This window comes from Silene latifolia, chromosome 1, assembly GCF_048544455.1.
Source record: "Silene latifolia isolate original U9 population chromosome 1, ASM4854445v1, whole genome shotgun sequence".
NCBI lineage: Eukaryota > Viridiplantae > Streptophyta > Magnoliopsida > Caryophyllales > Caryophyllaceae > Silene > Silene latifolia.
In genome coordinates, this window is record NC_133526.1 from 189107196 (window position 1) to 189179284 (window position 72089).

Sequence of the window (72089 nt, forward strand, 5' to 3'; positions counted from 1 at the left end):
ATCGGTATCGTCAGGAAGGTTGTATTGCTGAACGCGCTATTTTAGACGAAGCTCTTTCATATTGTTACGCTCATCTCTCCCCGAAGGAGTTGATTGGCGTTCCTAAGAATCGTCATAGTGATTGGATGACCGGAAAAGGTATTAGGGGCCGGGTTGAAAAAATTGTGACACGTGAAATGTTGCATTTAGCACACATGTATGTGCTAAACAACGAAGATGAGGTGCAACCTTATATTCAACAACACAAAGATGAGCTCAAATACGATCACCAAAACAAGACCGAGAAGTGGATTGCGAACGAGCATACGAAGACGTTTCCGGAGTGGTTTAGGAATATTGTCTTACGGTGTACGAGATCAAACTGGTGATGACATCTCTCCTAGGTTACTACGTCTTGGTTTAGGTCCAAATGCCAGGGTCACCTTTTACAACAGTTTTGCCATTAATGGATATACTTTTTACACCCGCGAGCAAGATGAGGTGAGCACAATGCAAAATAGTGGTGTGAGTTCTGAATTTGAGGCAATGCACTTTGCTACTTCAAAAGATAAAAAGCCTATTTGGGGAAAATGCCTTTATTATGGTGTTATTCAAGAAATATTGGTACTAGATTACATTGATTTCACAATGCCTTTGTTTCGATGTAATTGGGTTGATAACAACATCCATTGTGTCCGAAAGGATAAGATGGGATTTACGTTGGTCAATCTGGGTAAGGTTGGCAATAATAAGGATGATCCTTTCATAATGGCATCCCAAGCTAAACAAGTGTTCTATGTCACCGATCCTATGGATAAGAAGTGGTCTGTTGTACTGTCTATAAGGAAAAGAAGGAGTAGTCCATCCGATAATGATGATGATGATCAGGATGTCGTTTTTGAGGGAATGGATCAGTCTACCACTGTATCTTATTTCGACGATGTTGACACTGATCATGAGGACACTGAAAGCATCTATATGCGTGATGACCATGGTGAAGGTATTTGGGTTAACGAAGAAACTATGACATCCAAGAAACGTCCCCGATCCCGAGATAGTTCATCGGGACACATACAAAGTATATGCATGCATCTTTGGTGTAAGTTGTCTTATTTTCTTGATCTTATTATTAGATGTGGATCTTTGGTGTTGAAATTCTTTGAATAATGTATTGTTACAGTTTGGACTGTAATGGAATTACTGATAATTTTTTTTAAAAAAAAGAGGTTCAACAATAACAACGGTTATATTTAAATTACCCGTTGTTAATACTTTCAACAACGGGTGTAGCACCTCTACCCGTTGTCAATTATTTTTTTGACGTATTTCATTTTGGCGCAAATTTGGTGAAAATATATTACAACGGGTATATGTTACCCGTTGTAATAAACTTTTGACAACGGTTGACTTTTATTGACCCGTTGTTATTAACATATAACAACGGTTCTTCTTTGAGCACCCGTTGTTAATAGTTTGTCTTAATAAAAAACTAATATAGAAACCCATCCAGCATGCCATACACAAACACACACAACATTATTACTCCAACCGTTGGTATCCTGTGTTAATCCTTCTCTCTTCCTCGCTTTTTACATTCTCGTCGCCGGCCGTCGCCCAGATTCCGTTGCCTTCCCTTATCATCCTGCTCGTTCTCTTTATCATCATCATCAACAGGTATGTTCACTTTAATTTTGTGTTTCGTCATTAGGGTTTTAAGACGATCATCTTGTTTCTTTTTTCATGCATTTGTTTGTTTTTCGTCTTCTTTGTTATCTTTATCATCCCGCATCATCTACTTTACTCCTCTTATCAGGGTTTAGGATTTTAGAAGCTCAATCTGTTGTTTTAAGTTTTCATTCCTATTAGGGTTTAGGGTTTTAGATAATACTACGCATGTACGTTGTTAAGTTGTTCATATCCAGCTATATCATTCATATTTGGTTTTTAGGATTATCATGGGTGAAAAACGTAAAAGAAGTCAAAAGAATAATGAGCCTGGTGATAATAAGCCTGGTGAGAGGGGTGCTACGAAGTGCAAGAAAGTCCTTGCAGCTATAGCCGCTAAACAGCCGTTCGAAATAACATGGAGTGAGAAGGGTTTCCCTCTTTGGTCCAAATGCGGGTCTTTTCTCCGTTGGATTGGTGCTTGCACAAGACAGTTTGTGCCTATCTATTTAGAGGATGTTAAAAGTTTGAATCCAAAATTGGCGGAGTTATACTTGGCTCGTATAAAGGAAGGCTTTATTATACCCGATGAAAGTCATGATGAGTATTTAATGCATAAGCGGTGATGTCCACAGCGGTGGAAGTGTGGCGTTGCTAGGGATTGGTTGTATGTGGACAAGGCAACGGGGAGATGCGTAAGAGCCCACCGGAAAACAAGTGTCCCACCATCAAGCAGGAAGAATGGGATCTTTTCAAAAAGATGAGAACTGCGAGAAGTTTCGGGTTAAATATCCTCTCCTTTTAACGATTTACCTATCATTTTTTTAATTAATGAGTCCTTTATATAATCTTTTTATTATCTCATCTACTTGCGCTTTTATATAATTATTTGAAGGCCGTTAGCAAAAGAAATCGTGCTAACATTTCATGCAAGAAGGGGAAATTCTATGGTTCTCGAGGCGGATTCTGAGAAAGATAGAAGAGGACCTCGTAAGTAGCATGCATTATTGCCCTGTGAGACTTTATTTTTTTAATCACACTTGGACTTGCATTGATACACATTTACGTGTATAAATGTTACCATGTTAATGTGTAGGTGGCAAAGGGAGTGAAAGAGGTGGATCGGCATGTAACTTATAAACAAGGGCACACGCCTAAAGGATCCGGTCGTCGCTCGACAAATATGATCGGAAGTTTTGGCCAACATAGTAAGCATTATTTTATTCAGACGAGTTCATTACTAACTTTATTATTTTAGTCACAAATATAATTTGAAGTTTATTTAATATATTATAGGATAAAGTAGTGAAAGAGGTAGAAGAAGGGAAATTCACTCCCGGTGGTCGTAATGACGTTCTTGCTAGAGCGATCGGCCGACCCGAACATCCAGGTCGTTTGAGGGGCGTCCCGTTACAGGTTGGAGTAACGAAATATTATGGGAAAACTGCCCAGATAAAGAAGAAAAGGAAGACTAAGTCTGAGAACGCTGACATGGTAACATTTATTCTATTATTTTCATTTAAGTTCAATTCACATGTTATTGTTGGGATAAAAATTGCCGACACATTACATTCTTGGCAAGCGACTTGATTAATGGCATCCGTACTACTAAAGCTGAATCTGGAGGTAAGCTTTCCGAAGAAGAAGTGAAGATGATGGAGGATGTCATTTCTAAAGGGGGTAATAATAAGGTACAACAGATTGGTGAAGAGGCCGCTACTACCTTGGCAATACATGAGAAGGAAGTATCGGTCAACGAGATTCAGAAAGATCAGGTACCTAATAATGCTTCTGAAGTTGTAACAACTAAAGCCGATCAGGTACCTAATATACTTCCTTATTTTTCTTTTTTTTTTTTTGGGTAAGATCAGGGGGTGTGTTCACCGCCAACTTCTCGACATGGTGCCATTGAATTGGTTAATTTTATTAGGTAAATAATGGGTCTGAAAAGGAGATGCAACTTGATGAGAAGACGGTGATGGAAAACAAAGATACATCCCCTTCAAGTCAGTTCCTGTTTTCGATAAGGTATGCATGAAGTGTTTAATTAGTTAAATTTATATGAATGCTGAAGTTTGTGCAAAAATCGGCCCGAGACAGAAAGCGTTTTTGCAAAATCTTTTGAATTTTGAAGCGTTTTTGCAAAGATATAATAATGTATGTGTATATTCTTCAGGCCGTAAACAATAGGCCGATTATTCTTGCCGACCCTAATAGAATCGAAAAGCCACGTGTGCGTGTTGGCCGGGGTCTCGTAGAAAACAAATCTAGCCGAAAGCGTAGTTATTCATGGCGAAAAACTTTTGCCGAATCATACAATAGTAGAGATAACTACAGTCTTTCCAGGCCATGAAAACTTTCCACCGCCTGTCCGATTCGTGACGACATTACCATTACGGGGAGATGCGCTTGGAAGTTTCATCCAATGGCCTAATACTCACATCTACTTGGCGAAGATATCTCCGCCGCCTCGCCCGAGCAATGGAAAGCGAGTTGGGGTTAGAAGAAATACCTTTATATATATATATGTGTTACATTTTTAATTGTTGAATGTTTTTATATGTTAAATTTATATGTTATTTTTTTTTTTGTAGGGAACAAAAAAGGCGGCTTTGGCGGATAAGCCTAAGTCCACAGACATGCCAACAACCTCGACTTCACAACAACTTGATGAGGTATGTATTTAATTAACTTCTCCATTTTTTAAAAAATTAACCTCGCCCCTTTATTTATATTTTGTCTGTATTTATAAAAAGCATGGTAATTTTGTGTAGGGGACAAAAAAGACCGATAAGCCTAAGTCCCAGTCTTACGCTACTACTACCTCATCATTGAAAGAGCAGGTTGACGAGGTATTTAATTAAGTACGCTTTTATTTTTATTACTCCAACTAGGATATGTTACCTTTGGATTTTTTATTATTTTAATTATCTATACTACATGTGTAGGCTGCTGGTAGTAGCACCACATCAAAGACTCATTATTTCCGCCGTGAAAGTTAGGAGTATAAACTCCACAAAATATGAAGGGAAGGATTACATGCAAAAAGTAAGAACGGGGACGATGATGAGACTGTATGAGGAGGTTGGCCATCGCATAGCCTCCGAGCAATCGATAATTATTCCGCTCGAGGAGGATATTCTAGGGGTTGAGCGCCAAGCATGCATATCATGGGATGCGCTAGCCGTATAAATTTGGACTAGACCAGATTGATGTCCAACACATATTTGTTTGGATGAAGTAAGTTTCTTAATAAATAATTTCATAGTCTAATATTCACACTACTAGGTAGATAGTGTTTTAAATACCGGAATTAATACCGTAATAATGTAGGATATTGCAAACCAGAGTGATCCCCGAGAAGAATATTCCATCTGATCAATACGGATTCATGTGCCCCTTTGTTTTATCTTTATTTATTCCGGATTTCACGTTCGAACAACGGGTAGATTATATTGCTCAGCAATTGGCGACAACCAAGAAGCTGATTTTTGGCGTTTATAATGAAAAAGGGTAATAAACAAATTAATATTACGTTTCCCCCTACAATTGCATTTTCATAACTAATATATGTACTTGTTAATAATGATGATGTCTCTTGATGTAGGACTCATTGGGTGCTACCAGCCATCATGCCGACAAAGAAAAAAGTTTTCTGGTTGGACTCTTTACATCGTCAACCAAGCGAGACTTTTAAGCACTTGATTAAAATGTAAGTTTATAATACTGATTTATTTATAATAACATTTTCAATTTTTATTTATAGAAAAAAGCTCGTTCATATTTTTGCCCCTAAAAAAATTAGTTTCTGCCTCCTTTTTTATTTTTTAAAAAAAGGGCCTTTAAGAAGAAAAGAGCAAACGAGGAGGATCAACCCACGAACGATTCCGATGTTGGCCCCGATTTTTTACGATAATAACGGGTACGTGCTCAAATACAATAACATTAAGTGCAAAATCTGTGTTTAATACTAATACAATACCTAAAGTTCAAGATTCTGATGTGAGCCTTCTCTCGTCTGTTTTTTTTATGTAATAATAGGCCCCTCGCCAGCCAGATAGCATACAATGTGGATACTACGCTTGTCGGTTCATGTTGGAGATTATTAGGCGAAGATTTCTCGTTATTCCAGAAAGGGTTAGTAATAATTTAAACATGTGTTTATTACTTTTTTTTAAATTAGAGCTAATGTTGTCTTGCAATTCTTTGCTATATATACCATGATGTTGCTAATGTTGTCTTGCTTGCTTCTATATATACCATAATGTCTTCTCTTTGTTTTTTCCGCAGTATGTAATCAACGGTCAACAGATTGAGCAATACTCAAGTATAGATATAGACGAGGTAAGAGACATGTGGGGCAACTACGTCTTAGAATATATATAGATAGAAATGCATGATACTATACTCACGAGTTTAGATCAGCTTATTAGTAATTTTTTTGTTGAAGTTAGGGAATGATTAATTAGTTCATGTAAATTCAACTCCTTGTAATTATGTATATATATATATATGATGCTGCTGTTGTATGTGGTTGAATTGAATCTATTGAGTTCTGATGAACCCAGCTATGATTTATCTTTGTCTTTGGTATATGGTCTTGCTTGATATATGCAGGTTTTGAATGGCATGAAACAAATTTAATTTTTCAGAACATTAGGTGTACGTAATAAAAACGGTTACTAAAAAAACCGTTGTGAATACCTTTCACAACGGTTAATAAAACTAACACCGTTGTGAATGACATTTACAAATACCCGCGCATAATATTCAACAACAGGTTTTAATCAAAGAACCGTTGTTAAAAGTATTCACAATTTTGGAGGTAAAATTACAACAACGGGTATTAAACAAAGAACCGTTGTTACTAAAAATTTCAACAACGGGTATGTACCATAAACCCGTTGTCAAAAGACTTCACAATTTTGGAGGGAAAGTTACAACAACGGTTATACATACGACAACCGTTGTTATATTATTCCCTCCAAAATTTTGAAACACTTTCCACAACGGAGAACACCCAACAACAACGGCTTTTAACCGTGGTGAATACTTTAGACAACGGTTTCACTAAATAAGCAAACCGTTGTAAATACCTTCTACAACGGCCGCATTAACAACGTCCGCTTTTTTATTTTACAACGGTTTTTACCCGTTGTTATAGGTTGTATCTGTAGTAGTGTTCCTTGTAAAGTCTTGCACTCTCATAAGCATCCATCCTCAACTCATCAAGTTCATTGAGTTGAAGAAACCTCTTTTTTCCCGCGACATCTAAGTCATAGTTGAGCTCTTTGAGGGCCCATCTTGTTTTGTGTTCCAACTCGAGAGGTAGGTGACAAGATTTACCATAGACCAACCTGTATGAAGTAGTGCCGATTGGGGTCTTGTATGCGGTTCTTAGAGCCCACAACACATCATTGAGCTTAGCACTCCAATCCTTCCTAGACTTGTTCACAACCCGCTCCAATATAGCTTTGATTTGCCTATTGGAGGCTTCCACTTGCCCATTGGTTTGGGGGTGGTAAGCAAGAGCTACCTTATGCCGGACACCGTACTTCTTGAGGAGTGCATAGATGGTGCGGTTGATTAAATGTGACCCACCATCACTTATAAAGGCCCGGGGTACTCCAAAACGGGGGAAAATATAGTCTTTGAAAAGCTTGGAGACGACTTTTGAGTCATTGGTAGGGGCGGCGATTGCTTCGATCTACTTGGACACATAGTCCACCGCAACTAATATATATTGGTTGCCAAATGAAGATGGGAATGGTCCCATGAAATCCACACCACACACATCGAAAAGCTCAACTTCCAAAATGTTGTTCAATGGCATCTCATCTCTCCTTCCAATGTTACCTCTTCTTTGACAAGAATCACAAGAGTATACCATGGCATATGCATCTTTGAATAAGGAGGGCCAATATAAGCCACAATGAAGAACCCGAGCTTGGGTCCTAGATGTGGACAAGTGCCCTCCATAAGTGGTGGCATGGCAAGCTTGGAGAATTGCACGTCCTTCTTCTTGAGAGACACATCTCCGGTAAATCCCATCATTTCACCTTCTATAGAGGTAAGGGTCCTCCCACACATATCTCTTTGATTCATATCTCAACTTCTTCCTAGCTTGGTTATCAAATTCTTCGGGGATAAAGCTAGAACTCAAGAAATTGGCTATATCCGCATACCAAGGGGTGGAATGGGTAATAGCAAGGATAGAATCGCCGGGCAACCATTCATCAATAGGGACCCCATCGTCTTTATCCCCTCGGGACTCTTTAGTCAACCTCGAAAGATGATCCGCCACAAGGTTTTCGGATCCCGGCTTGTCCTTAATCTCTAGATCGAATTCTTGAAGGAGTAGTACCCATCTCAAAAGTCGGGGTTTAGCATCCTTCTTCACCATCAATTGTCTCAAGGCGGTGTGGTCAGAATAAACCACCACCTTAGACCCAACAAGGTATTGTCGAAACTTTTCCACGGCATGAACAATTGCTAACATTTCCTTCTCGGTTGTAGAATACCCGCATTGTGTTTGGTTAAGGGTCTTACTTGTATAATATATCACATGATGCTTCCTATCCACCATTTGCCCAAGTACCGCACCAACCGCGAAGTCCGAAGCATCGCACATTATCTCAAAGGGAAGGCTCCAATCCGGAGCCCGGATTATTGGGACCGTGACCAATGCAATCTTCAACCTATGAAAAGCCTCAAGACAAGATTCATCAAACACAAAGGGGGCATGTTTGAGGAGTAATGAGGTCAATGGTTTTGCTATCTTTGAAAAATCTTTAATGAAACGCCTATAGACTCCGGCATGGCCTAGAAAACTTCTCACTCCCTTTACATTGGAAGGAGGTGACAAGTTCTCTATAACGGCAACCTTAGCACCATCAACCTCAATACCCCTACTAGAGACAACGTGACCGAGTACAACCCCTTCCTCTACCATAAAATGGCATTTTTCCCAATTAAGGACGAGGTTGTGCTCCTCACAGCTCTTCAACCTATTAGTCAAATTTTCAAGACCATGATAAAACGAGTCCCCATGGGCACTAAAGTCGTCCATGAAAACTTCCATGCTTTTCTCTAGAAAGTCCGAAAAGATTGCCATCATGCACCTTTGAAAGGTGTCGGGCGCATTGCAAAGCCCGAATGGCATCCTACGATAAGCATAGACTCCTATTGGACAAGTGAAAGTTGTCTTTTCTTGGTCATCCGGGTGGATGGGAATTTGGAAGAACCCGGAGTAACCATCTAGAAAGCAATAATAAGCATGGCCCGCGAGCCTCTCAAGCATTTGGTCTATAAAGGGAATCGGGAAATGGTCTTTAAGGGTGGCGGCATTAAGTTTCCTATAGTCAATACACATGCGCCATCCGGTCACCGGTCTAGTAGGTAGGGTGGTCCCATTCTCTTGTTCAACCATTTGTACCCCCCCATTATTTGGTACCACGTGAACCGGACTAACCCACTTGCTATCGGTTATTTGATAGATAATCCCGGCCTCAAGTAATTTCAACACTTTATTTTTAACTACCTCGGCCATTTTAGGGTTTATCCTCCTAATACCATCTACTTTGGGTTGACTCCCCTCTTCCAAAACAATTATATGCATGCACAAACTCGGGCTTAAGCCCTTGATGTCATCAATGCTATACCCAAGTGCCCCTCTATGAGTTTTCAAGGTTTGCAAAAGCTTATTTTCTTGGGACTCACTTAGGTTAGCATTGATGATCACCGGGTAAGCCTCCCCCTCATCAAGGAAAGCATACTTGAGTGAGGGGGATAGGGGTTTGAGTTGTACCTTTAGAGGGAGAAAACCCTCCACTTTCTTCAATAGCTCCTCATCAACTTCATGATCTTCCTTCATAGCCTCATCATGCAAGGAGATTTGAAAAACCTCTTCCATTTCCACTTCTTCTCGAGCTACTTCATGTACTACCTCATTAATCAACTCAATAGTGCTTAACCTTTCCATCTTTGGTCCTTTCATCAAATTCGGGAGGTTAAATTCAACATTGTTGCCCTCGATTTGGAAGGTTAGCCGCCCATTCTTAACATCAATAAGCACACCTCCGGTAGCCAAGAATGGCCAACCTAGGATGATGGGGGTATGGCTATCCTCCGGAATATCGAGGACAACAAAGTCGGTGGGGATTAAAAGCTTTCCAACCTTGACGGGAATGTCTTCAAGCACCCCCATAGGGCGCTTGACGGACCTATCCGCCAATTGGAGAGTCATGGTAGTGGAGGCAAGGTTTTGAATGTCAATCCTCTTTGCAAATTTCAAAGGAATAACACTCACACTTGCTCCCAAGTCACAAAGAGCTCTTGATATAGGAACACCACCAACTATACATGGGATTGAAAAGCTTCCCGGGTCACCAAGTTTAGTAGGCATTTTGTTAAGGATATGAGCACTACATGCCTCTTCCATAGCCACTATCTCTTGGTCACCCAAGACTCTTTTCTTGGTCAAAATATCTTTTAAAAACTTTGAGTAAGTTGGCATGTTCATAATCACTTCCGTAAAGGGTAGGGTAACCTCAAGTTTCTAAAGCATATCACAAAACTTGGCATACTTAAGGTTTTCCCTACTCTTAATGGCTCTTGAAGGGTAAGGAATTTTAGGAACAAGTTGAGAATTGGAAGATACCTTTGGAGGAGCCGAATTCTTTGTTACCTTCTTAGAGTGTTGCAAAGGTACTTCTTCAATAGCTTCTTCCTCATAAGGGAGGTTTTCCACATATCCATCAACATCCTTATCCACTTGAATTCCAATACTTGACGAATCTTCACAAGCTTTGTTCCCCTTCTTATCTTCACTAACTTTAGTCGACGATACCATGGGTGAGCTTCCCTCTTCACCATTCATTCCCAACCCATTCCCCTTGGGCTCTTCATCAACTTCCAACTCGAGGTCTTTGTAGGGGTCCTCAAGCTCTACACCGCTCCTTAACACTACCGCATGAGCATGGTGGCTATTTGAGGCGTCCTTGGAACTTTATCGTTGGGCCAATAGACTACCGGGTGGCCTTTGAGGGTTAGCCATAGCGTAAGAGGCCATCCTTGATTCCATGTCTCTCATGTCTTTAAGGAAGGTAGCCCTCAAGTTTGCTTGTTCTTGTTGGGTTGCCTTGGCAAAATTAGCCATCTCTTGACTATGTTGAAGTTGCATGTTCTTTATCATCTTCAAAAGCTCAACTTGGGAGAGCTCCCCTTGGGGTTCTTGATAAGGTTGGTTGGATATGGGTAGAGGAAACCCATAGTCATACCGAGTGTTGGAACCTTGGTTGTTGTTTTGTCCCCCTTGGAAGTTAGCTCTAGGACCATTGTTGTTGAGATTTGATCCTTGTCCTTGTTCTTGAAACCCTTGAACATACCCTTGCCCAAATCCTTGATTTGCTTGGTTCACTTGATTCCCCTTGTTAAACCCTTGGTTGCTTTGATTTCCACCAAAATCTTGGTACCCTTTTGGTTGGTTACCATAGTTTTGGTTTTGATTGTTGTTTGGCCATTGGTTTTGATTTCCGGGGTTAGTCCTTTGGTTGGGGAATGTTCCCCTTGGTTGAGAAAAATCGGGTGGATTATTTGGGGCTTGTGGTTGAAGGTGTTGTGGGTTTTGAACATTGGCACTTTTGTAGCTAAAATTGGGGTGGTTCCTTAAACCGGGATGGTAGAAGTTAGTGTTGGGATTGTAGACATTGGGATTGTTGTAGGTTGGTCTTGGTGGTCTTGTATTGTTGTTATAGCTTTGGAAAGCATTAACATCTTGAACATTCTCTTCATATCCACCATTATAGTTGTTGGCACACAAATCAAAGGTATGACCGCTCCCTCCACAAAGCTCACAACTTGAAGCTTGTACCACTTCCTCCATGGGTGGCCCATGTGAGGTCGTGGCTTGGTGCACTTGATTTCTTTGAAGCTTTTCAAGTTGTTTTGTGAGTAAGTCGAGCTTGGCATTTGTCTCGGAGTTGGAGGGGTTTTCCTTAGGGAACTTCCCATTCCTTCTTAGCATGTTTCCTCTAGAACCATAGTTTGCTTCCGAATCTACCATTTTCTTGATCAATGTCGTGCCCTCTTCATCATTCAAGTGATCAAATCCTCCCCCCGCGGAGGCATTTACCATCTCCTTAGTCCTCGTTAGCAAAGTTTGAAAGAATGTTTGAGTGATGTACCATTCCGGGATTCCATGATGGGGACAACTTGCTATTAAGTCTTGATATCGGTCCCAAGCTTCACCTAAAGACTCCCCGTCTTCTTGTTGAAATGTATGAATCTCATTACGGAGCATTGCCGTCTTTGATGAAGGGTAATATTTGGCCATGAATGCTTTAGCTAAGGCATCCCATGTCGTGAAGGTATCCGGGGGATGAATGTTCAACCACCGATCCGCCTTGCCCGTCAATGAAAACGGAAACAACATCATTCTCAAGGTGTCCTCGGACACCCTATTCTTTTTCATCATTGAAACCTTCCTCTTAAACTTCCGGAGGTGAGCATGGGCATCCTCTTCAATATGCCCCCCGAACAAATCCTTCTCAATCAACCCGACTTGGGCGGGATGCATTTCAAAGTTGTTTGGGGCCAATGTGCCAAAATTAATAGGGTTACATGAATCATTATGGTTAGGCCGATTGTGATCTCGTAGAGCCATTTGTGGTGGAGGATTTGGTATATGAGGGGGCGGTGATTGAGGTTGGTTATTTGGAATAGGGAAGTTGTGAAAAGCGTTTTCTATTAGAGTCTCAATTGTGATGTTTGGTTGAAGTGTGGATGTGGTATCAATATTTTGTGGGGTGTGTGAATTTGGTTGATAAATGTTTGCCCGTGGAGGGTTCCGAACTCTATCAAGGGTCCTTGTCCTCAAGGTCCTAAAAAGCCTCTCGGGGTCGGAATTGAAGAGTAGAGCTTGGTGGTTCCTTCTAGGCATGCACTCAATAAACCGTTAGTCTCCTAGTGTCTTTACACACTAGGGGAAGGCAAGAAATCACACACTCTACAATGAAACACACAACTACTAAAACAAACTAACAAGCGAGATAAGACTAAAGCTAAGACTCTTGTAAAACTAAATATAACCTAACGCCATCCCCGACAACGTCGCCATTTGATGAGTAAGATTTATCGGTAGGGTCAAGTCTCTTACCACCAACAAAATATAACCCAATTTAATGCGTAAATCGGGGTCGAACCACAAGGATGGAGGGGGTTTCTACTTAGTCTAAATATGAGTCTAGTCTAGTCAAAACTGAAGGAAAAGGGTTTTGGTTTAAACTTCTTGATGCAACTAAACAAACTATTGAGGAAATATGTATTCAATAGATTAAAGGCTAGGGTTTTCGGGGTTATCTAAATGATTTATGGGCAAACAAGTTGATTCAAGGAGTCTATGATGAAGGTTTGTCCTAGGATGGAAATCAATCTCTTGATTATCCTAAAGGTGATTACCAACTCTCATTAAGCAACGACCTATTCTAAAGCATGCAACAAGACCACCACAAACTCTCATTTAATGGAGGAATTAAGTAACTAATACAAAAAGCACAAGTTCTCACTCACACAATTCATCAAACACCTTGTGTGCAATACTAAGAAAGACAAATTCTTCACCAAAGACTCAAAATAATCAAACTATCATGCCCAATAATCCAATTTAGACTCCCCCTAAACCCTAGAAGGGTAACTACTCACTCATGTTTAAATTGTTCAAGCAAATAAATGGAAAAGAACAAATAACAAAAAGATATGACATGGTAAAGGTTTCAACAATTATAAGAGACAAGGTAAAATGTAAACAATTGATTAACAAAGTAAATAAGAGAAGAGATGTACCAACAAAAGTAAAGATGATTGCTTTGATTGAATAAATGAAGGAAATCCTTCAAAATCTCCCAATACAATCCTCAAAGACCAAGTGTAAACAATTGACAATTACTAATACTAACTAATTTTTACTAAGTAATTAATAATAATTATGGAAAGATTAAAACTTGATTATGGAAAGATTACAATAATTTGGGAAAGTTTTCAGATCTAGGGTTATGTTCTACAATTGATTAGGGGAGGGGTATATATAGTGTTTCATTGGATTAAGGGAGGAAATGAGAAAAAGCCCATTTGCGTTCTGCGTAACCCTGTGCCGGCGGGCCGGCTTCCTGCTACACCAACCGGCAGCGCCATCTTGAATTTTCATAGTGAATTAGACCTGTTGATATTCTCTGCCGGTAAGCCGGCTGTCGGCCTACCGGCAGAGGATACCTTTTCTTCAAATTTTCTTCTTCACTTCTACACTCCTGCTGCTCCATGTCGGCTGGCCGACTGCCGGCTACCTATGCCGCCAGCGAGTCTCTCAAATTTTGGCTCAAAAACTTTTCTTCAAAAATTCTAAGTATAGGCTTGTGTTCCCTGCCGGTGGGCCGGCTGCCGGCCTGCCGGCAGAGAACACATGTTGGCTTGTTTTCTTCCCTTTCTCCTCACAGCAGTATCCCCTAACGATGGGCTGGTTGCCGGCCTGCCGGCTGAGGATCACACCTAGCCCCTTATCTCCCTTTTCTTCATGTAAAGGCATTAAGATGCCTTCCTTGCCCCCAATTCCTCTATACTCGACTCGATTCCTGCAAGAGGATACACGAAATCACAGGTACGGGGGTTGGGCACAAAATACAAGGAAAGGCATATGAAACCGACTCGATATGAGTCGGAATGCGTAAAAGAAAAAGGGAAATTCGGTGCAAATAAATCATATATCACACAGCGGCCAAAATCCCCTATGAGCCCACTAATCTTTTTCAGACAATCAATCCCCCAGAATTTTAGATCTAACCCAGACAACTTAAGCCAAATAGGAACAGTTTGAACATTACTTTTAACCAAACCAACATCAGGTGTCCACTCATTAATGATGACTGGTTTGTTATCAAACATAAAGTGTCCTGAGTTCACCACCTCTTTCATCTTCTCCACAGTTTTAAATCTAACAATGAAAATTTCATTTGGCATAAAAGAGATCTTATCAACATCATAGTTCTTCCATATACGTTTAAGGTACCCAGAGACCACATTCCAAGGTGGATTAGTCCCCATAATGTACCCATATAAGGAAGATGCCCAATAGTCGATCTCAGGTAAAACATCAGCTTCAGATAATTGTAGGGTAACCTTACCACAGTCAACCGGCGTGTGTTGGGAAGCCGGAGAAGGCGTTTTCTTCCTCCGTATTACTTCCGTCCAAGCCCCAGCATGTTCTCCAATAAAATCCCCCTCTTCCGGAATAGGGACCATCGTCTGAGTAAGATCCAAAGGTATAATCACCTGTTCCTCCTCCTCCTCAGAGACATCTTCCACCATCGGTTCCTCATCCAGAGATTCCAAAACTTCATACCTAATCTTCGACGCAGAGCCTGTTGATCGGTTATTAGAATTCGTATTTTTTGGATTTTTGGAATTTTTCCTTGTTTTAGCCATCGTTTGCGTGAAATTAGGGTTTATTAGATTGAGATGCGACGATTTTTTTGGGTTTTTCTCTCTCATCCTGCGTAACAACCTAATCTGAAAATATTACCCTTGCATATTACGCATAACCTTTTTTTTAATAATATTTGTTTATGTAACAATTATATTAGCTAGATACTCTAAGGTAACAATTGAAAATAATGGCTACATTTTTTTGTATAGCAAAAACATTACTATTAGATAATTACTATAGATGTTTGTTCGTTTAGTAATTATCTTTAGTTTAGGAGTACATCTTATATATAGCACTCAAGTTAGAAATCATTGTTAGCCTGATGTTTGTTCGTAAACATCAGTAATTAGCTTTAGTTTATGGTTCGCAAAAATTCAGAATGAAAAGCAATACCATAAATTACCAAACTCGAGTAAGAAATTCATTGTAGTCCTTATTTATTGAAAGGGAAGACATATACCGCAATAAAGCTAATAACTTCCATGTTTTTTTTAGAAGGGCGAGACATCCATTAATCAACCATGATGAACCCTCGGGTTTGTTATATTCATTACGAAAAGGAAATAAAACAGCATGATATATGATTTTAGAATTAAGAAGATAGTAAATTGAAAAAGGGACATTACCAGAATAATGTGAACCATCTGGCTGTTCCATCTCCCTCTTCCAACGATTAGCATAAACCTAACAAAGACCACTAAGACTCGATAAATTGAACAACAAATATTGTAAAACAATGAACTAAGTCAAGCAAAACAACGAACTATATACTTAAATTCCAACATGGGTACATATCTGGGAAGGAAAATGGTTGTAGTGAGTGTTGTACCCTAGGTGTAAAGAACACGTACGACAACAGCTGGTATGCAGCACCAGTCCTGCGAGTAAATGCAATTGCAGTAACAGTTCCAGTATGCCTCTGTAATTTTGATATTAGATACCCATTTGGCCAGCGCCACTGAACAACAAATAAAAATAAAAATCAATAACAGGCAACAATTAGGCACAATAAGAAAGTTGTATAAAACATATGCCACCAGAGCATTGGTCAAACTTACAGCCAAGTCAGTAATGCCTCCCTTGCGAAAGGATTCAAATCCATCACAATTAGATCAATACTATTAATACAGTATTTTCCAAACCTCGGAATTGTAAAGCATATAATTTCACAGGCAATTTTTTAAAGGTTCTATTAATGAGTGGAAGGAAGATAATTATTAGCTTACGAGACGGTGTGTGGGTATATGCTTGCTCTTAAAAGAGTAGTTTGGTAATCAAATTTCTGGGTTCAGTGTCAAATTTTGGGTCCATGAACAATCATGTTAAAGGGTTTAGGGCGGATTAGTGAACAAAAAATTTCGTAAATCTATGAAAATGTAATGTCCGGACTCGCTCCTCTTGCAAGCGAGGTCTAATTGGATGAGACATGTCCTTAAACGGCCCTTCATGCAATGACGGGAATAAAGGTTGCAGAGTGAGGAGGAAATATTATTGGGTAAAGAAGGAAATAAAAACACAACAAATTAGTAATCTAAAAAGTGGAAATCGGCAAATGAAATCAATACACAACAAATTAGTAAACTAAAAAGAGGAAATCAGCAAATGAAATCAATACCTGGGCTTGAGCGAGTTATAACCACATGCATTAAAAAAATCCAGATCCACAGTCTCTTTGAAGCTACTGCCCAAATCGAATTATTAATTACAGAAGAGGTTATCGAGAAACACCAATAGTTGTAGCCCTACATATGGCCATCTTCATCATCTTCATCTCCCAACAATGAACCATCTCCCCGATTTCGCCGTCTCAAGGATATGGTTATTCGGGTTGGCAAATTGGGTTTTGTTGTTTGATGAGGGAAAAGGGTTACAATAATTGATGATTGAGATTGAATAACTAATCAATACCAAGTAATTTAGAGAATCGATATCAAGTAATTCAATGAGGATGAGATATGATATAAGGATTAGAATAAGAATCAAGATGAAATAAATATAAGAGAAGCAATTTAGAGAATAAAGATGAGATAAGGATTAGAAAGGAGCGATGAAGAAACGAAGAAAGACAGAGCAGATCGATGAAGAAAGAATTAGCCGCAGTTGTAGAAGAGGGAGAAGACCGCAATTGCAGCAGTTGTAGAAGAGTGAGAAGGGCGCAAGTGGACAAGATCACTGTGTATCACACGCTGAGCAAGGGAGTTGCTGCTCTACTGTTCCTCATAGAGATAATTTCCAAAGTTTGGACATTTAGAAGTAAGTTGAATGTTGATGTTGGATGAAACTATATACATTAAGCAAACGAAGGATTAATTAAGTAATATATCTCATTGTTTGAGTTCTTGAGTACAACAGTTGTTCAGACTGTTACTTAGTTCGTCTTAGTTGATGAAGTAAAGCTACTGTACAAAAGTAACAGTATTCAGTACTGTTGTAAGAAAGCGTGAGGAACACAAGTAAATAAGAGTTGCAGCGGAAATAAAATAGCGAGAGATCAACAAGGCAATTTTGAATTGGTTCGGCCAACACTCTAAAGGCCTACGTCCAATCTTCTTTTTATTGCTTTAATTAAGTGATCTACTCCGAGTACTTAAAACCCTTCAAATAAAAAGGACCAACAACCTACTTCGGTTGCGACAAGAGTTCAAGGACTACTTCGTCTAAGAATTCGACTCTCTAACTTAGAATGTTTACAAGATCAAGTTTCCTCTATCTTATTCTAAGAAGAGTTGAGGAGGACAACTTATAAGATCAAAAGATTCTAGGTAAGGAAGTACAATACTTAAAGCAACAGTAGAACAGACTGTTGTCACTTGAAGACTTAGAAAGATTTTGCAAACAAATGAAAAACTTAGAACTCTTGAAAATGTTTTTGCAAATTCAAATTAATTTCTCAGAAAAAGTCTTGAGAAATAATGAGGAAGAGTGCTCCCTTTATAGAGGGGAAGAACTAAGGTTGGAAGTCAAAACTTTTGATACAAGACAAATGGTTTTGACCTTTCTAAGTTATTCACTCAAAAGGTCACCTTTCCAAAAGGTAAAAGAAGAAAAGAAAATTTGTAATCATCTAAAATGGTTTTTGAAATTAAGCCACAAGGTAAATTAGACAATCAAAAGAAGACACTTTGAAAGATCAATTTTGGAAAGAAACAAGTTTTTCTTTCCAAAAGTTATGATAAAATGTTTTGCCATTTTGAGAAATACCTTTTAAAAGATGTATTTGGTATATTCTTTTCTTCATAAAAAAATCTTTCATTATTTTTCAGAATATTTAGAAATGTAAACTTCTCAATAGAAGTCAATATTTAAAAGCACAAGTATTTTGAAAGATCGACTTTTATTTCTTCAAGTGATTCAGACCTGAGCAACAGTCTTGCTTACTGTTGCACAGACAAACATACCGTTACTTAGTACCATACTCCCTTACCCTTACATTAGTGACACAATTACAACACAAGTTTTGAGCATTATTCTATCAACCTTCCTTGACTTGCACATTGATTAATTCTTTCTTGAGGAGGTGGTGTTGATCCTGAAATGACACACTTAGAAGCACAATTAAATTGAGCATGTCATCATCAACAAATATGTCTTAACAGTGGTGAATCAGAAGAATAACATATGAACGACAAACGTGATGGATCAATGGAGGAGGATCAGACTGAAGGTAGTGACTAGTGAAGGATCCGGAGATGAACAAAGCACAGACGGAGAAGACACTGACGAATACCAAGAAGAGCAAAGGACGGAGGGGGGGGGGGGTGAAGAACTTGAGGAGCAGCTAATGATATGATAAAAGATTAGTTTAGTTCATTACAATCAATCCCCGAGGGTACCTACATAGCGATAATTAGGTTGATTTCGGCCGAGTTATTAAGGTGGTTGGGTTATTGTATACGCACCTAAATTCGATTTGGAAGGAGTCAAATATTAGGGAAATCGACTCATATATTCAAGGACACAACATATAGAATAAATTGGCCCTGTTCCAATATCAATTTTGTCCTGACCAGTAACCACTAGACTAACATTAGTGTCTCCGTTTGTCATAAATGATCAAATGACATCGACTATAACGAACATTTTCTTTGTAAAGGTATGCGAAATACAAACTAGTTTTTTTGCCTGTGAAATTCACGGGACGTTTATGTTTGGCATAATGTTTGACGTCGTTGTAGAATTTTAGAAGGTAAAGGTCCTCACGGTGGTACCTCCATTTTTTTTATAAGTAGAGCAATTTGGCTTACTTTTTGCTTAAACACGCAAAATGACTTTAATACCACCAGTAATCAATGATTGTTGAAAAAAAAAAGTCGAGAAAACAAATTAAACTACTTAAAATTTTCAACCCCGCATAATTCAATTATGGTTTGTAGGAGGAGGAGGAGGAACTGGAAGAGCTACGGGAGTGATGGATACCAAGACGAATCAAACAGTGATGGAGATTAAAGCTGAAGGAGCTACGCACTGAAAAGCAAGGCAATGACAAATCCCAACAAGAACAAAGCACGGTAGGAGATGAAGAACTGGAGGAGCTACGCACTGAAGTTAATGACAAAGCCCAAAAAAACAAAACACAGAATAATGACTGAAGGAGATTCATCGTCGAGGGGGTAAAGAAAGCCAAGGAAAATAAGAAGATTGTGACGACAATGAATAAAATCAGGAATGGGCTCGTAATATTCAAGGAATAATATAACTCCGTACCTTTTAATAAGTATGGTATTCTCTTTTCTGTTCAATTAAATTTACAAAATCAAGACAATATATATTGCTTTCAAAATTTTGCTTTTTATCAATAACATAGGGCAAAAATACGATGTTTACGATTCCAATGGGTAATACTGGTCAGTTTCAACGGGTGGTAGTGGTCAACAATGCTTCAGCTATATCAAACATTTTTTCATACTAGTTGGTTACACCGCGCGCTTCGCGCACGGTCTCCCAAGATATTTTAATCGTTAACGTTTCATGTGCATGTTAGCGTATCTTTATTTGGTTCCGATGTCTCTACATGTTGCGTGTAGATCACAATGAAACTCTTGTTGTCATATTGTTTTGATGGTTGAATCAATTGCAAACTAAACTACAACCATTTGTAAATAATTCGTATTTAACTTTGCTGAGAGCATGAATATCCGAATATAACTAAACATTTTGCTTAGATGGTTGATGCGTGCCAATTTCGTACCATTTTCCTCTTTATTTCCTTGCTTTTTGGCTCATTTAGCGGCGCTTCATGAGCCTCATCTCGCTATTGTGTTCCCTTGATCCCGTGCTTTCACTATTTTACTCATTTGTGTAGGAATGAGCCGGAATTGGATGAAGGAAGCGAGAAAGAAAGAGATTCGTGGCAAAGTAAGGAGGAAAAGAGGAGGAGTATGCTGAGAAATAGCTCTCTACCGGTAGGTCGGCAACCGGCTAGCCGGCAGAGATCTCCCCCTATGCCTTAGTAAAAACTGAAGACGGAATTGGTGCCAAAGTGACAGATATCTCGCTACTGGCAGAGGCACCGGTAACCGGCCTCCCGGTAGAGAGATCCTGAAGAAGCTGAAAAGTGAAGAAGAGAAGTGAAAGGAGAGTTCCCTACTGGTAGGCCGGCAACCGGCAGGGACATTCCCCAATCTTTGAAAATGAAGTAAAGGAGTGAAAGAGGACTTCCTTACCGGTAGACCGGCAACCGTTCAACTGACAGCGACACCCCCAACTATTGAAGACTCAAGAATTGATTCAAATGAACAACATCTCGCTGCCGGTATGGGCACCGGCAGCCGGTTAGCCGGTAGAGGGCTCCTCTACACGCAACACACCCACCAACCTCAATTGTAACCTAATTTTTGGAGATCATATAAATACCCCTCTTCTCTTAGTCATTAAAGACACTACCTTAGCTATTTTGAAGCACTTAATTTTTATTCAAACTTTGTTAATCAAGCATTAATCTTTCCCTAATTAAATCTTAATCCTTTAGTAAATTAGTATTATTTTAGAGTTATTCAATAGTTTACATTTGGGTATTGAATTGTAATTGAAAATTTTGAAGAATCTCTTCTCTTATTTAATCCAAGACTCAATCTTTCATTGTGGTGGTACAATTTCTCATCTTTTATTGTCTTCAATTCAATTGTTTACATTTCTATTTCTCTCTTTGTTATTATTATAATTTATACCATGTTTCTACCATGCTTATTTGTGTTTCACCAATTGTTTACATTTGCTTGAATATGATGTGTGAGTAGTGACCCCCTAGGGTTTAGGGGGATCCTAAGTGGAAATTAATGGTAAAACTTGGGTAATTAATAATTGGGTTTTGGGTAGAATTGTTAGCTTACTTATTCATGCACACAAGGTGTTTGTGAAATTGTGTGAGTGAAAGCTCTCACCTTTCTTCATTGTTTGCTTAAATGCTCTGTAAATGAAAGTTGTAGGGTGTTTTGATAGCTTGATTAAGTTGAGAATTGATACTTGATGAAATTTATGTGTCTTTCTTTAGGAAGGCCAAGATATTGGACCTCTTACCTAAGTTAACCTTTACCCTTACCCGGTTATTTACCCTTGTTTACCTTTACCCACTTAGGGGAACCCGAATACTCTAGTTTTAATATAAATTGACTACACCTTAGTTTTCTCATTGATTTAGTTGCTTAAATTAGTTATAAAATCCCCTATTATTCGACTAAAATAGACCTTAATCAAATTGAATAGGAACCCCTACCATCCTCGTGTTCGATACCCGATAGATACTACTTTTTTATCGGAGTCTTATAAATTGTTTTGATAGTAGGAAAAACACGACTTGAATTCCCTACTTATCAATGGTTAATTGTTAGAAAATGACTTATTCCTCCTACCCTTCCCCTACACGCCCTCTTCTTTTTCTTACCCTTACTCGTCCCTTATGCCTCCTCTTCATTCCCAATACCCGCCTCTTACGCCTTATTCTTCTCTTCTCCTCTCCACCTTTCCTTCCTTCTTCTTCCCCTTCCCCTTCCCCTTTCGGGCTTACTTCCCCTTACCATACCTTCCTTCTTTGGTTAAAATAAATAAATTGTAATCAACTCTTTTATGTAAAAAAAACATGTAAAAATCGCATGAAAGTTCTAGAAAAATTATGAAATACTTTACTTGAATAATGTAAAAGGTTAATAGATTTTACGTATTAGCATAGACATTAACAATAGCATTTTCTTTCGTTTGCTCATTCTGCTTCCCATTCTCCTTTCCTTTCCCATTTCTTTCCCAGACGCCTCCGTCCTCCTCCTTTCTCTTCCCCTTTCCCTCCCCCCTCGTTTCCCTCTCCTCATTAACATCGGACTATTACTTTTATTCTCGTTCTTTGCGTCTTGCTTGTAAATACCTTTGGAGGCCTAAACACTTTTTTTTGCTTCATTGCCTACTACCATGGGATGGTCATAAAGTTTATCAATAATTTAAGGCCGATCCAAGCTCAGTTTGACTCATAAGCACGAGAAAAAAATATTGAAAAACTCTAAGAGCTGAGCTATCCATGCTTGTGAAATACTCTTACCACATTCTTTTGTCGGATCTTGGCTCATTTCTTTGAGCCGCTCCATTTATGTTAAAGTGGTTTACAAACTGTCGAGAAGCTCGAAATCCTAGCTAAAGTTTGAGGAGAATGAAAATTAAATCGATTACACCGAATTGCAAAATGGCTATTCGTAAACAGGTATTAACAAGCTTCTATTGCGAACTACAACTGTTTAATAACAGGTTGCCAACTACATACAACTGTTTAATAACAGCTCAAAATCCTAGCTAATGGTGGTGTTGTTTAAGACGGTTTTTGAAATTCATAATGGTATGTTTTGAAAATCGAGTTTTGAAAAGGTCTCGGGGACGGTGTATGGTCCTCGTGATTTGCAGCAGTCTCGAAAAAGGGGTGTGCTAATTTCGGGTTCTGAAAGAGCCATTGTGTCGGTGCGAAACGGGTTAAAATCTGTGCCTTGACACGGCGATTATAACGGCGTAAAAAGGTGTTTTTGAAGTGGTGGTAGAAAACCGGGTTTGAAAATCGTCATTACGACGGCCCAGAAAGGCGTGCTTTTGAAATGGTTGTAGAAAACCAGGTTTGAGAATCGTCATTACGACGGCCTAGAAAGGTGTGCTTTTTGAAATGGTTGTAGAAAACCAGGTTTTGAAAATCGTCATTACGATGGCCTAGAAAAGGCGTGCTTTGAAATGGTTGTAGAAAACCAGGTTTAAAAATCGTCATTATGACGGCCTAGAAAGGCGTGCTTTTAAAATGCGACGGTCGGCGAAAGACCGAGGTTTGAAACGGCCATTATAATGGCACAAAAGTGGTTTTTGAAAGTTTGAAATGAGACAGAAGGACTTATGATCACCTAACTCAATCGGGATTCGAAACGCGGGGATGAGAAAACTCATGCCGACGGGACAAGCAAATTGGTCGGAAAGGGTTAGGTTGTGGGCCCCGACAAGGAACCCGACTTATGACCGTAACATCAATTAATGCATTTCAACCAACCCGGCTCTGCCATGGAGTTCTTATATAACTCATGTTTAATGGTTGCTTGAGAAATAATGGTGGATGTGTATGTTGAGTTGAAAAGTGTTTAATGCAGGACTTGAGTTTTTTTTTTTTTTTTTCTTCCGTGTGTGGCATTTGCCATGAATCATTAACTTATGTTGCAGAAGTGTTTCTTTCACCAATTGATTTAAGATTGAAGGGCACTTAACTTGTAAATAATTTAAGTTCGGTTCATTATAGATTGATGCGTTTTTTGATTATATCTTGGGTATTTTGTTTGATTGGATTAGCTTGGTCATTTGAGTCCGAGCCTGAATATATTTTGGATGTAATCATCAAAATTTAGATCAATTAAAATTAATAGTTAAATTTAAATTAATTTGTTTGATTATAGATTGAGGCGTACAAGATTGATTCATATCGGAATTTTTTATTCTAGTATCTTCTACATACAAGCACTCATTATTTTTTTGTACATTATTTAACCAACATATTAAAATAAGTAAGGAAAAATAAAACCTTTTCCGAACTAGTTTATCACCATTACTTGATGAAAATTTTGGTTGAAATTGGCAAATTTGAATTTTATTTAATAAAAATTTGGTTGATTACTATATCTAGTGTGAATTCTAGTTTGAATCGGTGTACTTGACATATCATTATAGATTATACATTACGTTATGAGGAAATGATATTTTTAGTTAATCTCCTTCTTAATAAGGCAGCTAAGTGATTATACATTCAACCATACATGTTTGGTTTTAACCGCATTTGTATCATTTTCCCTAATCTAAAATCCAAATCATCTTAATTATGTGCTTATCCATATTACAACTCAATACAACTTTCTTTTGAACTGCATTTCTATCAATTTTCACGATTTAAATACCTACATATTGGAGTTTTTCATCACAAAAAGTAATTCTTACTTTTGATTTTAATATTATCGTGAGAGCTAAACTAATTACTTGAAAAATATACACAAGCTCATTGTTAATTTAGCAGAGTAATCATGGATAATATGAATTCTGATGAGCCTAAGAGACACGTATCAACAGAAACAGCAACACCATTTTGGAATATCATCTCGGTCGTGTCGATTGCGGCTGGGGTGTAATTTGGGTGGGCACTACAATTGTCGCTCTTGACACCCTATGTTCAGCTATTAGGGGTTAGTCACTCAATGTCGTCCTTGATATGGTTATGTGGACCAATCTCGGGTATATTGGTCCAACCAATTGTGGGTTATACGAGTGATAGGTCCAAATCTAAGTTTGGTAGACAAAAACCTTTTATCACAATTGGCACCACATTGATTTGTTTTGTAGTGCTTTTGATTGGATTTGCTGCGGACCTTGGCTATAGGTGATGCCTGTCGTTGTAAGCACCAAAAATAATATTTATAATCTAACTACAACTATAGACAGTGGTAGCAGGGTCGAACCACAAAGAGGCGAATGTAATTAATAATTGTCTATTTCTAGTCTTGAGGTAACATAATGTGGGGGTTGATTGATTTGAGTGATCTATAGCTAAGGCAATAAAAGTAAATATAAACTAAACAGTAGATGAAATCAAGAATTAAAAGGGTGCTAAGATGATCGGTTCACTATAGTTTCGGCGGCAGCATACTAGGTAGGTCTAAATCAAACACATGAGGCGGGAAAACAAGAGGTCCTCTCGGTCCACTCTTAACAGATAGCATCTTTCGATCTCGCTATAAGTCCCTAATATCACTAATACTGACTTTCGTCCTGAAAAGTGACTAAAAATCTAAACTTTACCTATCTTTCGATCTCAGCATAGTTTAGTCATTTTAATTGGTGATCTAGCAACTGTCCCTATCTCTCGATCTTATCGGGTCAGTCAATTCCTAAACATTCAACTAGTCGCGTGCACTCGATTCGTCAAATATAGAATTTAAATCAATTAAAACGGAGGTAACACCTCACGTGGTCAGTCGATCGACCAGGTATGGCGGTCGATCGACTGACACGCGATTTCAGTCCACTATTCTACGCCGCCTAATCTACAGTTCCCCTACATCCTAGCACAAGCTATTTAGCTACTCATACTGAAAATAAAGGCAACAATAAAATTGGCTAAATAAACTACAGAATTCATGATTAAAACGGCGAAAGAAACAATTAACATAAGATGATAATTCGGCTTTGGGGAAACTGATCTAGCAATTCTATATCTATGAAAGAAAGCAAAATAACTGAATAAAAACAGTAGAATACCGTGTGAATTGCGAAGGAAAAGAACAAAGCCGATTGTCAAAGTGAATTGTATTCAATACCGAAATAATCCTTGAACCCTAATTGATGATAAACTAAAACTGATGAAAACTGAATAAAGAACTTGGTAAAGAACTGAGTAAAAACTTGATAATAAACTGAATGTTCTAGGTTACGTTATATAGAAAATCAATTAGCGTATGAATCATGCAAACGAGTTATAAAGTCGTTAAAAACTGTTGAACTGTCAACTATAGAGACTTATCAAACTGGACTCTCACGGGTCGCTCAAATCACTCAAATAAGCACAGGTGAATAATGTAAAGATAGAAAGAAATCATTTTGTAGTGACACTCACCTAACTACGACCTATAAGAACATGCCAGCAATATAATATGAAAGTGATCTCTACAACCGTACATACGCATTCCAACCAACAAATGACCATGACACACGCCGAGGTATATATGGATATGTGAGGTAATGGGTAAGAAGAGGCAAAACATTTATGGGAAAGTGGAGGTACAGGTGATCAAGCTAGTACCTAACAGAACCATACGGCAACATCCAACTTCTTGCTCAAAATCAATCGAAACGGTGCTATTAGCAAGCACAAATCTCACAAACTCCAATATAACAGTAATCAACCAACTCCCCATAAGATATAATTGCAACATGGGAGCAAAAATCGCCAATTAATAAGGACTTGAATCATGCGAATTGATTTCTTTCTTTTCGAACCTCAGTCGATCGACCATAATGGTTAGTCGATCGACCGTTTTGAACAGTACAGAACTCCTCTTTTTTTCTTTTTCGGATTATTTTTCATCTCTTTTTTTTTCTTTTTCTTTGTTTCTTTCTTTCCTTTTTATTCTCCCAACAACATCTCAAAATAGCAAAAGGCTACCAAAAACAAGGTGACAATCCCAACAACTAAACTACTAGCTTGACAAGGGCAGGCTGAATGTAGGATGTAGTTAACGGGACAAAAAGGCTATTTTTGGCAGTGTGGAGCTTATGGGCAAAATGAGAAAAAGGGAAACCTCTACCACGTGTGTCAACAAACAACAAACCGAATGCATGCAGGTATTAAGTAGATCAAGTTCATATTTATGCAAATTAAGGAAACATGCCTCATAAGGAGTACTACTCACATTCCTAGATGAACTGGTCATAGATGTCACCAGTTATAGGCTCTAATAACTCAGAAATATGATGTAGCTTGCCAAAAATCTAAGTCAAGTCTTAAGCTCAGCAAAATAATTTAACGAAAACTCGTAGATATGCATACGTGATTCTACTAATAACATGTTAATTAGCAAGGCTTAGGCAAAAACAGGTGCAAATGCAATGTCATCATTGAAATACTACCGTTCCGACTCGACCTATATGCTAAAATAAACGTGCATTTTTTGAAATTTTTGAAATTTTTCAATTTTTTGAATTTATGTATATATGTGAGAAATAAAATAAACAATGCAAACAGAAATGTAAACGTGAATGCAAGCAAATGATATGCGACGCAAAACCCTTCCCCAAACCAAATCGCACAATGTCCCCATTGTGCAAAATCATGTAATGAAAAAAAAAAGAGAAACGGGAATTTGCGAGAAATAAATAAATGAGACATGAAGTGGAACTCGGGAACTCACAAGACTTTAAGCGCAGCAAAAGGAAACCTCCCCAAACCAGCGTGAGCTAGGAGGTTTCAGTAGCCAGCAGTGCTACTAATAAATACCTGAAAAGACAAACAGAGTACCACGCATAAAACCGAGAAAACAATAATGAAGCGGTAATTATGTGTACAATTGAGAAAAATAGAAGAAATAAATAAAATGACGGAAGATAAAGTGGAGTAGAAAACTCCCTCAATTCCGCAAACGACCAAACACATCAGGGGAGAGGTCGTGAACAGGTACATCAGTGCAGGGCGGTCGATCGACCACTTAGCCCAGTCGATCGACCAGAGTGAATAGGAACAGAAGCTCCTGGAACTATGCAGCCAGTCGATCGACTATACATACCAGTCGATCGACTGAAAATACTGCTGTAACTTCTGATTTCTTCGAATTAGCTCCATTACTCGAGCTAATGAGGTCTACAAACCTGCAAATGCACAATAATACCGCGCCCAAAATTGCGCAAAACCCAAAGTAACCATCTAAAGTGTTCAAAATCCTAAGCAAACCAAATAAAATGCGAAGTCTCGCACATACGAAAAACGGTAAATAGACAGTCTTAACAAAAGCAAATAAATGAAAGTTTTTTGATAAAGCATTTGATCAACTAATAGTTGATCAAGAACGGCCACGGGATGGCCCACTTGGTCGGCTCCTGGCTACTAGAGGTAGCCTCAACAGTGCTCATCTTCTCAGCTGCACTCTTTTCAACTTCAGCATCCGCAGGACTCAACGGATCATTCTAGATATCTTCCCACTCAACGACCTCTTCTGGCTCATCAAATTCCAAGTCGGACTCCCTTACTTTGACTGGCTCATCCTCAAGCTCCTCGTCAGTGCCATAGCTAAGACACCCTAGGCCGCCTCTTGAGACGATTGGCTCCGTCACAGCTGGAGCAACAAGCGGCTCTTCCTTCCCCAAACCAGCTCCTGCAATATGTAAAACAGACGAATCTTCCTCCAATTTGCTCCCAATCTGGGGCGGAGGTGTCACAACAGGAATAGGAATAGAGACAGACATATCAGGAAGCACAAAGTACGATTTCTTTTCAGAAACCGTATTACAAGTAACGGGCCACATGGGGTCTTTCTTCTTAGCCGTCTGGGCAAAGACAATAGAATGCTTTCCCACTTTGAAGGTCAAAGTTCCCGAACCAACGTCAATAACTGCACCAGCAGTGTGCAGAAATGGTCTACCTAGTATGATAGGTATGTGGGCATCCTCAGGCATGTCTAGTACAACGAAGTCAACAGGGAATAAAAACTTTCCTATTTGCACAGGAATGTCTTCTAAGACTCCTATTGGCTGGACCGCAGATCGATCAGCCATCTGTACTGTCATATCGGTGACTGCAAACCTAGCCAATCTCAGCTTCCTAGCTAGACTCAAGGGCATGACGCTAATGCTAGCTCCTAAGTCACATAATGCCTTATCAATTGAGAAGGTACCAATATTGCAAGGAACGGAAAAGCTACCTGGGTCAGCTAATTTATGTGGTGCGGTATGGGTCAAATAGGAGCATGACTCCTCAGTGAGTGCTACAGTATGCACAGTTTTAAGTGACTTTTTCTTAGACAAGAGTTGTTTCATGAATTTAGTGTAAGCAGGCACTTGATTGACTAACTCAAGAAAAGGAACTTGTACATTTAAGCTACGAATAACTTTTTCAAACTTATTGAAATATACTTGTTCCTTCGTCGGCACTAGTCTCTCCGGATAAGGGGCTGTAAGAAGTAGCTTAGCCCTCTCCTCTAAATCTCGCATGCCGGCATCTGTGGACTTAGGCTGGAAGTCCACCACCTTCTCCTTGTTGAAGCTTGAGCCCTGTGACACCCTTAAATTTAGCGATAACTAAACGCGTAAATTCTACAGAAAAACTGACAGGATATGTTTGTAATTGGTTCAACTAGACAAAACCTGTAATTTTTAAAACTTTCCTAAGCCAATCACAAACATTTCCAACATTCCCAAGAGGAGGGTGCCAAAACCTGCAATGCTAACGAACTAATTTACATGCCATAGCTAACGATAAGAAAATGTAATGATACAAACCCAAAATAGAAAAGGGAGACATATGTCCCTTCAAATTATATACAAAACCAAAAGTTAAAAGGTTTACTATAAGAATAGCCAAACTAGGTCCAAGGTTCCTTATGCTCACTAGCTCGTCTGTGACCCCATCTAAATCTTCAACCTGTCAATCGCATTTTATACAAACACGAAAGCCACAATTCAGTGGAGAGTAACTTCGAGTCCTCCCAGCCACGAATCGTCATATTTAATATAACATGTAAACATAAGAATATGAATATGAATAACACATAGCCTTAGCATATAGATGCTAGACAATCGTGCTTATCATGTGAACAACAGTATAACAACACATAGTCCTAGCATGTGAATACTAGACCGACTCATACTACTCTATCATGTGAATCACATAACATCCAGGAATCCAAACTCTATCAACCATAGCCGGCTTGCATCTCACCTTCTATGATTCATAGAATCATCAAACAAGAAAGGGCAATATATCAAAGACAGGCATAAGTTCTTAGCACCGTCAATAGTCACTCTGTAACTCGAGTCTATACCACGAGGTAGGGAAGGTAATCGAACCAGTATCTTGGCTCAGCGGTTAATATTAATAAAACATGGCCAAGACACAACACAACCCTAGCCTAAAATCTGCGCAGACCTAGACATGCGGATACACACCACCGCACCCAAGACCCACAATTTTTTTAAAACAAAGTGAGTACCCTAAGGAGTCCACCAAAGGGTTGGCTAGTACTTAAGCTGACCACTTACTATCAAAATAAGTAACGAGGTCATGCCCCAACTTGGATATAAATCCACTAGTCAGGAACACAAAGGCTATTAAGCAGTGAACATATACTCGTCAAAGACTATAAAGACCTATCTATGATGAAGGCCGAAATACTCACCTAGGACCTAGTCCCAGCTTGAATACTTTAGCCCACACCACACAAGACAAGTAAGACACCCACTTAACCATAAGAGGGCAAAGAGTCCAATTTACCAACATAAATGCTAACATTCTATCATGTGAAAGGCTATATAAATGTCTATTCAGCAGATAATCCAACAGTATCCTCAATAAGTATTCAATACCAATTTCCAATTCTAACAATATTAACCATATTAAAGGTTTCGGGGAATCTAGGGCCGTTTCTACAATATAAGAAGCTACTTAAATCAACTAACTACACATGTGAAATAAAAATATAATAAATGGCCTAAAACAAGAAAAAGGCCGATTATCTAATTCATTCAAAATTTCATCCAACCGAATTTTTACCCGCAACCCCTGACCCGCGACAGTGCGGGTTAAATTGCGGTGACCAATCACACAATTAATCGACATCGAATCATCAAAGGGACTAAGGCTCAGTTTTCGGCACAATCATCAAAACATTACAATTATCGCTATAAAATTCATTTTGAGCCTATTAATTACAATTTCATTTTGTAAACTATCCTAACATGTGATAACTATCAATATAACAAAATTTTTTACCATTAACATAATTTTTAACTACTATTATGATTCATTTCCTAAGTTTAACCATATGTTACTTATTCTAATTATATCATTAATGAACCTAAAATGACGAACAAAGCATGGAAAACCGCAAAACAAGCAACGGGTGACCCGAGCTTGACCATGGGGGCCAGTGGGCCTCGCCGGCCGCTTCGGCTCTTCGCCGCCACCCTCACACCTCCATTTTTCCATTTTTGTTCAAAAGATAAGACCGTCTGAAACATAATTAATCGTCCCCAATACTAACATATTAACTTAAACTATCCAAAGGACATGAATTAAACATGCATGCAATCATTTTAACATGTGAAATTAACTACTTAATTAAAAATCACAAAAACATACAAAAATCAAAGCATGTGACGATTTTTCGTCGAGTAACTCGAAATATGTTACCTTAAGCTAGAAAATGAGCAATTAGCACCTTAAAACCCAAACCCTAACAAGCAACTATCCGCTATCTTCGACAATATACGAGTCCCCAAACTCGTCTTCCAATTCTTCACCTAAATAAACAATAAAAACACAATAAATAAGTATAAATACCGAAATTTGCCAAAATTCGTCTTAAAACAACTTCAAGAAAACTGAAATTAAAATATACCAGGTTGTAGATCTCGACGAGAGGATTCCGGAAATATAAATTATGCGAAAAACCGATAAGAAATGAGGAAGTTATGGCCAAATTAGCTTGAATTTTTAAGATGAAAATGGTTTGTTTATCTTTTGGGATAGATTAGAATAAAGGACAAAGAAAACCAGAAAAAAAAAAAGGGGAAGGGGGTGCCGCGGGTAAGGGGAGAAAGAGAGGAGGGAGACGGGTTTAAGTCGGGATTTTACGAGTCGGTTTGGCTCGTTTCGATAATAATTAAAACCGTTTGTCAAACGCAAATTCCGACAAGACCAAAGTTCTTAAACACGAGATTACAAGAAAATTGAATACTCATATGACCCATTTCCAAATTCGTTTACCCAATGTTCAAAAGAATTGTCATTTTCCCCCCGATATGCCCTTATTTCGAATTAAAAGATTTTTACACGGTTTAAACTATTTTTAAACGTTTCGAAACTATCAAAATAAATACTTTTCTTCAAAATATAATAAAATTATATTTCTTTGAATTATTTTTACTTCAAATACCTTAATATCAAATTTTACCTGATTAATAAATTACTTCCGAAATATATTAACGGTCCGAAACTACGGGGCGTTACAGCCCTCTTCAGACCGTCTCAAAAATGACCCATTAACCGTTGTCGGATCATATTTCGGAACCGGGACTGACCCATCAGCACTCGGGTCTTGCCCCAATATTTTCGGAGCTGTCGTACCCCGAAACAAGTGGTCCCTCAAATTATTGGGCATTGGAGGACGAAATTGCTCACCCTCAGCAGCGGTTCCTGTCGATCGACCAGGTTGGTCAGTTGATCAACTGGCTTCAACAGTACCAGAAGCTCCTATAACTCGCGGACTGGTCGATCGACTGGGTATATCAGTCGATCGACTGATATACCTGGTAGACGCCTTTTTCTTGCTATTATTCGTTACAGCTTTGTTCTTGCTTGGTTCCGGCTCATCTTTTTCAGGGACATCCTCAACCATAGCAGGCCCCTCCAGGGCGGTCCCACTCCTCAAAGTAATGGCATTAAGGGTCTCCTTTTGATCAGTTTGAGTCGGTAAATGTCCCGGAGCTCGAGTTGTATTCTTGCTAGCCAATTGAGCAATTTGGCTTTCCAACATCTTCATCCCGGCCTCTCTAGCTTGAGACTCTTTCAGCAATAAGTTCTTCAACTCGGCAAGATCAGAATTTTGGGACTGTTGCTGCGGCACATAGGGAGGTTTTTGGTATGGCTGCTTATGAGGGGGCACATAAGGCTGCTGCTGCTGCTGCTGCTGTGGAGGTGGAGTTAGATTTAGGACATTCTGGCTACTCCACCTCAAGTTCGGATGGAAATTCGGCTCATAATAAGTGTTGGTCTGCCTGTAATGTTGAAAGGCAGCACAAGACTCGAAGGGACTAGGACAATTTTCTGAAACATGTCTCTCAGCTCCACATCTTCTACAGACGAAAGGACCTTCTGAAACAACATTCACATGATACATCCCTCCTTTTGAAGCTCCTCCCAACTCATATTTGTCAAACCTCGCCGTGAGAGCCTCTAATGCAGCTACAGAAGAGGATTCAGCACTCCTCCTCTGATTGCCTCTGGAATTCCCATATTCAGCCTTATGGGTGGCCAAATCATCAATGATCTTCCACCCCTTTGTCTCTCCCATATTCTCCTGGAATCTGCCACTAGCTACAGCATCCAGGATAGCTCTCTGATCGTCGTACAGCCCATTATAGAACTGATTGCATAGACTCCACTTCTCGAACCCATGGTGCAGAATGGTTCGCACCAGTTCTTAAAACGGACCCATGCTTCATGAAAGTTCTCATCAGGCCCCTGTTTAAAGCTCGTGATCTGAGCTCTAATGGCATTCGTCTTCGAGGCAGAAAAATATTTCTTGTAGAACGCCAAGGCCAAAGAATTCCAATCGGTGATCCCATGAGCAGCTCGATCCAGGTCTCTATACCACTCCCTTGCAGCATCACGAAAGGAGAATATGAACATGGTCTCCTTCACCTGGTCTAGGGTCACACCGGCTGGTGGGGACATTGAACAGCAATAATCGATGAATATTTCCATGTGCTTGGCTGCATCTTCATTTGCAGCTCCCCCGAATTGGTTTCTCTCAACCAAGTTAATATAGGAAGGCTTTGGCTCGATTTTTCTTGCCTCCCCTGGTAGTGCGAATCCCTTATAGAGATTCTCAGCTGTCGGCTCTGAGTTACTGGCTATACTTGCTTCTTCAGCCATGACTGGAAAATCTGGAGATGTGACGGTCTCAGCTGATGAAGTAGAAACTGGAGATGAGGGTGGATCCTCCTCGAACAGCTCGTTCTCGTAAAAGCTAGAATGAGAATCGGGCTCTTCCTCTGACTGTTGGTCTTGAAACAATCTCCTCTTTGCGCGCAAGGTTCTCTCAATCTCTGGATTGAATGGTAGTAGTTCACCACCCTGTGACCTGCGCATATGAAGAAACTACAAAAAGAATATAAGAAAAATTTAAGGAACGGATGTTCCTTAAACTAAGAAAGACTAAATAAAAACAACTAAAAATTAGAACAATTGCCTCCCCGGCAACGGCGCCAAAATTTGATGCCTGTCGTTGTAAGCACCAAAAATAATATTTATAATCCAACTACAACTATAGACAGTGGTAGCAGGGTCGAACCACAGGAAGGCGAATGTAATTAATAATTGTCTATTTCTAGTCTTGAGGTAACAGAATGTGGGGGTTGATTGATTTGAGTGATCTATAGCTAAGGCAATAAAAGTAAATATAAACTAAACAGTAGATGAAATCAAGAATTAAAAGGGTGCTAAGATGATCGGTTCACTATAGTTTCGGCGGCAGCATACTAGGTAGGTCTAAATCAAACACATGAGGCGGGAAAACAAGAGGTCCTCTCGGTCCACTCTTAACAGATAGCATCTTTCGATCTCGCTATAAGTCCCTAATATCACTAATACTGACTTTCGTCCTGAAAAATGACTAAAAATCTAAACTTTACCTATCTTTCGATCTCAACATAGTTTAGTCATTTTAATTGGTGATCTAGTAATTGTCCCTATCTCTCGATCTTATCGGGTCAGTCAATTCCTAAACATTCAACTAGTCGCGTGCACTCGATTCGTCAAATATAGAATTTAAATCAATTAAAACGGAGGTAACACCTCACGTGGTCAGTCGATCGACCAGGTATGGCGGTCGATCGACTGACACGCGATTTCAGTCCACTATTCTAGGCCGCCTAATCTACAGTTCCCCTACATCCTAGCACGAGCTATTTAGCTACTCATACTGAAAATAAAGGCAACAATAAAATTGGCTAAATAAACTACAGAATTCATGATTAAAACGGCGAAAAAAACAATTAACATAAGATGATAATTCGGCTTTGGGGAAACTGATCTAGCAATTCTATATCTATGAAAGAAAGCAAAATAACTGAATAAAAACAGTAGAATACCGTGTGAATTGCGAAGGAAAAGAACAAAGCCGATTGTCAAAGTGAATTGTATTCAATACCGAAATAATCCTTGAACCCTAATTGATGATAAACTAAAACTGATGAAAACTGAATAAAGAACTTGGTAAAGAACTGAGTAAAAACTTGATAATAAACTGAATGTTCTAGGTTACGTTATATAGAAAATATACGTAACACTTATTATCAAAACCTAAATACAATGGGCTTCCTTAATCTCGATCTTTTAATTCTCGTCTGAGTAGCGGCTTGGTCGATCGACCAAGGAAGGCGGTCGATCGACTGCTCTGCAGTGTACAGTATGAAAGATGAACAATAAAATCCATAAATTAACCAAAATATCCTAAAAACATTTTAGGATCAGAAACTTTAACATGCATAATGATTTTCGTGATATATCATAATAACACAAATTATACAAGTTTTATATGTTAATCTTATAACTCGGAAAAACTTTTAACCGATTTGCATGCAAACAACCATGGCTCTTGATACCGATTGAAGGAAAAGTAGATCTATATACTCAATATATTCATATATGTTTTATGTTAATTTAATCATAAATTAATTGGTGATCTTATGCATGCAAACTATAAACAATTTAAAGAAGAAATCTTTATCTTACATTGGAATTTCGGTTTATATGGGCACAAGAGAGATCTCCTTCTCTCTTGTTCTTGTGCTTTCCTCAATGGATGAGCAAGGATCCAAGTATAGGATCCCTCCCAAAGTATAATACCCAAGGTAAACTTCTTAATAAAATTAATATTATGTATACTAGAATAATATTAATTTAGCATAAAAAATGACCCAAAATAAATTGATTTTTGGTCTCCTAAAAACCGGTTTTAGAGAGGAGAAGAGGAAGTTTTTTTCTCTTTCTAAAAGTTCTTATTTTTAGATGATGAATGAATTAAGGAATGCACTAAACTTTCAAGTAGTGTATTAGGCAAATTATAGAGAAAACCCTTGGTCTTTTCTATAGCCAAAACCGGGTAAGGGGGGAGGTAAATAGGGCCAATGCATGAGCAAGGTGCTCTTCACAAGAGGTACTAGGGTTGCATGGCTAGGCTTAGGTAGAAATGATTATGTTCACCACTAAGATAATCAACACAATATATTGCCTAATACTCCCTTAATTTCGGTATACATAGATAATATGGACTCCATATTATCTTTGTCAAAATGTCAATTTGTCTTATGTCACATGTCATATGTTACATAAATTTGTTATGTATTTTTAACATATTAAAAATCAACAACAACAGCAACAACATCAGAGCCTTAATCCCAAAATGATTTGGGGTCGGCTGACATGAATCATCCTTTCGAACCGTCCATGGGTGAACGCACGCCTCAAAATGCGAATAAAAAAAGGGAAGATGAAAAACAAAAAGGAAGAACGTAAATGTAATGGAAAGTCAAGGTGAACTTAGGGGTTTTAAAATCGAATTCCGTCTTTCTTTTATAAAAAACTTAAAATTTAAATCGAGAGAAAAGATTAAAACGATTTTTAAAACCGAAATAGAGTTAAGGATCCGGAATGAACCAGGTAAAATCTATAATAAATTGGTTGGTGAAAAAGTGTAATAAAGGAGAGAAAAATAAATAAATTAATTTCTTTAAATTAAATAAAAAAACACTAAATCTGTCAAAAAACATCAAATACTAAAAATCAACGTATTAATAAAAATACGTCATATACAAAAACCGACTTAGTAATTCGCAATTACTTGTACCAAAATATTTTACCAATTATAAATCACAATAATTTGTATTTATAATAATTCATTCAATTTCAATTGTTTCTTTAAACAATAATTTCATCTGAGTAATGAAACAATTCAATTACTCAGACCGTATCTCATTTAATCAAATTTCAATGAGACACGTAAATATTTACTTCCAAAATCGTCCGTCAATTTTAAATATTTTAATTGACTCGTAACGTTATACGATCAATTAAATGATCAATTAAGAGTGTTACCCTTTAGGTATGACCTAAGGGGATCAATCGTCACCACCGTCTCACACGAAGTAATGTCAAACTCTAGTCACCAATCATTACCGATATGTGTGGACCATTGTGACAAGAAAATATTACTTCCCAATTGTATTCTTTATAATGAGACTTAAACATGTGATCATCATGATCAACAGTCGTGATCGCATTATTGTCGGAGGACACATATTCCAACAATCTCCCACTTGTCCTCGACAAGTGTGCGTCACCAATTCTCTTGTTCTATTACTATCTCCCACTCAATGCAAGGTGTCTTTCAGGTCGTACTTGCAAGTGATCATATCGAGAGTGGTTTCCTCGATCCGGAGAATAACTGATTGACAGGAATTTATCCACCATGGATACCTTCCGAGCGTGGCCACGCATTTCCAGTTCATTACTCCTCGAGTGGCCCCGAGATATTATTATAACCCGACTATGGGTGGACAATTCCTATCGCACTCATTCCCTTCAACTAGCCACAACCATCATAACCCAAAATATGCCCATTTGACCCCATTTACGAAGGTCGTAGTAACACAAATCAAAGTTAATCTGAAACTATGCCATCTTAGGTGAATAGTCTTTAGTCAAAAGAATCGACTCATTAGAATACTATAGTAGCTCTCGCCACGACCAGGCTATATAAATTTGCCAGAGCTCTATAAGCGGTCATAGGGCCCGACAAAATGTTCCCTACAGATGCCTATGTGATCGACTAGTCATCTCACATGACTCTATGGCACTTGAACTTGCCATCAATCGCATCACACTCTAGTCACTTCGAGACGTCACCTCATGTAAGTAACTATGGGCAAATACAATGCTAATCCGTGTTCACTTAAACGGGGTTCAATTGTCTCTACAACCCGTTGGATGTAACAAAGTATAAGGTGAGTTAATAATAACTCAAACGACAAATGTCGACATCACACTCGGGTAGTCAATACCATATTACAACCTTGTGATGCATATCGTAAGTGTGTAAACACTTGTTGATTGCAATAGAAGTTTAACATGTTTCGTGTCCATGTGTTCAAACTTCTTAATCGTATTATCCTTTACATTCATGTTATCACTCATAGCATGAACCTTACCAAGTACACATCAAGGTTCCCGACCTTAGTTTCGGTTCTTTATCTTGAAAGAACTTCCTTATCGATTATCACATAATGAACGAATTTATGGTGAATGATATAACTTGTACTGATCAAGTACTCCATCCACACACAATGCACTAGGTATATGTTTTGTAGAGTCTTGCAATAATTTGTCAAGATGATTAGCCTAGCACTTCTCATAAGTCCTAGCATATATAGGAAAGATTAGTTTTGAGCAACTTCTTATTCAACTAAGTATCTTTCCAAATTTCCTATTTCTCCTTTTGGCTTGAAAAGTTTAGGATTTTCATAAATCTTTACGTGTGTTCGAATTTTCTATAACATGTGCAACCTCTTGACACATAACAGAGTATTCTGTCAAACACCGAAATCGCTCATCGAATTCTTCTCGAGAATTCATGACGTTTCTACTATGGCTTACCAATGATTCATTATGCTCTTATGCATATGATTCATAATTGGACATGTGCATGATTATTCTAATGGCGGAAACATTAGTAACTTTTAATCATGTCATCAACTATATTTAGGTTCAAGGAACGACCATGACTACTAATGGCAATTCCATTTCATTTAGATGAATAACCTATGTTTCTCGTTGATTCGATGTGTATTTCTCAATACTTATCCAAAATCTCATGATGTAGTTGGATTCATCATGGTCCATTTTCATCCAGAATTGAAAACTCAAATCTTCCTCTGTGAAGGAAGGTATTAGCTCTTCATTCTTCAATGAGTGATGAGTTATAAACTTATATAAGATGATTACTCCCACTAAATTCCATGTCTTCACATGATAATTTCTAACTCCCACTGGATTTGCAATTGACTACTCAATTGAGACATTTCAAGAATTGAAATTTATTGCTCTGTCAAGTTATTTAAGATAAAACCATATATGTTCCCATCATATCCCTTCAAAATACCTATTTTGAAGTGGTCTCATTTTTAACCTTATGGAAAGAGATTTTAATCTCTAGCTCACACATGTCATAATGATGTGTAGCAATGTCATTATTTAAATATAAATAATATCTAGAACACGTCCTTCGAAATACCCTTTTCGGAAGGAGGTTTAACCATTTCATTTTCATAATGAGGTTAAGAAATGACATTTGCATGGTTAATGCCTAACTTAGCTATTGAGGATATCGGTATATCAATCCTTGCAACCTCTAGTCATAAATCTTGTTTATTTTCTAGGATGTAACTTTGATTCATTTAGTCTCTTAAGTAAATATCAATGTTGAAACTATTGGTCAAAATTCGTCATAAACTAGTCAAAACTCTTGTTTTAAGACTTTACATTAGTCATTCTTCTTCCAAAAACTTTCTTTTGGTGTCCTCACGTAGTTATCTTAAGAATATGTTCTTTCGATTACTTCACTTGGTCTCTTTTGTCATGTAGATCTATTCGAGACCATAGATCTCATCTATTGGGTATACTATATGAATAGACATACCTTTATTCAAATCATTCTTCATTGTGTAGATCTCATTTACACAAGTTCACAAACTTATCTTGGTGTGTGTTGTGTCCTCATTTTTCTCCCACTCTATCTTTAGAATAAATACACTAGAGATTCAAAGATAGTATATGAGACACAAATAATGATTTTGAAGTATAAGGAGAACTACCTCATAGGTTGACTAATTAGTTTTAGATATTGTATGTGTACTTGGTGATTGACATTCCTTTAAGAGAGTTCATAGACTCAATATCAATTTATAAATGATCATACACAAGCCTTAAGCATGTGGACGTATAATGAATCCCATCATTATAGTTGTCTATTAGATCATTTTAAGTGAATAACCATATGTTTCTAAGAGCAAGCATTTAAACACGAATTTTTAGAACAAGGATAAAATGATAAAACGGGTGACTTGGGTTGCAAACCAAGCCACCATTATCCAAAATACAACCAATTATCCAAAATACCTTTCCATGTCGAACACGGAAACTTAAAAGGTTATAAAATTCAAAACATAATGAAAATAAGACAATAAAAAGCGGAGCTCCATGAAAGCTATTCCTAGCTTCTTGATGGTATCTTAAGCTTGCTTTTCTTTTCCCTTGTCTTTGCTTGGTGGAGGCCCTATTTACAATAAAAAGGGAGATACATTATCACAACTTTGTATCACAATACCATAGTTGAAATAGAAACATAAAAGAAGGATAGTCATTTACCTACTGGAGTAATCTTTCCAGCCTTAATATCACCAAGGTATTTGGAACAATTTCTTTTCCAATGTCCAACACCATTACAATAATGGCATTTATCAAGAGGACCCTTCTGTAGACACCTCGTTTCTGCACCCCTCGCAAACCACCCAGTGATGATTGGGCCGCATGTTTGATTCGCGGAACGATTAGTGACAGTTCGTAAGATTATCGTCAAGTGATTGCTCAAATATAAATGTCAACCTCTTAGTTGTCATCTACGTGCCGATACGGTCATTTTGGCAGTAATTAGAGTACATTCGGAGTCCGGGTCAAAAACCGTCTCCATTTTCTCGATAGTTAAATCCCGAGTCGAATGTTTGGAATGTTCCGGATATTTCTATTCCATATTCATCAAATTTTATCTTTTGGCAAATAATATCCCGTAATATTTAAAAGATAATCGAATAAATCCGTCCTACCATAACTTAAACGCGGAGATTCTTTCTTAGCGGGAGGAAACCTCTCGGGAACAGACGCAGCAGTGTCGCGCCTCTTCCAAGAGACGCAGATGGCTGCCGCGCCTCTTCCCGTGCCCTTCTTTGCATGATTTACGTATCTCTTTTTTATATCTTTCCGAGATTCACTTCCAAAGAGTCTCCGAAACCCTATTCCTTCACGTGATTAGTATAAATAGGAGCCTTCGTTCCTCATATTTCTCACGCGAGTGTCCGCCCTTCTCTTCTCCCTTTGCATTCTAGACTTCGTTCTTACTAATTGGCGCCTACGTGCTTGGACTTCCGACCACGTAAGCTCGGATCTTTCCGGGTACCAGCCTCTCCGTTGCATGACCGACCAATTTGACCAACTACACTCAATCAATTTAATTAATCAATCGTTTTCCTCTTAAGAGGGCACTCTTTCCTTGCATTCGCGTCGAGCATCACTAATCGATTTTCTTAGTTCTTCTCGTTCCGTCAACATGTAAGTCTGAGGGTGTATAATTCCTTTTATTTATTGCATTTAATTATTGTATAACAATTGTAAGGTTTATGTCGAAAGCACCTCATTAAAACCGATTTCTAAAAACCGTCTTTAAAACCTGTTTTGCGGATTTCCAGTAGACAGACAGTCTAGAAAAGACAGCAAAGAATCGCTGCGCCTCTTCAAGGAGCGCGCACACGCCGCCGCGCCTCTTTGTGAGGGCCGCCGCAGATTCTCGCTTCTTTTCTTCTTCCTCCGTCCTCTGCAATTCGTATCAAATTTATTTGTTTTGTTTGTTCGTCTGTTAATTCTCCGTCATAAAATCATAATAATTAGCATGTATATCTCATCATTCATTCACATGTTTAATTCATCTAATCCGACTTAAATCCCAAGTAATTCATATTTGCGGGTTTTCGTCACTAATATTCAATTCGAGTTCTAGGGATTCAATTCGTTCATGTTGAGTTTCTGGGATTCATTGTTGATATATTTTTCATCATGTTCATTGTTAATTCGCCATCAATTCATCATGTTTAGTTAATTATTCGCTTGTTTGGTTCGTTCATTAACATCGACCCTTCACATGTTTAATCTGTCTTTGTCTCCGTTTCATCCATGTTTATTGTTTTTATGACTCAATCATATGTTAAATAATCTGTAAATCACTTTCATCCGAATAAATAATTAAATCAATCCATTAAATTCACCAATTAACGTTAACAATTGCAGTTTTGGCTTCACAGCCAGAATTCGCCCTTGGAACAGACGCAGCGTCTGCTGCGCCTCTTCCAAAGGGCGCATGTCTCTTGCTACTGTTCGTGACGACTTCTGTCCCTGAACTCCTTTTCTGCCTTGACCTAGATTAATTAGTTTACGTATTAACTAACTAATATTCGTAATATCGCTAATTCCTGTTCGTTAATTTGTTCTTTTATTCTTTTATTCCTTTTCTCAAATTATCCGTTTTAAAGGTATTTTCGACATAAATCACCTATTTCAATGTAATCATTGTAATTTCCATTATTGTAATTTATTGTATTCCTTTCATTTGTCATTTGTATGCTTCCACATGTAATTCAACATTAAATCCAACTTCGACCCTAATTGTTTGCCTAATTAATTGTTAACCGACTTAGCTAAATTCATATGTTAGGATTAATCTAATGGATGTTGCATTGCATGCATATAACCGACGATATATCAAGTACGAATAACTTCCCTAATCATTAGTAGAGGCCGCTATCGAGGCGGGCGGGATTAGGTGTTCGATCAAAAGAGCTTCCTAATACGTACCCTCACCCCTTACCCGGATCTCCGTGAGCACCCGTGTTCATTGGCATCCACGAGAGTCATTCTAGACATAGAATGCTAAGGGTAACGATTGCTTAGTGTTCATGTCACTACTTTGTGTCTTGACATGACACGAGGTATTCGAACGGTTCCAATTTCCCATAAAAATTGGTGGCGACTCCATACAAAATGCAAACGCTTGTTTTCGAGCCCCTCTCACCAAGCGCCCCGTGCGGCCCGTCGTCCACGTTTGGCGACTCATTGGGATTTACACTTACGTGTAGCTAGGGTGAAACTTGAACAAGGTTAGGGAATAATTTGTACAAGACAATTGTCGGTTTTCATAACTCGGTCTTCCTAGATCGTTTTATTCGGCCTTCCTAGGCCCAACCCAACCCATTCGACCAATCGTCCCGTCTAAACGGTCCTAATTCTTATTTGGGCCTAAGGATGGATAGCGATTGACGTCATCCATACCATGATGCTTACTCTTGTTTGTATCAAGGACCTTCACTACTTGAGGAAATGGACTAGGAATCGGCCTTACTCTTGTTTGGTACGAGCCTCTCCACAGACTTCGGGTTTGATTGTTCGGTATGGCAACCCACCCTTTAAACCAAAACCCTTTTAAATGCACTCAGCATCCCGTTATAATGCTTGTATAAATGTTTGTACCTTACGTGATCACCATCTTTAAACAAAACCATGATGATTTTTCAAAAATCAAAACCCTCTTCTTAATCAAAATTTTCGAAATGGGCTTTCCATTAGCGCAAAATCCAGTCAAAACTCTGTCCATATGTCGAGTCAAACTTCGGGCCTAAAACCCATTTCAAAACCAAATAAAAAAAAAAACAAAAAAATTCCAAAAAAAAAAAAAACAAAAAATTCCAAAAAAAAAAACGAAAAAAACAAAAAGTCCAAAAAAAACGAAAAACAAAAAAATAGAAAAAAAAAGCAAAAAAAAAAACGTTTTATCAAAATATTTTCCAACCATGTAAATGTAAATATGTAAATTCAATTGGGCTAAGTTAGGTCAAAGTTCAAACTGACTATGTCCTAGTCGGAACTCTGTCGAGTTATAAACTCGTCTTCCTTTACATTTTGGGTCTTTTCAAATCCAAGTCAAGTCCTAAGGTGTCACGCCGTCATTTTGGACCCCCTACCCCAATTCAGTTAGGATCTAAACACTCGAGTCGCACGTTCCGAGGCTTAACACACGAGTCTCAATGGGCCTCATATTTGAGTCTAAACTACAACAGTCTTCTTAACACCTATAAGAAAACCTCGAGTCTAGAATCAACACGTGTCATCAATCTCGTCAACCACATAAACGTCACTCTGTCAAAGTCAACACTCGAGTCTAAAGGTCAAGGTCAAACACCGTGAATTCGAACACGAGAAGTCGCTCACGACATTTCACGAATTCACAAATCAAGTCTAGATTTTTTCATCTTATCCCTTCCTTTGTTGGTTGCCTTAGTATGCGTGATCCCATGTCGAATCGAGTTGTAATGCGCATCATTTCTGTCGAGTAGGAATCCGGCAAGTTCCGTCAATCAGCAAGGTCACGAAGCGGTTCAAGCCACCATCACCGTGTCTCTCCAGGACGTTTATGCCATGGTCCTGCAAGTTCAAGCTACAGTGAAAAATTTGAGCATTCGCGTCCTCACCCTCGAAAATGGAATGGTGGAAAAGAACATGCCAACTAGGGAAATTTCTAATCTAGGTCGTCCAAAGTTTACCTCTTGTAATAACCATCGTCCTAGAAAGCCGAAAACAGCTGAAAAGAAACCTGGGAGGCATCAAAGGGTGCTTACTGATTTAGGCATGTCTTATGCCGATGCTTTGAAGAGACTCTCTACCCAAGGCAAGCTGCATCCAATAGGTCCGACTCCGGATCCACCTTTAGAGAAGCAAGTAAACCTCTCGGAAGGGCAACAAATCGCTTATATCACCAAGGTAGAGGCCATGATATTGAAGAGTGTTTTCTCTTGAAACACACCATCCAAGATATGATCGAAGAGGGCAAGCTTCCTAAGCCACCTTCTGTCGGAAAATCCAAGAAAATCGATCCTCTTGGGTCTAATATCATTAAGCATGATGAAGAACCATCTCTAGATTTTTATCATCTCCTCAATCATCATGATGACGAAGAGATCAATGTCCTCGAAGATGAAGATATCCAAAATGGAATGCTCATGCTTTCCATGGCCTTCGACAACAAATTTTCCAAAATAGAAGGAGCCATTGGTACTCTAAACTCTCGGCTTTCCAACATGGAAAACCAGTTTGCTGAAATGGGTAAGAAGCTTGATGCCCAACCTCTCAAAATGAAAAGTGTCCACGCAAACCCTCAACTTGACAGTCCTAAGGAGAAAGCAACAAATGGAAGACCTATTCTTAGTTCTTCTCATCCGGGAGTCAAAATCAATAAAGGCATCCTCATGGATCCTTCGTCAAAGAAACCTAACAACTCTTCAAGGTCATTCACAAAGACTTCCGAAAATAAAGGCGCATCTCCTAGGAAATTTACCAACATTGGTATTAGATACGCCGATGCCCTTCAGAGACTCATGGAACAACGAATGTTGAAGCCTATAGGACCTACTCCCGAACCCGAAAGAAAATCCAAGTTCTGGGATGATAACGCCTACTGCAAATACCATAGAGGCAAAGGGCATGATACAGAGAAATGTTACAAATTAAAACATGTCATTCAGGATATGATCGAAAGTGGGAAGTTGTCCCTCTCAACTTTTAAGCCACAAGGTAGCTTAGGCAATCCTCATGGATATACCACTTATCAAGAAACTCTTCTTGACTATTATCCTTCCAATATTCCTAATGATGAGGATGGGGTGCTCAAATGGGTGAATGCTCAACGTCAGATGCCAAAGCCAATTGCTGGAAGAGAAAATGTTCAATCATGGGCCGATGATTACGAGTCTAGGTCTAGGATCGAGTCAAAGTCCGGGTCCGAGTCCGAGTCTTAGGCTTTCTATCTCACATTTGTTCTAGTATCTCTCTTCGTGTCCGTTTCCGTTTCTAGTGACAACCTGGGGGCTGTCCCACGAGTCACATGTCTTCTCGAGTCTATGTTAAATACATTCATTATCCATTTCAATAAAAATACAATTTTCAATCCACATCTTATATCATATCTTATCCTTTACCCTTTTCCTGTGACAACAAGAATTGGTTTGAGACATTTTTTAAAAAATAACAACAACAACACATGTCAGTCGATGTGAGTACACTTAGATGATGTTCCATTCCAATTTGTAGACCTGAAACTCCGTGTTCTTTCTTTACCTATTCCATGTCTGGCAATAGAAACCACAATATAACCCTAGTTTAGCACGAGCCTATCTCAAGAGATTCTAGGACGAATCCAGACCGTCTCCCTTGTTAACAATCCATGACGGAAGGTAAGCCCATTCCCCACAATAAACAACCCGTGTTACTAAAGACCAACCCGTTTCACATCAAAGGTGCTAGTCTGACCCAAATCCATATTATACAAACAAATCCAAGACGATACGAGCCATGATCAAAGACAAAGGATCAATCAAGAGAAATGACCAAGATCAATATCCAAGGCAAAAGAGTAAAAAAGAGAAGGCTCAATCAATCAAGCAAGTCAATATCCAAAGTTAAAGTTATCTTCGAAAACCGAATCAAAAAAAAAAATCTGAGCAAAAGCCGAAATATATTCCAGACCAAGAATCTGAGTTTGAATCAAGAACAAGCCTGAAATCAAATGCTATACGGAATACTGCTGAAGTCTATAGAATCAAGACATCAGTGAAGATGGTCATCTAGCACCCTCACTTAGCCTTTTACACATCACACACCCTAAGTCCTTCTCGAGACCGTTACCAGGGAGACAATTAGGAATTTTGAGAATCCTCTCAAGCTCGTCAAATATACCCATCCTTTAGGGCCAAGACATGGAAACTTGATCCCACGTCAATTAACCCACCTTTATGTGCTCAGGCTACATCAAGCCAGAGACTCCATTCCCAAGCCACATTACAAGCCATAACCTCATAAAGCTTTAACTCCACAAAATCAAGCTCCAGAGATTTGTTTCATCAAAGCCTCTTATTACCGAGCTCCACATTCCAAATATCCAATCCAGTTTCACCTTGACCCAGACACGGAGTCTTCAAATAATTTGCTACCTAGAACGGGACATACCCATATCATCCTTAGGGTCCACTAAGTGTGCTCACACGACAAGGAAATTTTTACAAACCAAGTTATACCTCTTTGGTCTATGATCGGAGAGAGTTATCTCAAATCGATTCTTCGAGTCACCAAAGGAATACTACCCTTGTGACCCCTGCACTTTAAGGTCCTAACAACATAAGCTTAGGCACACACTTGAACTACGAGCATGGTTTGATTTCACCTTTTCAGGTGGATACGTAGGCAGTCTTTTCTTACACAAGAAGGATACAACCACAACACCCAAAACAAAATTAACCAAACCTCAGAACTACGATCTGGTTTGATTTCACTTCACGTGAATACGTAGGCAGTCCTCAAGGACACAACCATCCCAACTTTCAACCATCCCTTTCCATTTTTCAACCTTCCAGCCTCAATTAACATCCCTTCCACAACCAACACCTTTATACTGGGGGCTCCTTATTGTCGCCCAGTCTCTTTTTTTACCAAAGTCCAGAGTCATCTTCTCATCCTGGGGGTTTCTCTTCCAAGATGCCACCCTTCCTTTTTTCCTCTAAGTCTAGCTAGTACTCGGTCCCGACAATGACAAGGTCTTAGATCAATTCTCCAAGTCATCGTGCCTCAAGAGGGGTCTCTCTTACAGCAAGTGGCAGCAAAAGATGTCCAAGTGAACAGCTAATCTATGGCTCATGCCTTGCTTTTATATGCCCCCATCTTTCTTGCGATTCTTCTACCTTTGGAACTGATACGCATTATCACCCACACTTGGCTAGGGGTTGCGCATGCTTAAGCGAAGTCTGTCAAAGTCATCCCTGTGTCGCGTCAAACCTAAGTCTATATTTTGCATCCATATAAGGTCTACGTCGCGTTAGTCCTATGTCTAAAGCCCATTGAATATGCATATCGCATTACAAACGACAAACTTCTTTGAACAAATTTTAAACGACTTTTAAAAAGAAACAACTTTTGCAAAACCTATGTGTTTCCTCATTCGAGGTCCATGTGATAATTGCTTACGTGCTAATATGCTATGTGCTAATTGCCTATTAGACTACATTCTTGTGTGGCTGCTAACCTTGCAGGTAAGTATCAGAAGCAGTGCTCACTCCAACTGGGGGCTTCGCCCAAGTCTTCATTCTCCCCAGCGCAGCATTATTTTGCAGTATTGCTCACTCAAGATTTCTTCCATGGCGATCAAGATGTTCCTAATCGTCAATATATTCCCCAACAAGAGTTCGCTTGAGACCGACGCAAGCAGATTCAACCTCAAGTTTTTGCCAGAGTTCGCTTGAGACCGACGTAAGCAGATTCCCCATCAGTTTCTACCGACGTCCTGCTACCCTCAATATTATTGTTTCCTCACGGAGTTCGGCAATGGTGTTGTTCTCCAGAAGTTCCCAAACCAGTGCCTCCTTCCTCAGGTTCGTAAACCCAAAGTTAGGATTCTTACCCCTAGATTCTTAGATCCCAAAATGGCTTCCCTTAGGTTCATAAACCTTTAAGCTCCCACACCAATATCCTTAGGTTCATAAACCCATAAATCCTTTAGGAGTTCTCATACCTCACGCGTTTAAAACAAGAATTAGTAACCCAGTAGTTCCAAAACTTAACCCTAGGATCCCCAATCCTCTTAGGTTCACAAGCCTTTAAGTTCTCATACCAGCCGTCCTTTTAGTTTCATATACCCAGGTTCACACACCTAGCTTCTTTTAGGTTCCCAAACTCCCTAGAGTTCACTTTTTCCCTTTAGGATCATATTCCTTTAGGATCACCCTTCCTTAGAGTTCTTACACCCAAACCTTGGTTACTCCTTAAGTTGAACTTATATTTGGCCTCCTTCCCGTCGATGCTTTCCTTTAGGGCCCCATACCCTAGCACAATCCTTATATATCCTTTAGGTCTTAACCTTAGCTCCTACGCTTAACCTTAGCTCCCATGCTCAACCTTAGCTCCTATACACCTCCGGAAGCATCTCAGGAAGAAGTCTCAGGTATGGTCTCTTCTTATGGCTGGCGAGCCTCCTTACGTAGTCTAATGGACTTTAAACGACCCTCCCCGATAGTCGACAGACTCTAAAATGTTCCCGACGACAGGTCCTTGGCTCAGACCCCTTGAGCCGCCTCGCGTCGCCATAGTCGTCAGGTTGTAATCTTCGATTGACCTGATGGCTATACTTTGACTTTCGCCTTGTCCAAGCCTCGGTCAAAGTGGGGGCTCAGAGACACCTCGTTTCGCACCCTCGCAAACCACCCCGGTGATGATTGGGCCGCATGTTTGATTCGCGGAACGATTAGTGACATTTCGTAAGATTATCGTCAAGTGATTGCTCAAATATAAATGTCAACCTCTTAGTTGTCATCTACGTGCCGATACGGTCATTTTGGCGATAATTAGAGTACATTTGAGTCCGGGTCAAAAACCGTCTCCATTTTCTCGATAGTTGTTAAATCCCGAGTCGAATGTTTGGAATGTTCCGGATATTTCTATTCCATATTCATCAAATTTTATCTTTTGGCAAATAATATCCCGTAATATTTAAAAGATAATCGAATAAATCCGTCCTACCATAACTTAAACGCGGAGATTCTTTCTTAGCAGGGAGGAAACCTCTCGGGAACAGACGCACGCAACAGTGTCTTTGCGCCTCTTCCAAGAGACGCAGTGGCTGCGCGCCTCTTCCCGTGCCCTTCTTTGCATGATTTACGTATCTCTTTTTTATATCTTTCCGAGATTCACTTCCAAAGAGTCTCCGAAACCCTATTCCTTCACGTGATTAGTATAAATAGGAGCCTTCGTTCCTCATATTTCTCACGCGAGTGTCCGCCCTTCTCTTCTCCCTTTGCATTCTAGACTTCGTTCTTACTAATTGGCGCCTACGTGCTTGGACTTCCGACCACGTAAGCTCGGATCTTTCCGGGTACCAGCCTCTCCGTTGCATGACCGACCAATTTGACCAACTACACTCAATCAATTTAATTAATCAATCGTTTTCCTCTTAAGAGGGCACTCTTTCCTTGCATTCGCGTCGAGCATCACTAATCGATTTTCTTAGTTCTTCTCGTTCCGTCAACATGTAAGTCTGAGGGTGTATAATTCCTTTTATTTATTGCATTTAATTATTGTATAACAATTGTAAGGTTTATGTCGAAAGCACCTCATTAAAACCGATTTCTAAAAACCGTCTTTAAAAAACTTTTTGCGGATTTCCAGAGAGACAGACAGTCTAGAAAAGACGCAGAATCGCTGCTGCGCCTCTTCAAAGGAGCGCAGCACTGGGCCGCGCCTCTTTGTGAGGCCGCGCAGATTCTCGCTTCTTTTCTTCTTCCTCCGTCCTCTGCAATTCGTATCAAATTTATTTGTTTTGTTTGTTCGTCTGTTAATTCTCCGTCATAAAATCATAATAATTAGCATGTATATCTCATCATTCATTCACATGTTTAATTCATCTAATCCGACTTAAATCCCAAGTAATTCATATTTGCGGGTTTTCGTCACTAATATTCAATTCGAGTTCTAGGGATTCAATTCGTTCATGTTGAGTTTCTGGGATTCATTGTTGATATATTTTTCATCATGTTCATTGTTAATTCGCCATCAATTCATCATGTTTAGTTAATTATTCGCTTGTTTGGTTCGTTCATTAACATCGACCCTTCACATGTTTAATCTGTCTTTGTCTCCGTTTCATCCATGTTTATTGTTTTTATGACTCAATCATATGTTAAATAATCTGTAAATTACTTTCATCCGAATAAATAATTAAATCAATCCATTAAATTCACCAATTAACGTTAACAATTGCGTTTTGGCTTCACGGCCCCAGATTCGCCCCTTGGAATGCAGACGCAGCAGGCCGCGCGCCTCTTCCAAAGGGCGCAGATGTCTCTTCGCGCTTTGTTCCAGACGACTTCTGTCCCTGAACTCCTTTTCTGCCTTGACCTAGATTAATTAGTTTACGTATTAACTAACTAATATTCGTAATATCGCTAATTCCTGTTCGTTAATTTGTTCTTTTATTCTTTTATTCCTTTTCTCAAATTATCCGTTTTAAAGGTATTTTCGACATAAATCACCTATTTCAATGTAATCATTGTAATTTCCATTATTGTAATTTATTGTATTCCTTTCATTTGTCATTTGTATGCTTCCACATGTAATTCAACATTAAATCCAACTTCGACCCTAATTGTTTGCCTAATTAATTGTTAACCGACTTAGCTAAATTCATATGTTAGGATTAATCTAATGGATGTTGCATTGCATGCATATAACCGACGATATATCAAGTACGAATAACTTCCCTAATCATTAGTAGAGGCCGCTATCGAGGCGGGCGGGATTAGGTGTTCGATCAAAAGAGCTTCCTAATACGTACCCTCACCCCTTACTCCAGATCTCCGTGAGCACCCGTGTTCATTGGCATCCACGAGAGTCATTCTAGACATAGAATGCTAAGGGTAACGATTGCTTAGTGTTCATGTCACTACTTTGTGTCTTGACATGACACGAGGTATTCGAACGGTTCCAATTTCCCATAAAAATTGGTGGCGACTCCATACAAAATGCAAACGCTTGTTTTCGAGCCCCTCTCACCAAGCGCCCCCGTGGGCGGCCCGCTGTCCACACCTTCTTGATTTTTGAAGTGCTAGCTTCATAAGTCTTAGCTTTGGTGAAAGTGGGAGCTTGTTTCTTACCCTTCCTCCCATTCTTCTTGAACTTCCTCTTGCTCTTAGTGCTTATGTTAAGCACATCCTTTGGTGGGTTCACATTTAACCCCATGTCCCTTTCGGCTTGCACAAGTAACTTGTGCAATTCTTCAAGAGACACATCCTTGTCTTGCATGTTAAAATTCACCCGGAATTGAACATACGCTTTGACTTTGGATAAGGAGTGTAGAATCCTATCTACAATGAGTTCTTTGGGGATTTCAACCTTTTGAATCTTCAAGGTCTCAACAAGCTCCATAAGTTTGAGCACATGAGGGCTAACCTTTTGGCCCTCTTTGAATTCGAGATCAAAGAATGCCGCGGCCGCCTCATATTGGACGATCCGCGGAGTTTGTGAAAACATTGTCACAAGCTTGGAGTAAATCTCATTAGCGGTGCCCATCTTAAAGGCTCTCCTTTGGAGATCCGCCTCCATCGCAAAGATCAACACATTTTTCATTGCGGCGGACTCCTTATGGTAAGCCTCATATGCTTCCCTAGAGGCGGCGGTCGACCTAGTAGTAGGTTCGGGTAGAGAAGCCTCGGTAAGGTAACGAAGCTTGTCGTCACCTTGGGCGGCTAATTTGAGTTGGGCATCCCAATCGGAGAAATTTGACCCATTCTTTTTAAGTTTACATCGATCCATGAAGGATCGGAGCCATGATGAATTAGCGAGAGGCGTGGCGTTAGGGGTTGGTGTAGCCATTTGTTATGAGAAAAAGAAGTGGTCTACAAAACAAACTAGAAGGAGTAAAACAAATGTCGTTTTAATAATGATAATAATAATACTCGTAAAATTTGATTTAAACAAGTTTATTTGCATTTATCTAGTGACCTCTACCCAACTTAGATAAATGATTCCAAGACCCAAATTCATATCAACTTAGGCACGGGATAGCCGATGGAACCCTTATTAATATAACTCGGTGGATTAACGTTTAATCGATTCTACTTTTAGAACTCTAGGTCGATAAAATTACTCTAATGTTTATCTATAGCCCGGAACACATGCGACTACGGTCACGAATACTTCCGTTGAGTTCAATCCAAATTTCGAATAAATGTGTCCATGATCCAAATTCACATTAATTTGGGCACGGGATGGCCGATGAAACCCTCATCAACACGAATTCGGTGGATAGACATTTATCACCCACTTCCCCTACGTAACAAGGTTTGTACCCCGGGATGGCCGAGTGCACTCCCTCGCGAAATAGGTTTTCATGGTTTCTACTATTTGGTAAGGCTATGTCTCAATTAATTGTTTTAGCGAGAGGTCATGTCAATTTATTATCTATCACGTTTTAAGTGAACTAAAGCGGTGAACTACGATAATTGTAATTGACACGGTCGATAAACTCGATAAAAGATGATGCATGTTTTAGTTATGGCGATTTAGCGATGCATGCAACATATAATGAAATGCAAAACATAAAATAAATCCTAGTATGGCCTTCCTAAAATAGAAAAACTATTTAACTATTACATATTCGGAAACCAACTCCATTGGTCCCTTGAACTTCGGTTGTGGCATGCATCTCGAGGTAACACCGTCTTTATGTATCGCCATCTTGAAGAAATCCGTCTTTGGGAACTCCGAAATAAATAAAATTACATAACAAATTACATAATTTCCTATTATACATTTGTAACTAAAATAAAATAAATCTATTAAATTACAAAACGGTGATACGAGATCACAATAAATTACAACCGAATCGATATTCTCATACATTTCGGGTAATACCAATTAAACTAAGGCCATACTAAGTAAAATTACATAATTCAAAATTACATAAAATAAAATTTACGGAAAATTCACGTGGTACCCTCGAACTTTGCCATTTTTCACGTGGTACCCAACTTTTTATGTTTGTGCACATGATATCCTTGAAATTTGATTTTCAAGCACAACATGTCCTTTTTATCGTTTTTAAAATTTTCAAGTGAGCATAAATTATAAACCAGAAATCGGAATTGACTAATTTTTTTTTCCAAATTGATTAACTCTTCGAGATCTATAAATTGATAAAACAAAATTGGTCATTCAGAAATTTATGATCGAAGATATGTTTGATTTGAGATTTTCGTTAAAAAAAACCCTATAAAATGTCAGTCGGCAATTTTTTTTTTCTCAAATCGTAGATTATGACGAGATTTCATTTAACGAAAAAAAATTGGCCGATTCTAAATTCCGATCTAGGAGTTATGCGCAATTGAGATTTTTTAGAGCGACAAAAAAGATATGTTGAGCATGAAAATCAAAGATGGAGGGTACAATGTACACAAACTTAAAAAGTTGGGTACCATGTGCAAAATGTGAAAGTTCGAGGGTACCACGTGAATTTTCCGTAAAATTTATGACAATCATAAAGAAAATGCAGCATTATAATATGTATGACATGCCCAATGTTATGCTAAATCGCCTTTAAGTAGCCAATATCGTATATTACTCGGTTTTTACGGATTTGCGTGATTCAACATTTTATAATCACAAAATTACATAAATTCATATTTATGCATAAGTTAATTACCCTAACCTCTTAGGACTCAAAATTTAGTCTTCACCAATTATTTGACCATAATTAACTAATATATCTAAAATTTGTTCATTAATGGACCTAAAATTACAATAAAAAGCTATAAACTTCAAATAAATAACAAAATTTCAAATAAATTCAAAAATTTGAAATTTAAACTTATGAACATTCTGGAAAAATACCATGACACTCATAATGTTCAAAAAGTTAGGTTAAAAATTTTGAAATTTATCCGGAAAAACAATGTTGCGGTTTTATCAGTTTTAACAAAATGATCATAAAAACATGAGAAAAATTATATTCATCAACTTTTCAATTTTAGATCTGAAAAAGATAATAAAATGCAACATGTGACGTTTTTCCTTAGTCATGGAGTATGTTTTATTAATATTTCACTAATTAAGTCACTATTTATGCTATTTTTCTTCAAAAAATCATAAATCATGCATAAAGACTTCAATATAGCCTATTATTTTACACACATCTTGTAAAATTGCATGTGACAACATACTAAATTTCTATGACCAGATTCGAAATTTATCACATATTAACCTATTTTTTCATCTAAATCCGATTTTACTAATGAAAAATCCATTTTTCGAGCATAAGAAGTCCAAAAATTATGAAAATTTACAGGTCATCTCAAAATAATATATGTGACAACATATCCAAAAAACACTGGAAAATTCGAAGTTTAGCTAATTTTAGTCCGAAAATGACATTTTATTCATAAAATCATATTTTTAATGTCATTATTATGTAAGATGAACAATAAAATCCATAAATTAACCAAAATATCCTAAAAATATTTTAGGATCAAAAACTTTAACATGCATAATGATTTTCGTGATATATCATAATAACACAAATTATACAAGTTTTATATGTTAATCTTATAACTCGGAAAAACTTTTAACCGATTTGCATGCAAACAACCATGGCTCTTGATACCGATTGAAGGAAAAGTAGATCTATATACTCAACATATTCATATATGTTTTATGTTAATTTAATCATAAATTAATTGGTGATCTTATGCATGCAAACTATAAACAATTTAAAGAAGAAATTTTTATCTTACATTGGAATTTCGGTTTATATGGGCACAAGAGAGATCTCCTTCTCTCTTGTTCTTGTGCTTTCCTCAATGTATGAACAAGAATCCAAGTATAGGATCCCTCCCAAAGTATAATACCCAAGGTAAACTTCTTAATAAAATTAATATTATGTATACTAGAATAATATTAATTTAGCATAAAAAATGACCCAAAATAAATTGGTTTTTGGTCTCCTAAAAACCGGTTTTAGAGAGGAGAAGAGGAAGTTTTTTTCTCTTTCTAAAAGTTCTTATTTTTAGATGATGAATGAATTAAGGAATGCACTAAACTTTCAAGTAGTGTATTAGGCAAATTATAGAGAAAACCGTTGGTCTTTTCTATAGCCGAAACCGGGTAAGGGGGGAGGTAATTAGGGCCAATGCATGAGCAAGGTGCTCTTCACAAGAGGCACTAGGGTTGCATGGCTAGGCTTAGGTAGAAATGATTATGTTCACCACTAAGATAATCAACACAATATATTGCCTAATACTCCCTTAATTTCGGTATACATAGATAATATGGACTCCATATTATCTTTGTCAAAATGTCAATTTGTCTTATGTCACATGTCATATGTTACATAAATTTGTTATGTATTTTTAACATATTAAAAATCAACGTATTAATAAAAATACGTCATATACAAAAACCGACTTAGTAATTCGCAATTACTTGTACCAAAATATTTTACCAATTATAAATCACAATAATTTGTATTTATACTAATTCATTCAATTTCAATTGTTTCTTTAAACAATAATTTCATCTGAGTAATGAAACAATTCAATTACTCAGACCGTATCTCATTTAATCAAATTTCAATGAGACACGTAAATATTTACTTCCACAATCGTCCGTCAATTTTAAATATTTTAATTGACTCGTAACGTTATACGATCAATTAAATGATCAATTAAGAGTGTTACCCTTTAGGTATGACCTAAGGGGATCAACTGGTCACCACCGTCTCACGACAGTAATGTCAAACTCTAGTCAGCCAATCATTACCGATATGTGTGGACCAGTTGACAGTAAAATATTACTTCCCAATTGTATTCTTTATAATGAGACTTAAACATGTGATCATCATGATCAACAGTCGTGATCGCATTATTGTCGGAGGACACATATTCCAACAATCTCCCACTTGTCCTCGACAAGTGTGCGTCACCAATTCTCTTGTCCTATTACTATCTCCCACTCAATGCAAGGTGTCTTTCAGGTCGTACTTGCAAGTGATCATATCGAGAGTGGTTTCCTCGATCTGGAGAATAACTGATTGACCGGATTTATCCACCATGGATACATTCCGAGCGTGGCCACGCATTTCCAGTTCATTACTCCTCGAGTGGCCCTGAGATATTATTATAACCCTGACTAGGGGTGGACAATTCCTATCGCACTCATTCCCTTCAACTAGCCACAACCATCATAACCCAAAATATGCCCATTTGACCCCATTTACGAAGGTCGTAGTAACACAAATTAAAGTTAATCTGAAACTATGCCATCTTAGGTGAATAGTCTTTAGTCAAAAGAATCGACTCATTAGAATACTATAGTAGCTCTCGCCACGACCAGGCTATATAAATTTGCCAGAACTCTATAAGCGGTCATAGGGCCCGACAAAATGTTCCTAACAGTCTGCCTATGTGATCGACTAGTCATCTCACATGACTCTATGGCACTTGAACTTGCCATCAATCGCATCACACTCAAGTCACTTGGAGACGTCACCTCATGTAAGTAACTATGGGCAAATACAATGCTAATCCGTGTTCACTTAAACGGGGTTCAATTGTCTCTACAACCCGTTGGATGTAACAAAGTATAAGGTGAGTTAATAATAACTCAAACGACAAATGTCGACATCACACTCGGGTAGTCAATACCATATTACAACCTTGTGATGCATATCGTAAGTGTGTAAACACTTGTTTATTGCAATAGAAGTTTAACATGTTTCGTGTCCATGTGTTCAAACTTCTTAATCGTATTATCCTTTACATTCATGTTATCACTCATAGCATGAACCTTACCAAGTACACATCAAGGTTCCCGACCTTAGTTTCGGTTCTTTATCTTGAAAGAACTTCCTTATCAATTATCACATAACGAACGAATATTTACTTCCAAAAATCGTCCGTCAATTTTAAATATTTACTTCCAAAACCGTCCGTCAATTTTAAATATTTTAATTGACTCGTAACGTTATACGATCAATTAAATGATCAATTAAGAGTGTTACCCTTTAGGTATGACCTAAGGGGATCAACTGGTCACCACCGTCTCACGACAGTAATGTCAAACTCTAGTCAGCCAATCATTACCGATATGTGTGGACCAATTGTTAAGAAATATTACTTCCCAATTGTATTCTTTATAATGAGACTTAAACATGTGATCATCATGATCAACAGTCGTGATCGCATTATTGTCGGAGGACACATATTCCAACACAGTAGCTACTGGAAGTCGTAGGTTGGTCGATCGACTAAGGGCAGTGGTCGATCGACTGCCTTAGCTGCTACTTGACTTCTAACTTCTCGTGGATTTGTCTTTCGGGCCTCGAAATGCGCACCAAACTCGTTCCTTGAGTAAATACTTCACGTCAAATGCAATGCAAGGTACTCGGGGACGGATTTAGCTTGATTTCCGCTGAATTCTTCACATTTTGCAATAATGTACAAAAATACGAAAGTAGACGGAAATAGGGAGAAATGTAGCATTAACTACATAAATGAGCTCTGAAATGCGTGTAAAAAGGGATGTAAAACATCATATAAAAGACACGCATCAATAGGTTTGGTGATGATCTTAGTAAAAAGACTAAGCCTAGAGCCGTGGCCATTTTTGTTGTAGGGTTTTGGATCCTTGATGTTGTTAATAACATGGTCCAGGTTAGTATTCTACTAACTCTCCTTTCAAATTATGTTGTTATCGAAAGAATAAATGATTGAACGGGTGTATTTAAAATGAGTCCATATATAAACTTAAGAATGAAAGAAAAGGAAAAGACCGTTTTATAATATGAAAAAATTATACTAGGTTGATCTTACCATATTTTGTAGAATTAGGAAATTAATATAATACTTTTTTAAACTTAAAATCTAAATAATCATGTTGGAATATTTGAAACTTAAACTCGTCTTACCCCCATAATTGTTGTATGTATGAGTAGAGCCTAAGTTGTTTGATAACATTAGATTATATGAAATGTTCTCATATATGACCATTTTATAACATAAATTTAATTTTTTGTCTTGGTAATAGTTGTTTTATAACTCAATTCGTAATATAAATATCCATGTTACATGCTATTTTATGCAGGATCCGAGTAGGGCATTCTTGGCGGATCTCTCAAAACATAACCATGGCAGAATGAGATTAGCCAACGGATTTTTCTCGTTTTTCATGGCAGTAGGAAATATCCTTGGTTATGCGGCTGGGTCTGGTCCGACACTATATAAGATCCTTCCTTTCACAAGAACAAATGCTTGTGACACATATTGTGCGAACCTTAAAACATGTTTTCTTATAGACATTGTCTTCCTTCTCTTAGTGGTTGCAGTTCCACTATTTGTCGTGGTCGAACCCGAGGTCGAGACTGTTCACGATGACGGTGTTCCTTTTTTTGCACAAGTGAAGACCTCTTTTAAGAACCTTGGAAGGCCAATGTGGCTTCTTTTCATTGTTACTGCTTTTAATTGGATTGCTTGGTTTCCTTTCACTATGTTTAACACTGATTGGGTAGGCCTTGAAATCTACGGCGGTAACCCTAAGGTAAATTTCTTATTCTTTTTGTTGTCTTCTTGGGTAAAGAAAGTTTGTTACACAATATTTACAACAATGTGCATCTTAATTTTTTATGTCACTAGATTTGTTATATTTACCGAAGCTATTTTGTGTATTAAAAAATGCAACGTTGATAGTGATACAAAAAGAATGTTACTTATTTATTTCTCATGTCATGTTAGCTAACTTAGCCACTAAAAGCAATGAAAATTTAGTTCATATGATATTGGTTCAAATACTCATTTAATTTGTATTAGAATTATTTTCGAATTTGTTAGTATATGATCGAAAATACCGAATAATCAAGTTAGTTTTTTATTTTTCCAGTTAATATAGAACGACCTCATTAAAATAACCTTTACGAGTTGATCGAATCACTAAAAAACCCAACATGAAACCATGTTTAATTTGAAGAGTGTAGACTCGATTATAAGTTTATAACGTATTACATGGTTGTGTTTATTATTGTAGGGGAGCGCGGAAGAAATAAAATTGTATGACATGGGAGTAAGATCAGGAGCACTAGGTCTAATGTTAACAGCAGCGACATTAGGTCTAATGTCCATAGCCATTGACCCAGTATCAAAATTGTTGGGAGGTGCAAGGATAACTTGGGGTCTTGTTAATTTTGTATTGGCTGTTGCCTTAGCATGCACATGGCCTCTAACCAAGTTAGCTGAGAAAGCTAGGGAACATGCGCCTCCCGGCACGCTGCCCAATAGCGGAATTAAATCAGCCACTTTAGCTCTCTTTGCCACCACCGGAATTCCACAAGCGGTCAGTTTGACTCTCAAAGCTCATTGTATTGATATTATATATCTTAAAAAAGAATAAAACAGCTGGTAAACAATGATTATTGTAACGTAAAGAGTATTACATAACAAATTATTTATACATAGATTTTCAACTTTTACAAAAATAATTGTATTGACAGGCTACTTATAGTATTCCATTTGCATTGGCATCAATGTTCTCATCTGACTCTGGAGCTGGCCACGGTAAGATTATTTTTACCCTCCTTAACTCATTTTCTTTTCCAAATTCGGATATATCACTTCGTCAAATTGTTAATCAAGCTTTTCTATATTGTTCTTTTTATTAATCAGGATTATAACTAGGACTCATGAATTTGGCAATTTGTGTACCACGGGTAAGTATTTATTCAGTGTCGTTAAATATCGGGTTCATTATTTGTCATTATGTTGTATTTTAAAAAAATCTATTAATTTTATGTTATTATTCACATAAATAATTTATTTAATTATTTGCTATGTTTATTTGTAGATGTTGGTGTCATTGATTAGTGGACCATGGGAAAACTTATTTGGAGGCGGTAACATACCAACATTTTTACTTGGAGCTGGCTCTGCAGTAATAAGTGGCATATTAGCTCTGACGATTATTCCTCCATCGAGCGCCAATGCCTAAAAGTGCCACGTTTTTTTATGACTTGGGGTCATAAAGTCGACCGACTTGTTATTTTTAAAGCCTCGTATCGTATGTACATACTTTTTATTCTCATGTACCTGATTACATGAAGCAAATTATACTTAAGATTACCAAAACATCAGATTGTGTATAGGTTTACATGCACTGTTTCACAAATTATTGTATACTAAGCGTCATTTGATCAAATTAATAAGCGGTTGCTGACTTTTAATTCTTTATATACCTGTTGGTTCTTACTTTATAATGTCTCAAGAATAATTTGATAATTTCTGAGATATAACTACTAAATGTTTATTGAATGAGACAAAATATAATGTGGTACATGTTATTAACAATTTTAACATTTTAAGCTATTGATGGATTGTAAACCCCTACGATAAAATGTAACAATAAACGAGTAAAATGCAGCAGAAAACACGGGTTTTTAAAAACTTTTAAAGTTCAAACACGAAGGTTTACTAAACATAAAGGAAAGTAATCTTAGGTTATTACAAACCAAGTCTAGCAAATAGGGGAATAATATACCCCACGAATAACAAGTTTAGAAAGGTGAGTCTAAGCATAACGATAGACAACAATCCAATGGTCAACGGTACTCACTAGCTCACACATGTCTTCACCCCACATAGCACCAACTAATACCTGTCATTCAGGAAACATGAATGTCATAGTCAGTGAGAGGTAACTCAAGGTTCTACCAACCACAATATATCAAAATTAACATAATAAAGAACGTAATCAAGACATGACATATTAAATACAAGATCTAGTTAACTTAAACAGAAAAGCAAGAGTGAATATGGTTTATACATATTAACAAGATATGAGAGGCATGAAAGAACATTAATCATACATAGATGAGGAGGGGTTAATTAGGTTATTCATTTAAGTATAGACTCGACTCAAGAAGTGTAAGACACAAACAAAGTATCGACTAACAAGACAAAGCAACCTAGACTCCATCCTTCTGGTAGGACGACGACGGTAATATGGTCCTAGTCTAAACCTGAATCCAGACTCTCGGAATGCACATTTCCCGATTCGACATGCGATAAGCATTTCGCATCAAAGACTCGATACATGGCACACAGAAGGTCGAGTAACCCCTAGTCATAAATATGGCACACAGTCCGTAACCAAAGGTCCAAAGAAGGGCGGAAGAGTAACCAAATTCGGAAACATGACACACACACCGTAACTAAAGTTCCGAAAGTGGTAAAAAGGAATATCAAGTTATCACACTATGTAGAATGTCACACTTAAAGCAACAATTAAGACCAAAATTTAACGTACGAAGGTGCATAGACAAGTCGGGTAAGAAAGTAAGACATATTGACATTTCCATAAGAAGATGAATCAACACGAGTGAATGCCCAAGGCATCCATTTCATACTTTAACTCGATAAATAAACGTAAATGACCAAGTTATAACTCGTATATGAAGTATGTCATCCTATAGTCTTATAACATGGGCAAACATTTTATTTCACGTTTACATGTTACTTGAATAAAGTATAAACAAGTAATAATAAATGAGTTACGTTATATGAAACACAAGGCAAAATGTAAACAAACCAAACCCGAGCATCCATAAGCATAAACTACGATATAGGGGTAACACAAGGACCATAATGCATGCCCATGGCTCAATATAAGTCAATATAATGCATAAAACATAGAAAGAAATAAGTTGTTGAAGGCGTAGCAAGAGCCGTGCCAAACCCTTACAGGAACCAAGGCACCGCGCTATCAGGGTCGTGTCGTGCCTCGCACAGCCATGCCTTGCACCATCAGACACCAAGGCACAATGCCTAGGGTGTCGTGCCTACCCATTCTTGCCATGCCTAGCTCAAATTGTGGGACGCGTTCTCACACTTCAACAATAACTTACTCAATTGAATAAGAACATGTAATTAACAAGAAATTTCATATGTATACTTGAGATGGGATGCCTACTTGAAACGAAAATCAATAGTTTACATATTCCAACAACCAAATTTACCCAATTGTTCTCAAATCATTAGTTTACACACTCCAAATAACCAACTTTACCCAAATTGTTTTCAAATCAAACATTTCCAAACTAACAATTTCATGACATGATTAAACACAAATATTAGACATGAACAAGATGGTTTACTCACTAATTCATGCATGTAAACACTCATGTAACCAAAAGAGTATAAATTTCCTCAAACAACCATGAGATGGTTTCACACACAAACTCATTCAACAACAAACATGTAAAACATGTAAAGATTCAAACTTTAACACACATATAAGTAAACTACAACATATAAACACACAAATTTGACATAATGTCGTGTAACCTATCACGGCTACCTTTTGCAACTTCAATCCTTAATAGAATCGTCCCAATGTAGCTACCCTCTTCCGGGTTGTCCAATCCTTCCTCTAAACACAAATATGAAAAAAATATTTGGATGTTCAAATCCCTGTAAGACAAGAATTTTGAAACATGAAGAAATTTGACATCTTTCTTACTTAGAAAGATGGAGGGCGAAACAAGGAAGAATTTGGCGCGAAAATGACTCAAATTGGTGGAGAATTGAGGGAGATATGATGAATTCAAGTTTTTGTGAGATAAGAGCTTCAATGGTGTTTGTTGAGAGAAAAATTTCAGAATTTTGGTTAAGGAGATGAAGATATGAGGGTTTTCCTCAAGGGTTTTATGAAGAGAAAAGAGTAGGAGAAAAGGTCCATAATTCATACAAGGCCCAATAACTCTAATTGGGTCGGATTTCACTAAAAACACGACCCAAAACTAACTACATACTTTAAATGGCAAAGATGGTCATTATTATTACTATTCTACATCTAAAGCTATATTTTTATAAATATACATTTTAAAAATACAATTCTTTTAAATAAAACGGTTAAAATATCTTAAAATTATAACGTGAAAAGTGCGGGTGTTACATGAATCCATTGTCTCTTAGACTCTGTTGATGACCTGACTCACATACAAGCAATGTACTGCTACACAAATCTTTACACGTTTAAATATTTAGTTATTTACACTCACGTTATGCATGACAAATGATATCTAAGATGAAGGGAGTATGTGAAATGACCGGGACAGAGGGAGTATGTGAAATGTAATGCACTCTATCTTCAGCGATATTCAGCTAGACTTCTTTAAATTCTACAACAATGACTTTTGTTTTTTATATATTCGCTTGCTAGTTTGAATTTTAATAGTTAATTTTATTATTAATGAATCATGCTTCTCAATATGTAAATTAATATGATTTTAAAAAATAAATGAAAAATGGTTGTTTAGGAATAACTTTGGCATAAGTATTTAAAATAAAAAAATAAATAGACACGTATTATATTTTTTTATGCGATTTATTACACAAATGTATTTTATTCTCATGCATTTTTGCACAAGTGACACACTAGTGTTTTTTTTTTTTTTTTTTTTTGGCAGCCGTAAATAAAGGTTCCTAACAATCGCGCATAGCCCGTTTTGCCAGACTATGCGCTAGCTTATTCAGGTTCCTGCGCACAAAGCTAAAACATAAACAGTGAAAAGAAGTTGAAATAGACGCGATCTCCTCCATGATGCCTTTAATATGATGATGCTTATTAGCCACTCCTCCCCATTGTTGCAGCATACTGAGACAGTCCGATGTAACTTCCAGATGCAAGAAACCTTGATCCTTCGCCCATTCCAACACCTTAAGAGCGGCAATCGCCTCCGCTTGAAGTGGTGATTCCGCCCTCCCTTTCAACATACCTTCGAAAAATGGCTTTCCTTCCGCTCCAAGTACAACCCAACCAAAAGCTGCGATCCCCGTTTCATCCCAACTTGCATCAATCATTATTCTCCATCTATTACAAGAACCAAAGGGGCCAATGGTGAAATGGGGTAGGCCATTTTTAATACAATCCGACTCATTCTCCAGTTCCTCTGACTCATTTGTTGTAGAAACCCCGTCCCCGTCCCCATCATTCTTATTTTTCATTTCCAAGGTCTTGATGACCAGTGAAACCAGAGTGCCCAGCTGCTTGAAAAAGAATTTTGGTACAAAAGTTTCCCCTCTAAAAACAGAGTTGTTTCGCAGAAGCCAAATACTATTCAGAGTAGACAAGAAGTGAATAAGTCCGTAGCAGTTCTCCTTTTGGCCCTTAAAGTATGTAATCCAATTTATAATCCACTCACCTACATCTAAGGAGTTATTTTGGTTCGTTCTGATTCCCAGTACCGATCCAAACCAGATCCTTGACGAGACGTCACAATCCCTGAAAAGGTGTTCCAAAGTTTCAACCTCCCTCAACCCCTTACCACACAGAGTACAAAAAGGATCCCATCCCAGATTTCTCTTAATAAATTCACTCCCAACAGGTAGGGATCCTGAGATGATCTTCCATAGCAAAATCTTCCACAGTTGAGGTCCTGGAAGTTTCCAAAGAGTAGTTTTACAGAAACTTTTCTTTTTCAAGTTCAGTCTCTTCTTGTCCTTTAAAGTTCCATTATTATTAAAGAACTCCTCAAAAATCACCCCATATCCACTTTTTACCGTATACCGTCCGTCATTTGAGAAAGGCCAGAAGACTTCATCATGGATCTTGGTGGAAATCATAGGTGTAGCCAAAATCTTATCTACACTTTCTTGTTTAAAAATTAACCGAACCATCCCCTCATTCCAACCTCCCCCATTAAAACATAAATCCTTAATGCGCAAGTCTTTCATAAAACCAAACCCCTCTTCCAGCAGTAGATCCACTGGCTCCGGCATACCCCCATCAACCCACCGTGCACTCCAAACATTGAGGTTAGAGTCAATACCAGGTTTCCAAGCAATGTTTTGCAAGACAAAATCTAAGCCATGTAAGATACTCCGTACCCCCCAAGACTTATTTCCCTTATGTCTCATCGGCATTCCTTGCACATAACTTTCCCGACCAAAAATCCTTTCGCGAAAAACACGACAAAACAGCGACTTGTCCTCATTATTGACTAACCTCCAAGCATGCTTAGCTAGTAAAGCACGGTTCAAACACTCAATATTACGAATACCCAGTCCACCCTCCCTCTTAGGCAGATTATTGAACAGCCTACTACACCAATGAAGAGACCTCCCCGCCCTGAAGCCCGCCCACCAAAAATGTGACAACAAAGAGTTAATCTTTTTTGTCACACTTACCGGTATTTTGAATACCGATAGAAAGAAAATTGATAAATTTGATAGGACAGACAGGATCAAGGTTAGCCTCCCAGCCGCTGAAAGGAAAAGACCATTCCAAGATGAAATTCTCTGCAACACATTCTCCACAAGACCCTTAAAGATATCCTTTTTTGATTCTTGAAAGTCAGTTGGAAGACCCAAGTATTTCCCAAAACCTTTATTTTTCTTTATTCGGAAAACTTTTAGGCACAAACGAACTTGTCTTAACTTGGTATTCGGACTAAATATAAGACCTGACTTATCATCATTTATCACCTGACCCGAAGCCATGCAGTAATTTTTTAAAATGCGTCTTAAATTTGTAGCTGACCTCCCCTTATCCTCCATAAAAAAGAGCGAGTCATCCGCAAACAGAAGATGTGTCAAAGGAGTTACCCCTCTACAAATTCTTAACCCCTTAATCTTCCCTTCCCATTGTGCTTTATCAATCCTATTTGAGAGGACCTCCATACATAAAATAAACAGATACGGTGACAGAGGATCACCTTGTCTTAAGCCACATAGGGGTCTGAACTGTTGAAGCGGGGTCCCATTGAACAAAACTTCATAGGAGACCGTAGTAACACAGCTCATTACTAGGGAGATGAAACTATATGGAAACCCCATTTTAAAAAGAACAGCCTGCAGAAAGTCCCATTTTACCCGATCATATGCCTTACTCATATCTGCCTTAAACGCAATCATACCCCTTTTGCCAGTTTTATGCATATTAATTTTATGAATAGCCTCATGCGCCAGTAGAATATTATCCGTAATGCTACGACCTGCTATAAAAGCATTTTGGTAGTCACCGACAAGATACTTCATCACCTTCTGCAGCCTATTTGTAATACACTTTGAAACAATCCGCATGAAAACATTGCAAAGACTAATAGGCCTATAATCTTTAACCTCCTCCGGATTTTCACATTTTGGAATAAGGGCAATGAAAGTCCTATTCATTTCCCGGAGAATCCTCCCAGAATTCAGCGTAGATAAAACCGCTTTAGTGCAGTCCTTCTTTATTATATGCCAACACTTCTGATAGAAGATAGCCGGAATACCATCCGGACCAGGAGATTTCAAAGACCCCATTTGAAATACTGCTTTCCTAACTTCCTTTGCAGTGAAGGGTTTTTTCAACGCATCTGCATCATCACTGGTCACCCTAGCCCGTAATGAAGATAAAATATCCGTGAAACTATCCGTCACAACGGAGTCTTGTGATCGGCCAGAAGACGAGTACAAACTTTTGAAGAAGTTGTTAAATATATCACTTGCCGCTCCAGCATCGTAACACCATGAGCCATCCTCATTCTTCACTCCCAGGATAAAATTCATCCCCGCCCTTCCTTTAACCCAATTAAAGAAGTATTTCGTGCACATATCCCCATCCACCATCCATTTGATTTTCGCTCTTTGTTTCCAAAAGAGAGATGCGGCAGTTGCAAAATCTCGAACTTCCTCATTGACTCGAGTGTACTCCTCATCATTTCCTTCATTTATTGCGACCTCCATACCATGTTCAAGTTTCTTATCAAAATCTTCCCATTTTCCATTCCATTCATTCTTTTTATCCAATGCCCACGTTTTAACCACCCCTCGTACCCGTGCTAGTTTCCGAGCAACACAGAAAGTCGGGGATCCCCTATCATGTATAAACCATGCATTTTTAATAGTTTGAATACACTCCGAATACTACAAAGCCCATGCATCCATACGATAAGGTTTCTTACTCGGATTTTTTGTAAGGTTAAGATCCACTTCAATTGGAGCGTGATCGGAGATTTGGATTGGGTAGTGCTTTAATCCAGTATCCGGGAAAACCGAGAACCAGTTCTTGGAGCCTAGAGCCTTATCAAGCCGCTCATACACTCTACTTTCTCCTTTCCTATTGTTGCACCAAGTAAACCGTGGACCCTTAAAAGGTATGTCCAAAAGCTCATTCCTCAACTTCCAATTATGAAACTCATATGCCCCTGGAATCCTATTTTTATTCATACTAAGCTTATCACACGAGAACTCGACTTGGTTAAAATCCCCAATAATAAGATAAGGATACGTCAAGCTTTCCAAAACATCCTCTAACTCCACAAAAACCGAATTTCTTGATGCAAGATCCGGTGCACCATAAAACAAAACCAGGTACCATAAACTCCCATAATATTTTTCAACTAGTAGGACAACAAAATGATTACAAAGGTTAACAAGGCTCATCTTAGCTTCCCTTTTCCAACCTACCCAAAGACCACCGGATGTCCCACATGCATCAACACCCGTAGCCTCTCCAAAACCTAACGACCTAAACAAAGGACTTATTGAGCTTACATTACATTTAGTTTCGATAAGAAAAATAAAATCATAACATCTACTACTAATAAGCGCTCTAATCTTAGGAATTGTAGGGGAGAGCGCATTATTTAGTCCCCTACAATTCCAAAACAGTCCACTCATGGTGAAAGAGGAGGTTGTGATGGCCCAACCTCCGCAAAGCTCTTAGTCACATTCACAGACGAGGAGTCACTGGACTCCTCCCACCCATCCTCATCAATTTGCATATGAAATCCATAGCTCTGTCCTGTACCCTCTTCAGCATGAATACCTTTTCCCCAACATCCTTTCTTCTTAAGAGATACCAGATACTTCTTTGCCTTGGCTACTGTCTCAACATCCTCAGAGGGCACCAAGTCATCAGTATCTTGGGTGCAACATTTCCTCTTCCTAGCTCGTCCAATAGCATCCTTGCAGCTTTCTCCCAAATCAGCTCTGTGATATGCGTCCATCAAACCCATGCAGCCATCAGAAGAGCTCTGAACAGGTATGGCAGCAATCAATCTTGAGAGGTTTCCAACAGCAGGCACATCAAAAAAATTTTCCTCCTTAGTCAGATCAATCACAAACTTCCCTTTACCCGCATCCACTTCAGACACCCTGTCCTCCATAGCAACCACTGGCAGAGTACATGACGGGCCTGCCAGTAGCTCCTTTTCCTTCTTGAGAATGATACTAGTTATAACTTAAAAGCAATTAGAATTCTGGAAATGAATCTAAAGTTTTATGTCTAATGTTCGTTTCCCGCAACAAATTAGTTTCTCATCAAATTACCCTCAAATCAAGCACAACTTAATGAAAAAATAATAGATAGCTTAATGAACCACCGGATCAGTAGCAATTGTTGCATTAAGATTAACCTTGAAAAATCTCTTTAAGGAATGGACCACTTGTCAATCTCGATCCCAACATTATGCGTTATCATAGCATGTGTCTTTGCATTTTTGCTCAAATAACCACAAGTTACTTGACCGCAAAATGTTTCATGCTATCATAGTTGCAACTCCATACACATCCTTCTCACCATAACACAATCACTCTCTAAACCAATATTTTTACTTTGTAAGTAACATGTTAACTATGGTCAAGGTACAAAGGGGAAATAGCCTATATGGCACGAGCTTCCATTCAGTAGAAAAAAAACAAATGTTATTTTATCTTTTCTTTTTTTCCCACGCCTGGGACATCTTGGATTCAAATCATAAGAATATATTTCCTACATAAGTTGCTACGTACAAGAATGACATTGCAACATAGACGATAAATATTATTTTTTTTGCCAGACAATATCTCCTTATGCCGAGATCCTGATTATAATGCACTATCACACCTTTATAATTAATTAATTAATGATATAGTATGAATTGTTGCTGATCTCATAATACACATTATCATTGGAAAATTGCCAATAGGTCTTATGAGAGACCGTCTCCCACTAATTTAGTGGGAGATATAATAGGGAAAAAAGAAATTCAGCGAGTCCCTCACCCCATCATGTGAGAGGTCTCTCAATATCCCTATTGAGAGACCGTCTCTCCGGAGTTTTTGTGTTTACCAATAAAGATTCGTGTAAAACTCACAATATTTAGTGGAGATTTTCTTGTTGCCTAATTAACATCAATATATAATATGGCTTATATAGTGTTTCTAATTTACATAATAAGGATATTATCATATATTGAAATATATACAACTTATACAATATACTGTAATATACTACGTAATATATTCTGTATGTTCGTGTTAGGAGAATATTACGGTATATATTTTAATTTTACCGTAATTGGAATAATATATATTAGTATTAGAATAAGTTATATGATATTGCGATATTAGTTAATATGATTTAGATCTTTGGAGTAGTATAAGTATCGTACATTGTAATCATTCGGAACCAAGAATGTATATCAATAACAATCACATTTATGATTTTTCCTCTCAATTTCTATACATTATGGTATCAAAGCCTCGCGCTCTTGAGGCCTAAATACGATTCCGATAACCTGTCGGTGGGCTTATGATCTACAACACATACCGGCGGGATTTTACAAAAACTTACGAGTTACCGTTAAAAAAACATATATTTTTTCTATCGAAGGAATACAAATGATTTGGAATCCTTTATATTGCAACTATGAATCGAAAATGTGGTATGATGCCATGTGATTTGCATACTTGCATTGTGATAACAAATTTGACAATTTGATAAGAACACTGAATGCGATTGTGTGTGTTGATTGAGTTCCTTCGAGTATGAGAAGATTACATTCTTCAACAACTAAATCGACGAATAATTTTATGTTCGACGAAATTTGTTAGGTACGAAAAATTATGATGTTCCTCACAAGGAAATTTCAACAAGTTCGAAAAGTCCAGATTTAATTTCGATGGGTCCGAAAAGCTACAACGTTCCCATTTGAGGCCTTTTTTTATAACATGTTAGAGAAGAGCGAATGACGCCCTGGCAGTCTGGTTGTTGATCGATTACCCGAAAAGAAAAATGGATTTTTTTTCTTTTCTTTATGTTACAAACCTGTGGAAATTTTGAAAAATTACCATGAGTGGGGGGGGGGGGGGGCATCGGGGGTGGTTAGGATAATATTACGGTATATTGTAATATACTGTAATATAAGTATTAGAATAAGTTATATTATGTTGTGATATTAGTTGATATGATTTAGATCTTTGGAGTAGTATAAGTACCGTACCATAGTAATCATTCAGAACCACGAACAAATATCAATAACAATCACCTTTATGATTTGCGCTCTCTCTATTTCTATTATTTCATACTCCCCCTCAACTTGGAGGTATTGCAATCCAACTCCCCAAACACAGCAGCTGGTCCGCTTTGATCTTTCGAACATGCCGAATCATTTGTTCATGTTGATTCAACAAGATGTCGGGGGCGTAGCTTGGCCCCACAAGTCACATTGTCCCGTTCTATGCTATGTAGTTTGTTAGTTCCGTTCTAGTTTGTTCTAGTTTAGTTGTTTTATTTTGGGCTTCTACCCCATTTCTCTTTATAAAAAAAGAAAGAGTATTTCTTACATAATTGGCCATACGTTTATCATGTGAACAAATAAAAAAAGTTAGGGCATAATTGGCCATACTCATTATTTTTTTTGTACATAATTGGCCATACTCATTATTGTTTTTGTACATTATTTAACCAACATATTAAATTAAGTAAGGAAAAATAAAACCTTTTTGAAACTAGTTTATCACCATTACTTGATGAAAATTTTGGTTGAAATTGACAAATTTTAAGTTTTATTTGTGAAAATTTAGTTGATTACTATATCTAGTGTGAATTCTACTTTGAATCGGTGTACTTGACATATCATTATAGCTTATACATTACGTTATGAGGAAATTATATTTTTAGTTAATCTCCTTCTTAATAAGGCAGCTAAGTGATTATACATTCAACCATACATGTTTGGTTTTAACCGCATTTGTATCATTTTCCCTAATCTAAAATCCAAATCATTTTAATTATGAGCTTATCCATATTACAACTCAATATAACTTTCTTTTGAGCTGCATTTCTATCAATTTTCACGACTTAAATACCTACATTTTGGAGTTTTTCATCACAAAAAGTAATTCTTACTTCTTATTTTAATATTATCGAGAGAGCAAAACTAGTTACGTGAAAAATATACACAAGTTCATTGTTAATTTAATAGAGTAATCATGGATAATATGAATTCTGATGAGCGTAAGAGACACGTATCAACAGAAACAGCAACACCGTTATGGAAGATCATCTCGGTCGCGTCGATTGCGGCCGGGGTGCAATTTGGGTGGGCACTACAATTGTCGCTCTTGACACCCTACGTTCAGCTATTAGGGGTTAGTCACTCAATGTCGTCCTTGATATGGTTATGTGGACCAATCTCGGGTATATTGGTCCAACCAATTGTGGGTTATACGAGTGATAGGTCCAAATCTAAGTTTGGTAGACGGAAACCTTTTATCACAATCGGCACCACATTGATTTGTT

General features: G+C 38.0%; 1 protein-coding gene, 2 non-coding genes and 1 pseudogene across 3 annotated transcripts in view; all 4 read left to right on the forward strand.

The window, feature by feature from the left end:
* The first annotated feature begins 11837 nt into the window (after positions 1–11837).
* Positions 11838–11944, forward strand: LOC141620044 (small nucleolar RNA R71). Its single transcript, XR_012531870.1, has one exon. It is a non-coding gene; the product is annotated as a small nucleolar RNA R71 (small nucleolar RNA).
* Positions 11945–24636: 12692 nt separating this feature from the next.
* Positions 24637–60605, forward strand: LOC141589679 (sucrose transport protein SUC2-like; annotated as a pseudogene).
* On the forward strand, positions 33485–33590 carry LOC141621062 (small nucleolar RNA R71). Its single transcript, XR_012532094.1, has one exon. It is a non-coding gene; the product is annotated as a small nucleolar RNA R71 (small nucleolar RNA).
* Positions 60606–71779: 11174 nt separating the features above from the next.
* LOC141589690 (sucrose transport protein SUC2-like) overlaps positions 71780–72089 on the forward strand; it is a 2783-nt gene continuing 2473 nt past the window's right edge. The window contains exon 1 of the mRNA XM_074410324.1: positions 71780–72089. This exon is cut by the window's right edge and continues 140 nt beyond it. Coding sequence (XP_074266425.1) covers positions 71780–72089 — 310 coding nt within the window.